Here is a 72,089-nt window from a genome sequence, read left to right on the forward strand (position 1 = left end):
ACAATACGCCACCTTGTATGCGAAGGGAATGGACATAATTCAGGCAAAGTGTGCCATAAGCTACGCCAGCCGTGGGCATCAATTCCAGGGAATCGTGGTCAACCATGAGGAACCTCTCCAGATAGGACTACGAAATGGCACATGTGACGAATGGTTCTGGGTTGACCTGAAAGTGAAGCACAGAAGTAAGGCTAAATCATTCCCAGTATTCCTCGAAAACAATGGGAATTTGAGCCACAGCCTATGCTACCGCCAAGAGAACGGATCCACGCCAATGGGAAACACCACCAACTGCAAAGCAGTACAGACACACGCTCCTGGAGGGCCCGTGAAAAGCAGCAACATCTCAAATGGCACCTTCTGGGTGCAAGGGATGGCCTGGGATATCCTTCCTGGGAATTGGACAGGTCAGTGCGCTCCCATTTTCATATCTGACCACACTTTCAAGATAACCATGGACGCCACGTCAACATCAACGTCAACAACAAGGAAAAGACGAAGCACCCCAGACCTCAAGCAGCATGATTCCATATGGGGTTCCGATGTCCCAGAGGAATTTAAACTTTGGACTGAAAGACAAAAGGTTCTGAATGCTTCATGTAAATTCAACGACGAACGGGATCAAGAGATTGACGCTCTGCGCATTGCAGTAATGCAACACAGGGTAGCATTGGACATGATTCTCGCCGAGCAAGGAGACAGGTGTCCTCTATAAAAACACATGTTGCACATACATTCCAGATAATGTGCACTCACCGAACATGACTGATGCTCTGAAAACACTCAGACAACTTCGGGATGCACAACAACGAGACTATGCCGCAAACACAGAAGACTGGCTTACGTGGCTTTTAAGCGGCTCTTGGAAGTCTCTGCTGATTAAAGGACTTGTTTTTGTTGGTGTTATAATACTGTTGTTGTGTCTTTACACTTCATGTGTCATACCTTGTTTGTCAATTCATGCTTGCATCACCCTGTCACAGGATGAAGAAGGTCATAATGAGATAGACACTTGGATATAACATACTCACGAAACCCACTGTTTTATGATGTCTTGGCTAAAATTGTTACCATAGACTGATACAATAAGCTATGAACTGTACATATACATATGTACAACAGGAGGGAATGTGAAGAGATTTTTTAGGATTTTGGGATTTTTATTATGTTATGCTTAAAAGTACGTTTCATTATCTAAATGTGTTTGCTCTTTTCAGTATTCAGCTTAAACTCTGCAACTCTGTGCAGACTCCTAAATGGGGAAGTTACACAGGAAGCCTGCAGTTCTATTTTCTCTCTTCCTTTATGTGCTTTCTGAATAAAGACTCTTTCTTTTTATTGCACAGTGCGAGTCTCCCTGAGTCTCACCCGTGTACACGTAAACCTGTCTGAGCGTTTTTATTCCGACCTGAGTTGCAATACAGGAAAACTCCTGACAAACCTGTCACCCTGAAAAGAAACAGTAAGTTGGCAGACGTGTCCCCTTGTGTTGCTGTTGAGGATTTTGACGTTTTCCAGGGCACCTGTCAACCCCAGAAATCTGTGCAGGAGGAAGAGAAGGATGATACCCACCTCACTGATTTTAAACAGAGACTAAAACAGGTTGAGCTCAGTGAGATTGATATTGACCTGTGCCATGTTGGTCAAGGGGGGAAGGAGAAATTGGTTAAAATGCTTGAGAAGTACAATGACATTTTCTCCAAGCATACACATGACTGTGGCAAGGCCGAAGGCTTTGTACACCGCATCAGGCTCACTGATGAGAGGCCGTTCCACCTTCCTTACCGCCGAGTCCCTCCAGCACATTACCAAAAGCTGCAACAAGTTTTGTCTGAAATGGAAGAACAGGAAATCATCAGAAGGTCCGTGAGCGAGTATGCCTCTCCACTGGTGTTAGTGTGGAAAAAGGATGGTAGTTTGAGAATCTGCACTGACTTCAGATGGCTGAATGCAAGGACCCTGAAAGATCCACACCAGTCTGACTGCCTTGCTGCATTGGGTGGAAATACCTATTTCAGCACCATGGATCTGACCTCGGGATTTTATAACATCCCTATGGCAGAGGAAGACAAGAAATACACAGCATTTACAACCCCAATGGGATTGTTCGAGTACAACAGAATGCCCCAAGGACTCTGTAACAGCCCCGCCTCATTCATGCGAATGATGCTCAGCATTTTTGGGGATCTGAACTTCAGTAGTCTGCTGTGCTATCTCGACGATCTGCTTGTATTTGCTCGGACTGAAGAGGAGGCCTTGGACCGGCTAGAGACTGTGTTTCAACGCTTGTGCATCCATAACCTCAAACTAAGTCCAAAGAAATGCCACTTAATGAGGTCATCAGTGAAGTTTTTGGGCCACATTATAGATGGCAATGGAGTGGCTGTGGACCCAGCAAAGGTTGAGGTCATAGCAAAGATGACAAAGGCTGAATTGATGGAGGATGATGGCTGCACCCCGTCAGTTAAGAGGATTAAGTCATTCCTGGGGATGATATTCTACTATCAGCATTTCATCCCTAGCTGCTCCTCTATGGCGAAGCCTTTGTTTGCCCTCACTGCTGGACAAAAGAGGAGAGGGAGAGTTAAAACAGGCACCAATGCTGGTGTATACAGAAAGATGAAGCCCTCTGACTGGACAGATGAATGTGATGCAGCTCTGTCTAATCTAAAAGAGAAGCTGTTGAATTGTGTAGTCCTTACACATCCAGACTTTTCTTTGCCTTTGATATTGTCCATTGATGCTTCATTAGATGGGCTCGGTGCTGTATTGTCACAAATACCAGCTGGACAGCAGAAAGCCCGTCCTATTGCTTTTGCCAGTAAGACCCTGAGCAATTCACAGAAAAAGTACCCAGCCCACAGGCTAGAGTTTTTGGCATTGAAGTGGAGTGTGTGTGCGAAGTTCAGTCACTGGCTAAGAGGTCATCCCTTTACAGTGTGGACAGATAACAACCCTCTCACCTACATCATGACAAAACCAAAGCTTGATGCTTGTGAGCAGCGCTGGGTGTCCAAGCTTGCTCCTTACACATTTGACCTGAAGCACATACCTGGTACCAAGAACGTCGTAGCTGATGCTCTCAGCAGAGACCCCTTTGCAACAACAGTCAGCCATAGGCTGATCACAGAGTAGTACAGTCACCTCCTTGCTGAATCTGAGAGTGTCAGTTCTGAGGGAATACAAAATGCATTCCAGTTGAAGGTCCAAGGTCAACGTGTGGACACACCACCTTTCTGTACCACAGGACTGCAGCCACCCTCGTCTCAGCCTGGATGTGATGCTATGGATGTTAAGGCAATCCTGGATTTTCACAGTGAGTGGGATCTGGCTGCTGAAACAAGGGCTGTGGAACTGTTCCAGTCAGTTCAGGACCTAGTGTTGCCAGGACAGGAGTCATTTCCTGTGTCCACACTAGAGGAACTCCAGCATAGCCAGGAACTTGATCCCAGTATTTCAAAGATCTTACCATTTGTCACAAGGAGAAGGCGACCTTCCAGGCGTGTGTGTTTGTGATTCATGTTCACTGTTTCAACTTACTGTTAGATATATGTAACTAAAAAAATATGTAAAATTGCCACTGGTAAATGAAGTCTCCCTAAAGTATAATTTTGTTGATGAGGTAATTGTCACTATATGTTCACGATGCAGTGCATTTTCATTTGTTATATATGTGTATAAATACATTTTAGTATTTTAGCAGTTTTATTTGTTAATTAGATTTTATTGTGATGTTGCACCTCAGTCGCCTAGAGGCCCCGCTGAGGAAAGGTGTTCATGCAGAAGTCCAGTAAAGTCAAGTCACTGTACTGTTTTGTTTTTATTTTAAACAGTTCTGGGAGAATAAATCTGCCCGGCTGGCAAAGTGAGAGCTGACTCCTCTGGTCATTCGCACAACGCAAGGCAGAGAACTAACGGCAATCAGAGTTTAAGGCCAGACCGGCTACAAGTACATATTCAGTAATTCAGCAAATTATTTACATGGCAATGCACTTCAGGTGCAAATGTAGACCCCTAAATAAAATATTATGGGTTATTCAGAACAAAACTATGCTTGGAGAAATATTTTCCCATCAGTTGATCCAACTCCTCCACAGTAGCAGGTGGAATTTTTCTTTTCTGAGGACGGCTTCTTTTACCTGTCACTACGGATGGTCTGTTTATGTTTTGATTGAGAGCCTTTTTGGGGGCAGCTGAAGAGGAGAAGTCTATCTTATGGCCAACCTCTGACTGTATCTTGGTCATATTACCCAGCAAAACCCAGTATGCAGGTTCATCTGTAACAGTCCTTATGCCACGGATGACCACTGTTGCTTCTACTTCAAACAGAAGAGCAGCGACATGGGTGCAGGTATCCGAGACTCTGGCCATACAGGTGCAGTGGGTTCTTCAACCTTCCCTGTGATGCTCACAATGACCCATGGCTGCAATGCTGGTTCATTCAGTCCTTAAGACTGCAGTACCTGAAACACACACAGACAAAGTTAATTTTAAGACAAGAACTTTAATCAGCCAAGGCTGACACAAATGTGTTTTATCTACTTTCAAATCCACTTATCATAAATCTAACAAATAAAGTGTTTATGTAATTTCTTTTTATCTTTTTATGTATCTATCTATAGAACATTGCATGTTATATTCTAAATGTGCCTGGTCTTTTTCAGAAACCCGGCTGCAAAAAATGAACCTAAAGTATGTAATGCAAAGATGTAATCACTTTCAAGAGGGAGATAGCATAAAGTTCGATTTTAAGTGACAATTATGAATCACTTAATAAGATAAGGAGATTCTACAGGTCATTAATCAATGTATAAAACCAAAATAGAATGTATTTTTAATTACATAGGACATAAACACGAAAGCAAGGTCTATAATTAGGATTATTTATAATAAATATGAATTAATTAGTGCAATTTCTTTAACCATAGAGAATGACTGAATGCTTCAGGACAATGTCATATCAATGCACTGAAATCACTATGTTATCCATCTAACAGAGCCTCCACATGTTCTCACTGTAATTTCCCCCTCATGAATGAATTTATGCTGCACTAATCTGAATGTTCGGAGGGAAATCAAATGCATTTTAGTCGCAGTACTCAAGCTGACTTACCTTTGTTTGAATGACGGCGAATTCACAACGTGGAGGCTTAAAAATAGCCAAATCTAGGGTTTCTACTCCAATGCCGTTATTTCACATGGGTCCCCATTTCCTATGCACGGTATTTTTTTCAAGTACCATCTCTTTGCATCCGGACGCAATCTGTCTCTATGCCTTCCTTTTTCTTTTGAGCTGCTTTTAAGTATGGTTCGTAGCAATCTTCCTCCCAACACAGTGTGTTTGTTGTGATTCGTGGCCTGCTAAAATGGTGCCACGCTCCCACAATGCATTGCAGCATGACGTCAACTCCAAAGCCCCATAGCTTTGCAAAAATTGGGTTTAAAGCACTTGCAGCAACAAAGACATAATATTCCAAAAACACGCTTTGCCGACCTTTTTGTATTTACAGTTTTGAGGGATAACCCTCTTAAATTCCTCTAACTAGAAATGTATGTAAAAAAAACAAAAAACGTAGTTTATTGCACTTTTTTGCAATTTCTGTAGTTACTATGGACTTAATCAATGTTCCCTCTAAGCTGCGCACGTGCGCAATTGCGCACTGCTGGCACGGTCTCTGCGCACAGAAAATCTGTGTTGCGCACAAAAAAAATCTAACCTGAATTGAAATTAAAATTAAACAATTCTGTTTTGCAGTGTTAGTCAGTAAGTGACTGGCTGCTCCAGTATGGGATTAGAACGATGCCACCTTATTCCAGTCCAGCCAATAATGTGATTTACATTCGTATATACGCAGCTAATCAACGTGGTTGACAGGCTATGACAGCGTCCTTATGTGCAGACACCGGTGTTTGAGCTAGCAAAGCAGCGTGGCTGATGTGGAGTGAAGCCACGTTAATGACAACGTGTACAACCATTGGAGATGTGAGCAGGACAGACGGAACAACTGACGGAAAAAGTGTGGACTTTATACCAGTTTTTAAATTGTGTTGATAGGCCACGTAAAACCAGAGTTATGATAAAAAAAATATGCAATGTTTGGTTTTCTTCCTGAATACTGTCGTTGTTTATATTTACTGCGGGAAGAAACGGTAAAAACGGCATTTTATAAGAAAAAAGGCTCAAAAGCACTCTCCGCCTGTGAGCAAAAACAAACTCCACCCCTCTCCCTTTCCTATTCGTCCAAAAAAGTACCATGTCGACCAATCAAAAAATGATATGGCAATGTGGCATCTAGTTGTTAAGAAATGGGAGGAAGTTTTGGAGTGACGGCGGTGCTTGAGATGTGAGAGAAATGACTTCCTGTTTGCATTAAGTGCTTCTGTAGGACTGATGTAATTTTCATGGTTGGATCATTTAAATGAAGCTGGACTCAGATGCAGTAAATAAGTTGATTGATCATTAATGAATAAAGCTGGTCAAATCCATCACGTGGACACGTGATTGTGTATTGTAGTATTGATCCCAATGCTGGTATTAGTCCTGGATCAATAACACTGGATGGATGCGTTCAGCATGGAGCCCTGAGCTGTGTTACAGACAAACATGAAACTGACAGGTCTGTGTCATTCACAGTCTGTAACACTTCTAAACAACAGAGGCTGACCCAAGTGCCTCAGAGCCAGGCACACTCACATCACAGCTCTCTAAAGAAGTTTCAAAATAAGAGCTGAAAGCTGTGTTTGCTTGTGTTAGCTTATTATTGTGGAGACTAACATTCAGTGATCATGTGTTCAGACTCATAATGATTACTATCATAAATCATGATATTTGTGTTTACTGTGTGTTGGATCAATAACTGAGATTCATCGTATCACACAGCTGTGCTGCTGCTGCTGCTGGTGATGTCAGCACATCTGGAACAATACGAGGTATCTGCTACCAGACTGAGCAGGACGTGAGACCTGTGGACTGTTTAAAGCTGTCCCTCCACAGGTCACTCAGACCTGATCCACACCTCAGTGATATTCTCTGACTTCCTCAGTAGAGACAGAAACCATTCAGATCTGGGACGATCAGCTGACTGATGATGTCACACAGACTGGGATGTGTTTTTCAGGAATAGTGATTCTGATGTGAGCCTGCTAGCTGACAGCAGACCTGATGAAACCACATGTTCACATCTGTGAGGACAGACTGGACTCTTTGACTGCACCTTGGTTCTCCTCAGAGGTCTGTACAGGAGCACGTCTGTAAAACATACAAGCCTACTTGTGTAGCCTCTGCCTCACATGTAGATACAGTTACTGGTGGCTGTTTCTCTGCCAGTCAGACTGAAACCATGTCCTGATGTGCTCCATCATTCAGCTCTATGCCCCAGTCAGCATCACTGTGTGCTACCAGTGTCAGTGTTTCTGCCCTTTTCATGTTTCATACAAACTAAAGTGATACACAACATATGCAGTGCTATACACACATATTTATATGTTTCTAAGAGTTTGATAACCAAGCTGTTACCAACATCCTGCACCATGTTCTTCTTCAACATGGGAAAAAAATACACAAGACTAGTTTAAATAAAGATTGAAGCCTTTGCTGTTTATTAGATAAACCACATGCATTATGATCCCTCAATACAATAGCATTCTGCTTAGAATTGCATTCAAAACTATTGAGCGAATATTTTTCAGCTTATATGGGTGAAACATTTTCAAATAATGAGCCTCCGACAATGAGTGAAACAGTAAGAGCATGTGGAGAGTTTGGAAACATCCCATTAAGAAAGAGAAATCAAACATTTGGATTCATTTTAATGAGCTCAGACTTGTTGAAAATGCAGAGGAGCTGGTTGTGAACTGAGCTTCAGAGAAACACAACATGCTGATATTCACTGTGAAACTTTGAGTGGAAAAAGACAGAAAACAACATGTGGATCCTGGAATAATGGGAGCTTCCATCTTTAAAGGACTGAAGAGGAAGAAGTTTACAAGGAATCATTTAGAAGAGTTTCAAACATCAACTGATTGAATCCATGAATCTGAAAACGTGTTTGTGAGTGAAAGAGACAGACATGTACAGACTGAACTATCTGTTCAACAGTCAGAGTGTTTCTCTAACAGGAGACACTCTTTACACTCCACTTAGCACAGGGACACTGAGGAACCAGACCAGAACCTAAACCCAGGATAAAGAGTTTGAGTGAATGTGGTGTTGAAGGTGTGGAGGTGGATCAGAGTGTCAGAGGAGACACTGTAGAAGGACAGAGTGCCAGCAGGACAGTCCACATACACTGCTGCTCTGTTAGAGACAGAGGAGGAGGAGGAGATGAATGTGTATCTGTTATTGTGCCAGACAGAACAAGAACTATTATCATCAGAGCAGATCAGACTCCAGGACTGATCATTGTGTCCAAACCAACAGTCATTACTGTCTCCTTTCCTTCTGATTCTTCTGTAACTCACTGATATAGAAATGTTTCCTCTCCACTCGACCTCCCAGTAACAGCGACCAGTCAGACCATTTCTACACAGCAGCTGATAAACATCAAATCTGTCTGGATGATCAGGATATGACTGAACCTCCTCCACACGTGTCACCTTCCTGTTGTTGTCAGACAGTTGGAGCTTTGTGTTCACTGTGTTTGTGTCGATTGTGAGTTGACAGGAATCTGATGGAGAGAACAAACACAATCCAGCTGCAGTTATTGATCCATCATCTGTTCATTGATTGACACTTTGATGATGACTCCTGACATGATGAAGATGGTTGAATGTGTGCTGCTTTTGTTTTCATGAATCCCATTAAAAACACACTTACACTTCCTCAGACCTGGTCTCAACCATTGGACTCCAGCAGGCTCCACCCTGAAAGGAGGAGGGGTGTCAGACCAGCACAGTCAGCATGCACACATGGACATTACATGGCTCTCATTCACATACTGTTACACACTGATAAAGGAACAGTCCAATATTTTCACAAATACACTTCAATCCATACGTGGATCAAGGTGCTGATGATTTGGACTGATCCTGGATCTGTCAGTACACCACTATATTGAATGAAATATGATTGATTCAAACTCTGATCTTCATTATCTTTGTATTCTTCTTCTGTTTAGCGCCCAACTCCCTGCCTTTGCTGCCAGCTGTTTTTCTCTTCTTGGTGCCCAGTCTGTCTCTGCTTCACAGAGACAGACTGGGACATATTTGAACACCAGGACCTAGAAACTTTCACAGGATCAGTACTGGACTACATCAAGTTCTGTACTGCAAATGTGACAGTGGACAAAAGCATTCGGGTTTTCCCAAATCAAAAACCCTGGATGACCAGCGAGGTCCGCTCACTCCTCAAAGCCCGTGATGCCGCCTTCAGGTCAGGTGACAGAGCTCTGTACAGGGCTGCTCGAGCTGACCTGAAAAGGGGGATTAAAAAAAGCCAAGTCAGACCACAAAAGAAACATTGAGTCCCACCTGTCCAGCATCAACACACGAGAGGTGTGGCAGGGAATGCAAGACATCATCAACCACAGAGGCAGCACTGCAAAAACAGAAAATCCGAGTGTGCAGCTGGCAGAGGAAATAAACAGCTTCTTCGCCCGCTTTGAAACACCACAACAGCAACACTCATCTGCTTCAGCCCTGCTCCCATCCTCATCCTCACCTGGTTCCTGCACCGCTCCACTCACTGTAACGGAGCACGATGTCAGACGTGTGCTCCTAGCAGTGAACCCCAGGAAGGCAGCCGGTCCAGACGGAGTACCTGGCAAGGTACTAAGAGCATGCGCACACCAGCTCACCCTCATCTTCACCAGACTCTTCAACCTCTCACTGGATCAGGCAGCCATCCCATCCTGTCTAAAATCAGCCACAATCATCCCAGTGCCGAAGAAGTCTCCCATCTCCAGCCTGAATGATTACCGCCCTGTGGCCCTCACACCGGCAATCATGAAATGCTTTGAAAGACTAGTCCTTCAGCACATCAAGGATTACCTCCCCCCAGAATTCGACCCCCACCAGTTTGCATACCGTGCAAACAGATCCACAGAAGATGCCATCGCCACAGCCCTCCACGCTGTGCTGAGTCACCTAGAGCAGCGGCAGAGCTACGTCCGAATGCTCTTTGTGGACTACAGCTCAGCCTTTAATACTATCATCCCGGACATCCTCATCAACAAACTGGTCACTCTTGGCCTCCCTCCTCTCACATGTGCCTGGATAAAAGATTTCCTCACAAACCGGCCCCAGACTGTGAGACTCGGCCCTCATCTCTCCTCCACTCGCACACTGAGCACCGGCTCCCCACAGGGCTGTGTGCTGAGCCCCCTCCTGTATTCTCTCTACACCCACGACTGCAGTCCGACCCACAACAACACTCTCATCATCAAGTTTGCTGATGACACCACGGTAGTCGGACTCATCTCGAAGGGAGATGAGGCAGAGTACAGAGAGGAAGTCCTGAAGTTGGCAGCATGGTGTTCAGAAAACAACCTGACACTGAACACCAAGAAAACCAAAGAGCTCATTGTTGACTTCAGGAGACACAGCATTGACTTGGCCCCCCTCTACATCAACGGGGAGTGTGTGGAGAGGGTCCACACTTTCCGGTTCCTTGGTGTCCTCATCTCTGCTGACATCTCCTGGACGGAAAATATTTCAGCGGTCATCAAGAAGGCCCAACAGCGGCTGCACTTCCTGAGAGTCCTCAGAAAAACCCACAGACTCAAAAACAGTTTCTTCCCCAAAGCGATAACCACCCTGAACTCACACATGCACCGTTAACACAGCCCCCCACTTCCCACTTCCTCTATGGACCACCACTATTTATACCAATTCCATGTGCAATAACTCAACTGTACATACATAACACTATTTATTACATATTACTTACGGCTTGTAAATTGTACATTTTATATATATATATATATATATATACAGCTTCTTCCCTATGTTAATACTGTTCATATGTATATAGCGCTGCAGAACTGTACCCCCCCCCAGCATGTTTACACTGAGTAGGAGATGCTCTGTATCTCATTGTACAACTGTATAGTGACAATAAAGGCATTCTATTCTATTCTATTCAGTGAGGTTACTGTACATGGCCTCTGACCTCTGAGTGAGTGCAGAATTGTTTTCATGTGTTTTAATGCCACATGAAACCTGTTCATGTTCTGATTTAACAGCAGATTTCTCCACATGCACACAGAGAAATATTTGCCTCTGCCACACAAAAAGTGGACCATATATTTGTTTTTGAATATTTCATCATGAAACTATTAAGGGATCAGAGTATTTCCTCAGTAAACAGTCTGATGCTCATGTTACTCCACTGAATCATTCTGTTGTCAGCTGACATCACTGAGAGTCACCTGTCAGTCACCCGCATTCTAAGAGGCAACGGAGAAGAGATGCAGGTTATGGACTCAGCTAGCTTAGCTGCACCTTGGATTGCATAATCACTCACAAATTGTGCCCTTCCACCAAATGGTTCAAACATTAATATATGATGTTTATATGTTTTATAATATATGTCTGTAACCTGTTTCATGTGCTCAACCATCTTACAATAGCAGTAAAGAGGCATTGTGTGAGGCAAGCAGTTCTCTTGCCTCACAGTAAGGGGCAGTCGTGAGCTTTGACGTTCTTATGCTACTTTGCAGCTGCTATAAGTGACAGCAAGCTAGCAGCAATCTTAGAGTCCATTGTTACAAGTCAAGTGCAAAAAAATAATGAACTTTTTTTTCCAGAAGGATTGGCAAATTAGTGTTATGCAGGGTACAGTTTGTCTGTGTAAAGAATGCTGATGAAACAAAACCTGTTAACTGCTGCCGATCGAATGCGAGACAGGACTGGCTCAATTTGTGGCAGCAGCAGCTCGTAGTGGTGTTGTGGTCTGCCACAGCAATTGCTACTGCTTTGATAATGTTTTTAAATTTTACCTGAGAGTGTCCAGTCTCCAGCGTGGATCCTTTATACCAGCTGACAGCAGCTTTATCCCTGAATCGCCTGGGTCATTGTAGCTCAGATCCAGCTCTTTTAGATGGGAGGGGTTGGAGCTCAGAGCTGAGCCCAGAAACATACAACCTTCCTCTGTGATAAGACAGCGTGATAAACTGCAGACACACAAAATAACAATCCATCTGTAAACACTCATCTAATGGTTTGTCTTTGTTTTACATTCATTTCATTAATTTAATTCAAGTTACATTTATAGAGTGACAGTCAATATCAAAATTTGGAACAAAGTGGAATAGCAGTCGACTCTACAATATTAAATAGAGGTGACCTGAACAAGATCACCACTTGACTCCATTGTAAAAACTCAAAATCTTCCCAAGTATATTTGTTTAATTCCTAGTTAAAATATCTCATCATACTTAAAATAAGACACAATCAGCTATAAAGTAACATTTCATTGGCAGATTTTTTTCACTACTTTCAAGCAAAAAATATTCTATTAATTAACGCTTTAAGACCTACCATAGAACCAAGTCCGCCAGAGCTTATATTATATTTTTACATGCTGTAGTGCCATTTTTGGGAGCATTTCAAGTTGCTATACATCAATACAACCATTATAGCCCAAATGTTAAATAATATGTATGCATTAAGTGCATAGTAATTATATAAATTGCAAAAAATTGCAATAAACTACAAAAAAATTTAAAATCGTTTTTGTTTTTTTAACAACAACGCTAAAGCTATTCCATTATACCTGTATGTAAAAAATACACTGCACCCAAAATATTTCATAGTTCAGCAATACTGATCAATCTAATAAACTTAAACCTACTCCATCCCCCCTATTCTGGTATTTTAAAGAGTACTTAGCAGAAATATTAAGCAAACTAACAAATAGGGTTGCAAACTCCCAGCAAAAAAAAAAGTGACGGTTTCCTCGTGGCTGCGTGCAGCGGGGCTAGGGGAGGGTCTGTGCTGACGGACGTGGGTTACTGACCTGGTAGCCTGGCTGCCCCTGGGTGGGTCCGGGATGGGCGTGAGGTTCTGGGGGCGTTCCGTCTCTGGGCTGGGGCCCTGGCCGGGCCTCAGGGGCCTGGGTCCTGGTTGGTGTATTGCCGGGGTTGTGGGGGCGGGTGGGTGTATGGGGCCCGGCCCTGGCGCAGGGTGCGCGCGGTGCATCGAGCCACCTGGGGGCTCTTCAACTGGTGGGGAGGTTATCACATCTTGCAGGAGCTTTCTCTCTTCGGGAACTCTCTCTCCAGGAGGGGAGATACAGGAGAGGTGGAGGAAGCTCTCAGCCTGGGCGTCTATTGTCTTGTGTAGTCTGGAAGATGAGTGGATGATGGGGTGGGTGTAGTTTTCTCTGTGGTGGGGTCGGGTGGACTGTCCCGGGCTCTGTGGGGCTGGGCGGCGCTGCTGCACTGGGCCCCGGTCCGGATGGGCCTGGGCCCCCCTTTCCCTGGCGGGTTGCAGAGTATGGGGGTGCCTACTGGGGTCAGCGGGGAGCTGGCCCCAGGGGGGTCACTGCCCTCCCTTCCTTCCCTCCCCATCTCCAGCTGCCTCCCTCTTCTCGCTCCACCACAGTCACCCACACATGCAGGGCCTTGGGGTAGGGGTGTGTCACCAGGGTGCAGGGAGGCATCCCCCCTCTGTCCCCTTCTGGCTGCCTCTGCCTCAATTTTATCCCACAACTTAGACATTCACATTACTCACACTCTCATTACACATACATATAGGATCTTGGGGGTGGGCACGCCACACAGAATCCAAATTACCATCAGGGTGTACACCTCACCCCTGGCGTCGTTGCCCACCTCTCAATTTTAAATACACGTAGACATTGAGGGCTAGCAGGAGGGGCTATGCGCCTACCTGCTGCTCTGGCAGGTAGCTCCTTGCCCTCCTGGGTTTTAAATGCACCTTAGAACACACATACATCAACACTACATATGAGCGGGTGGAGGGAGGTTTGGAGTCTTCACACACCCCCGTTCTCTGCGGCCTGCTGGAGCGGGGGGGCTAGGAGGAGGAGTTGGCCGTCCGACTGGGGTCTGGAATGTGGGGCCTCCCTGCTGCTGCGGAGTCGGGGCGGTCTGCTTCTCCCCACCGCAGGGAAAAGGGTAACACCACCTGGGTCTGGGTGCAGTTTCCCCCTCCAGGGGCAAGGGTACCCGGACCCGGTTCTCAGAGTACGCTTGGGGAGAGTGATTGTGTGTACAGCGTCTCTTTATGTCTGTCTCGCGTTGGTTGAGTGTGGAATAATTGCCTATGAGAGCATGAGGGTGGGAATGGATGTTTGTATCTGTGTGTGCCTGTATGTCTGTGTCTATATGTCAGGTTGGGTATCAGACGCCACCTCTCTGGGGACATCTCAGGCCCTCCAAGGTTTGAGGCCTATCTCCCCACCACTTCCCCTGCCGGTGGTGGGACGCCCTCAGACATCGGTGCGTTGGTCGCTCTCTGTGTCCGGGGTGGGCGCCCAGGTACACACGGCTCACTCCTTGGCGGCTGCTTATCGGGGCCTGGAGCCTGGGGCTCACTCGGGCCACTTCGGAGGCGGTGTGCCCTCGGCCTCTCGGCCCGGGGCTCGGTCACTCAGGCACAGCTGGCTGCCGGCGGAGCTCACGGGCACGTCACTGCAACCCCCCCGGCTTCTGCTCCGCGGCTGCTGAGTGACCCCTCATCTGGGACTCTCCTCAGCTCTTTCTGGGATAGTGACGCGGCTGCCCCTCTGTTGGTCTTCCTTGGTCTCTTGTGTTCTGGGGGCCTCTGGATGTCTGGAGTTTTGATCTCCTCCATACCTGCTTCATGCCCTGGAGGACGGGGCAGTGGCCCCCCACACCCTCTAGCAGATCATTACATGAAGGAACCTTTTAAAAACAAGCGCGTTCATGCTCACAGGTGTACACACAGGTGATCACACACAAACTACACCCTTTTTGGCTCTTACCTCAAAGCACACTGTGCGCTGTCGATCTTACGTGCTGCACAATAATGTCTAACATTTAGTATTTACTGTCATATTCCATAGATCATTGTGATGTTGTTTATTACTCTCGTTTTCTTCTGCTTGCTTTCTCTTTCTTTCTCAACAGGTGAACCAGATGATCGATATATGTATTTTTTGTCTGCTTATTTTGTTGGTTTTTGGTTTTTTGCCCTTTTTCCCCGTCCCTCTTCCCCGCTGTTTTTCTTTCCCTCTTTCTTTCTCCCCTTTCTTTCCCCCAGTTAAGTCTGTCCCGTATTCAGCAAGTGAAAATAAAATAAACAATAAAAGGTGAATCAAATGGACCATTACGGCAAGGCTGGGATGGTCCATTTGGTAAAAGTAAATCCGTTGGGCATCTTTCTTCGCCTTTAGACAATAATTCTGATGGCAAAAGAACCAAGCAGGACAAAAAAAAAAAAAAAAAAAAAAAAAAAAAAAAGAGTACAGAAATATTAAGCAAACTAACACATAGGGTTGCAAACTCCCAGCGAAAAAAAAAGAAAATAGGGAACCACCGCCGACCCTCCACCTCATGATGCTTAATCGACGTAATCAACTTTTATTTGATGCAGTGTGAAACAAAAAATGCACAGAATTAAATTATTTTTCAAGAATAATTAAATAGATTCAACATCTTTCTTCAACAGAATTGCAAACTGCACAGATGGTACCTTCCCAAAAGAAAAAGTACTATAGCTTACTAGGGTATATTAGACTTAACACTTACTATATACAGTAATGGACTTTTACACATTTTACATCAGATTAAAACTTTGGGTGTAAGATTCTGATAATTATTTATTAAAAGCTAGACATTTTAAATGAGAATAAGAAAGATAAGGCCCCCCTGGCTAAACTTTGCTAGATCTGCCCCTGCACAGTTACCAGCCGTCAGCTGCGTAGAAAAGGATCCTGGTCTAGAAAGTAATATTAAATAAATTCTAACAACAGCTTATCAAGGTTAAACGTACTGCTGTTGTTCAGCCGCTGGTTTCCTCTTTCTGGTGCAAAGTGGGCCAAAAACAAAGAAGAGAGACAGACTCGCGACAGAAAAGCCAATCAACTGATCATTAAGCAGTTTCATGAAGTAGCAGCAGGAGAGGGAGGGAGAGAGAAGAGGCAGTCGCTCCATATATCGGTTGTTAAGCTTAACGTGGGAATGCTTTACAAACATTCAGAGATGAACTTAAACACTTGCTTTACTTCTCTCGGGGATCACTTCCTCCGAGATGAAATGCTGGTTTGCTAGCTAGGCTACAAATACACACAGCCGCTCTATCACGTGACGCATACTGCTCCGACGTGCTATGGTTATGAGCCGAGTTACGCCCTGTTGCAAGTTTTGTGAGGTGCTTTTTTAATATTTAATGGATCTGATTACATTTTTTTATTTCTCTCCGATATCCGATCCAGTAATTTACGTCAGTATCGGACCGATACCGATACGTAATATCGGATCGGTCCATCTCTAATAAAAACTGAAGCATTTTAGCTTGGATTGTGGATTTAACAGAGGTAAAAAGGAGAAGCCCTTGTCAGTACTCTCATTTCATCATTTCAGATCAACTAAAATCTTCCAGGTAGTTTTTAAAACTATCTGATAATTGATTTGACTCCAACCTAAAAGTAACAAGCGTGTCAAGTCAAGTCAGCTTTATTTGTCTAGCATGTGTAAAAGATATCAAGTGTCAGTCAAATTGCTGAACAGAAGAACAAAGAAAAAGTTAAAAGAAAGAATTTAAATGAATTAAAATGAAAATATTACAAAAAAGTGTGACTCAATTTTTCAAAACCCCTCTTAAAAAGAATGTTTGAAATTGTATAAAGAGTTTATAAAAATGATCAGAGGAAGCAATTAACTAACTTCATCAAAAAGGACTCGAAGTTCCCGTGAAGTATTATGACTTTTTTGGAGTGTAAAAGACTGAATCCTGACCTGAGAATTTGTAGTGTACAATGTGGACTCTCCAGTGCAGCAGACAGAAATCTAAGTCCTGAATTCTCCAGGTCATTGTTACTCAGGTCCATCTCTCTCAGGCTAGAGGATTGGGAGCTGAGAACTGAGGACAGAATTTCACAGCTTTTCTCTGAGAGATTACAGCCACCCAGTCTGATAAATTAACAAACAAACAGACAAAAGTAGTTAAATTTAAAGTTTATCAATGTTGCATGGAGGACTTACTAGGTTTGGAAACATTTAATGTTTTTTTTAGGACTGGCTAGAACTGCTATTGCTGTATTTAAAATATATCAGAAACAGACCTTTACTGTCACTGACAATAATGATAAATGGTAAGATACAACAAGAAAATTATGACTTTAACCTTTAGTAACTACATCTTTAACTGATTATTTAATTTGATTAAAAATAAATCATCCTTTAATCTAACCTCAGAGTTTCCAGTGTACAATGACGACTCGGCAGTGCAGCTGACAGACACTTCAATCCTGAATCCTGTAAGTTGTTGTTACTTAAGTCCAGCTTTTTCAGATTAGAGGACTGTGAGCTGAGAACTGAGGACAGAGCTTCATAGCTTCTCCTTGAAAGAAAACAGCCACTTAATCTAGAAATAAAGAACAAAAATTAAAAAAATGGTTTTAAATATTCATTGAGGAATTACCAGATGTAGCAATAGTTTATGTTGTTTTGGGATTGCCTGGTATTACTATTGTCTTATTTTACACACATGAAGATCAACTGACTTCCAAACTGGTACTTAGAGCTGTTTTCACACATGAAGGATATGGAAGCTAAAGGCAACACAAGACTTTAATGCACATTGCATACTTCGCCACATGGTTAGCGCATGCCAAATTAATGTTATATTTGCTGGGACATTTGTTTTGTATTAACTTGGTGTGAATTTACTGGCAGTAATTCACTATCTAATAATGCAACCAAAAGCAAATAAAAATAACCTGACAATTGTATAGGTTTGCCTTTTATTTAGTAATGCAAGACAGATTCTAAATAATACTGGGAAAGAATGAATCCTGACATTAGACTTTTTAGGCAACAGTGTGGACTCTCCACTGCAACAGACAGAAGCACCACGCCTGAATCATGGAGGACATTGTTGCTCAGGTCCAACTCTTTTAGACTCGAGGCCTGGGAGCTGAGAACTGCGGACAGAGCTTCACAGCATCTCTCTGAGAGGAAACAGCCACTCACCCTAGATATGAAGAACACCAACAAGAATAAAGGAACTAGATTAAAGTAAAACAACTGGTTATAATAAGACTCTTTTTGACTCTGAGCACACAACTAACACTAACAATAAGGAGACCTGCTTCAACACCTGAATTACAGGCACTATAGTGTACCGATGGTCAAGTAGAGAGTTATCAGATTTGGCAACATTTAATATTATTTAAAGGCTTGCTGGAATTACTATTTTCTGATTTTCAACACATTTGAAATATGTGCCAATAGAAATAATGAAAAATACTAAGAAACAACAAATGGATGACGCTCACCATTATTAGATAGTTAACTAGAAATTTCATGATTTGATGAGAAGGTAAATAACCCATTGATCTGACCTCAGAGTTTCTAGCATACAGTGTGGACTTTGCAGTGCAGCTGACAGAAGCGTCATTCCTGAATCCTGGAGGTTGTTAATACTCAGGTCCAGCTCTTTAAGACTAGAGAACTGAGAGCTGAGTACTGAGGATAGAGTTTCACAGCTTTTCTCTGAGAGTAAACAATCACTCAATCTAGAAATAAATAACACAGACAACCAAAAAAAAAAAAAAATAGATTAAAGAGTATTGATGGTGCAGTACAGAGTTAAAGGTTTGTCAATATTTAATATTCTTTCAGTGGCTGGAATTGGCATTGTCTGGTTTTAAACAAATATGAAATAGGTCAATTTACTTTCTATTATAAATAATGAAAAATACTAACAGACAACAACAAATACATGAAGTTTAAAGCTGGTATATGTTTAACTGCATATTATTTCATTTAGTAAACAAATAAAATATCATTAGATCTGACCTAAGCGTTTCCAGTCTACAGTGGGGACTTTGCAGTGCGGCAGACAGAAGCTTCACTCCTGAATCCTGGAGGTTGTTAATACTCAAGTCAAGCTCTCTCAGACTAAAGGACTGGGAGATGAGAACTGAGGACAGAGCTTCACAACTTCTCTCTGAGAGGAAACAATCACTCAATCTAGAAATAATGACCACAGACAACAACAAAAAGTATTGGATTAAAGGGTGTTGATGGTTCCACAAAGAGTTATAAGATTTGGTAATATTTAATATTCTCTTAGGTGTGGCTGGAATTTCGATTGCCTGATTTAACAAATCTGAAATATAGCAAGTTACTTCAACTAAGAAACAATGGAGAATACTAAGAAACAACAATAGATGGATAAAGTTGACCATTAATACATGTTTAATCGCAAATTGTTTTATTTGATAAAAAATAAAAACAATATCCCTTGATCTGACCTCAGTGTTTCCAATGTACAGTGTGGACTTTGCAGTGCAGCAGACAAAAGCTTGACCCCTGAGTCCCGGAGGTTGTTGATACTCAGGTCAAGCTCTCTCAGAGTAGAGGACTGGGAGCTGAGAACTGAGGACAGAGCTTCACAGCTTCTCTCTGAAAGGAAACAACCACTCAATCTAGAAATACAAATGGACAGAAAAATTAGCTCAAATTAAATGTCTTGCCGCAAGTTCGCTCTTCAAGTTATAAAAATTCCTCCGCAAAAACAAATCTGTTCATCTGTTCATGCCTGCTTCTCCAAGTGACTTCTTCATTTTCTAAATACACAGTCCAGAGACTCTGTGTCTCCAGACAGAAACATACATTAACTTACAGAGCTTTGTTGGAGGCTTTCACCACTGGCAGCATCCTCAGAAGAGCCTCCTCTGAAGCAGAGTATTTCTTCAGATCAAACACATCCAGATCTTTTTCTGATGACAGTAAAATGAAGACCAGAGCTGACCACTGAACAGGAGACAGTTTATCTGTGAAGAGACTTCCTGATCTCAGGGACTGTTGGATCTCCTCGACTAGAGAACGATCATTCAGTTCATTCAGACAGTGGAACAGAGTAATGCTTTTCTCTACAGAAAGATTCTCACTTAGCTTCTCCTTGATGTACTGGACTGTTTTCTTAATGGTCTGTGAGTTACTTCCAGTCTGTGTCACGAGGCCTCGTAGGAGAGTCTGACTGGTCTGCAGTGAAAGACCCAGGAGGAAGTGCAGGAACAAGTCCAGGTGTCCATTTGGACTCTGCAAGGCCTTGTTCAATGCACTCTGGTGGAGATATTGCAGGTTTCGTTTGCTAAATAATTTGGACCACCAGGAGGTTGTTTCTTCAAGCAAATTGACTCCAGAGCTGATGAATGTCAAATGGACATAAAGAGCAGCCAGAAACTCCTGAACACTCAGATGGATGAAGCAGAACACCTTGTCCTGGTAAAGTCCTCTCTCCTCTTTAAAGACCTGTGTGAACACTCCTGAATACACTGAGGCTGCACTGATATCGATGCCACACTCTGTCAGGTCTGATTCATAGAAGATCAGGTTTCCTTTCTGCAGCTGATCAAAAGCCAGTTTTCCCAGAGACTCAATCATCTTCCTGCTCTCTAGACTCCAGTGTGGATCTGTCTCTGTTCCCCCATCACAACTGACCTTATTTATTTTAGCCTGAACCAGCAGAAAGTGGATGTACATCTCAGTCAGGGTCTTGGGCAACTGTCCTCCCTCTCTGGTTTTCAGCACATCCTCCAGAACTGTAGCAGTGATCCAGCAGAAGACTGGGATGTGGCACATGATGTGGAGGCTTCGTGATGTCTTGATGTGGGAAATCATCTTGCTGATCTGCTCTACATCTATGAATCTCTTCCTGAAATACTCCTCCTTCTGTGGGTCAGTGAATCCTCTGATCTCTGTCACCATGTCAATACACCCAGGAGGTATCTGATTGGCTGCTGCAGGTCGTGTGGTTATCCAGAGGCGAGCAGAGGGAAGCAGTTTCCCCCTGATGAGGTTTATCAGCAGCACATCCACTGAGGTGGACTTTCTAGGGTCAGTTAGGATTGTAGTTTTGTGGAAGTCCAGAGGAAGTCGACACTCATCCAGACCATCAAAGATGAACACAACCTGGAAGTCTTCAAAGCTGCAGATTCCTGCTTCTTTGGTTTCAGTAAAGAAGTGATGAACAAGTTCCACCAAGCTGAACTTTTCCTCTTTCAGCACATTCAGTTCTCTGAAAGTGAATGGAAATATGAACTGGATGTCCTGGTTGGCTTTGTCTTCAGCCCAGTCCAGGGTGTATTTCTGTGTTAAGACTGTTTTCCCAATGCCAGCCACTCCCTTTGTCAGCACTGTTCTGATTGGTTCATCTCCTCCAGCTGAGACTTTAAAGATGTCTTCTTGTCTGATGGTTGTTTCTGGTCTGTCTGGTTTCCTGGATGCTGTTTCAATCTGTCTGACCTCATGTTCATCATTGACCTCTGCAGTCCCTCCCTCTGTGATGTAGAGCTCTGTGCAGATCTGATTCAGAAGGGTTGGGCTTCCTGCTTTAGCGATCCCCTCAAACACACACTGGAACTTCTTCTTTAGTGCAGATTTAAGTTTATGTTGACAAACTTCAGCAAAATATTCTGAATAACAATTATAAAAGCACAGAGAATTTTCATTAATTCTTCCAAAGACTGCTCATGATCATTTCACTCCAGATAAGAAATGACTGTATACAGGTTTAATTATAGGTTGGGGCATTAGTGTAAATGCTTGATTCATCCATCATAAATCTTTAGAGAAATCCTCTTACTGTAATACAGACAGTCAGCCAGAACTTCCTGCTTCATTCTCCTCAGGAAGGACACTGCCATCTTCACAAATGCCACTCTGCTGCTCATCCTCTGCTCATCATCGTCTGTGTTTCTCTCAAAGAATCCTGCATAATCTGGATTCAGTACCTTCTGGATCTTCTTCAGCTCCTTCTTCACAAAAGTGATGATGTTGTCCTCCAGCAGCTGAAACAACATACCTAATGAATGATCCAATCAGACTGAAATCATGGAGCCAAACATAAGATCCATGTTAGACACACTGACAATCCACTGGTCTACAAAGAGCAGCATGAAGATGACTGTGAACAGAATAGATATAAAAGTAGTTGTTTTGCATGTACAGACCATAAATATGGAGTCCAGGTGTGTTTGATGCTGCTGGGCAGACTGACCACTGGGACCCTCTGAGCTCCACTCCACTCTGTGGAGGAACCATGTGGAATTACTTCAAGCATGTGATAAAGATCCCATAGTTTTCTGCTCAAATAACTTAATCTGAATCAAGTTTGTCAAGTATAAAACCATCAGTTTCTGAAAATATAGGGCAAATAACCTCCCATCCATCTTCTTTCTCTTTTCCAGGGGCGGGTCAAAGCAGCTTAAGCACAGAAGCCCAGACCGTGTTCTGGGTTTGCTTCAGGCCCTCCTCCCGGTGGGACATGTCCAAAACAACTCATTGATAAAGATGCCCAGAACAAATTAACTGGCTCCTTTCGATGCGGAGGAGCAGTGGATCTACTCAGAGCCCTTGCGGGATAGCCAAACTCCTCACCCCATTTCTAAGGGAGAAGCCAGTCACCTTTCAGAGAAAGCTAATTTCCACTGTCCACAATCTAGTTCTTTCGGTCACTACCTACAGCTCGTCACCATAGGTGAACTGGTACATCAAGAGCTTCACTTTTACACTCAGCTCTCTCTTCACCAGTGGTGATACAGAGTCTCCTTTCCAGCACCCTAGCATAGACTCTTCCAGGGAGGCTGAGGAGTGTGATCCCCATATAATTGGAGCACACCCTCCGGTCTGCCAATCCAGATGTTTAAGGTTCAGCCTTAATGCCAATGAACAAGATCTCTTGTGCCCTTAACTTTACCAACTACAACACAGTACAACAGTAAGGTCCAGCAATGCTTTAACACCTGTAAGGAGATAGCGAAATAAAATACAAGCTTCTAGTATTTTTTTTTCTAAAGGTAGCATTTTTTGTTTGAGCTTTATGCTCCATCTCCTTCATTTCTGTTTCATTTGCAGCTTTAGTTTTAAAAATGTCCTCATTCAGCCTCTGTTTTTTCCGCTTTATCACAACCTCTAATTTATGTTTCTTCAGTTGTAGCTTTACTTACAGCTCGGTTAATCCTACAACATTGTCCTTTTTCCTGTTACTTGGCTGTAATGCTTTTCTCCTTTGGTAATTGAGTCACCTTATCCACAGGAAAAATCAAACCCTTCAACCAGTATCTTCTGTTCAACCAGCGCATGGTTCATTTGTGACACAACCAGTTCTTCTTTCCTCAAATTACCCTGAACACCAGAATACCAGCATCTTTCACAGACCTGTTCAAATCAATCATCATGACATCATGACAATGACTCAAAAGAGAGACTCAACTTATTCTTTTAAAGTACTATATAAATATAAACAATATAAACATAATAGCCTACAAAACAAGGCAATGCCGTGAGCTAATGAGAGATTATATCAAAGTACAAGAAAATGAGACTTCAGACCTGCTAGAAAGGAGTTTCACTGAATAATGCGAAGCTCCAGCTGTAGGAGGAGTAGGCCTAAAAACAACTACAGCTAACAACCTAAGGAGTTTGCAAAGAAAAGCGTCTGGACTTCTTTGAGTTGCTTGAAGACGTTTCACCTCTCATCCGAGAAGCTTCTTCAGTTCTAAGGGTCAATGGTGGAGAGTCCCAGATTTAAACCCAGTGGGAGTTTCCCTCCAAAGAGGGACAAAGGACCCCCTGATGATCCTCTAATCACATGAGCCAAGGTGTGAAAGCGGGTGTGGGTCCCAATAAGCCAGGGTTTCGGGTGAGCTCATTGTGAAACCTGGCCCCACTCTATCATGTGATTTCCTGAGGTCAGATGGCCCAGGATGTGAGTGGGTGTTAAGGCGTCTGGGAAGGGAACTCAAAACTGGATTATAGATGGCAGACAGTTGGTGTCGTAAACCACCGCCTCTGTTCAAAGATGGTCGCTCACAGTGGACGTAAATGGCTTCTTTCACTCCTCTTTCAAACCATCTGTCCTCTCTGTCCAAAATGTGAACGTTGGCATCCTCGAAAGAGTGTCCTGTATCCTTAAGATGCAGATGAACTGCTGAGTTCCCACTGGGTTTAAATCTGGGACTCTCGGCCATTTGACCTTAGAACTGAAGAAGCTTCTCGGATGAGAGGTGAAACGTCTTCAAGCAACTCAAAGAAGTCCAGACGCTTTTCTTTCCAAGCTCCTTAGACTAAGATGACCTGGATGACTGAGAACCTTCACAGACATACAGCTAACAACACAAACTAGAATTTAAATCTGGCACACAAACCAGATATGATTGACATGTCGGTCATCTTACTCTGGAGCTTTCTCGCTTTCCTGTAAACCTTAAGGCTACGTCTGCACGTGGATGGCTATTTTTTAAAAACGCAGAGTTTTCTATGCGTTTGCACCTTTCGTCCACACGTGAACGGTGTTTTTTCGGTCACTGAAAACTGAGATTTTTTAAAACTCCTGCCAGGGTGGAGATTTTCAAAAACTCAGTTGTTGCCTTTACAGGTGGACAAGGAAAATTGAGATTCAGTGCGTGCCATTTTGATGTCACGCTCTGTGCCATGCTATTGTTTATGTCACCAGTGTGTTTCTGCGTTGTGTCTGATAAAAACGGTAAAAGAAAGAAAGACCTCCAAATAAATAGCTTGCCCACTCCAGCTCCTCTCCCACAGGGGAATTGTAGAAAAGGGCTGGCATTTATTATTACATTAAACATAAAATATGCATTTACACGTAACATATTTGATAAAACAAAAACAACAACATGAAATCCGACATACCTGATAAAAACGGTAAAAGAAAGAAAGACCTCCAAATAAATAGCTTGCCCACTCCAGCTCCTATGACCAAACACAAACAGTGGGGAAGAGGGTTAGCTTAACCCACCACAACTTCCAAGCTAGCAAGAATTATCTATTCATGCTAGTGTTCACGTTCCCTAGAACACACATATGGCACACACATACTACACATTTGTAACATCTAACAAAAACAGGCTTAATAATGACAATAATTGAACTAAAATCACAATCAGAAACATCCAGGTGGCTAAATATGCATTATATGAGTGTTTTACAGTGTTGGGAAAGAAATTACACCAACCTCTCCCACAGGGAATTGTAGAAAAGGGAGAGGCAAAAGGGTACACTGTATTTATATGGTTGCACCAAAGAAGAAGAAGAAAAGAATGAGGAGGGGCTCTAACCGATAATGAACATAACTACAGGCTTGGAGGTCCTAAAAGTCAGGTATAAAGGGAAGAGTTTGGGGGTTTAGAACACATTTTGTGTAATTATAACAATGTGATTTATGACCCTGTTACATTCACCCCCCAAGAATTACACAAAATCCTAAAGAGTACACCAAAAAAAAAAAAATAAAATAAATAAAATGTATAAACCCACAATAACAGATACAGTGGCCTCAAACAAATTCACATCACATACAGTGAATTAGATCAGCAACATAGCTTCCTCCAAGGAGGATAAGAGACCTGAGACCCGCTCGGCGCCTAGCAAGATCCCAGGACACACAATAGACAAAATGAGGTGCCATTTACACCACACAAAACAGGCCATAATATCTATGGGCATCACCATCAGACTGCACAAACTGAAAAAAAAAAAAAAAAAAAAAAATACAGTCAACTCTTTGCTTGCACTATACTTTTCCAAAAACAATAGCAATGGACAACATATAGCAATAAACAAATTCACACATCGATAACCGCTGCTTGAACAGGTTCAACACCAAGGAGTGTCTCGAGTTGAGCCATTGATTCAATCAAGCGACGAACTGGTTTAATGATTCTACCAAAACGTGTGGTAAGTCCCTGATCCACGTCCACATTTTCGGGTTCAAGAGAATGAAAACTGTGGGATGGGAAAGCAGCAGGGGAGTCTGGGAGGCTCCATCACCAGCCAGCCCACCAAGATCAGGAACATCCATTATGGGAGGGGTCTCAAGAACGCCATCTTCGACTGGGTCAGCGGCGGATTGCTGATGGATCCATGATAGTGTGCGGTCATCACGCTCGCCAATGCTGGAGACAGAAGCCTCAGAACATGTAGCAGGGGGTACAGCTCCTGTGTCCCCAAAAGATGTCACAGACCCATCCAGGTCAGACTCAGGGGGCCACTGACAACGCTCACAGCAGGATGTGCAGCATCGTCATTCAATGTTGTGTCCAAGGGCAAAAGTTAACTTGAAGGAGCAGGTTGCGATGCACCACACGCTCATGACCTTCTTTGTCTCCGATACGGCAGATGTGAAGAGCAGGATCCAAGTCGACTACCGTGTACACAACAGGTTCCCATTTGTCAGAGAGCTTCCTTTTTCCTCTGACTCCCTTGTTTGCCAACAACACCTGGTCCCCTAGTGAAAGAGGCAGACCCTTCACCTTTCTGTTGTACTGGTCAGACTGGTGTCTCTGCTCCATCGTGCTGTGTTCCTGGGCTTGGAGCATGGCAGGCGCAGGTCATTCATCAGTGACTTGACATAGGTATCATAGTCACAAATGGTGTCATTATGAAGGACATCCCGAAACATTAGGTCAACTGGTAACCTTGGGACCCTCCCAAACATCAGGTAGAATGGCGCAAAGCCGGTGGTCTCGTGTGCCGTACAGTTATACACAAACGTCATGGACTGTATCATCTGCGGCCATTTCTGCTTAGATCTGGGGAGGGACCGTAACATGTTTCAAGGGTGCGATTAAATCTCTCCGTGGTACCATTACCCATGGGGTGGTACGGTGAAGTGTGGGATTTGGCAATGCCACCCAAAACCAGAAGCTCTGCAAGCAGTTCGCTCTCAAAACTAGCTCCCTGGTCAGAGTGAATGCGCTGAGGGAAGCCATACACGCAGAAGAATCCATCCCAGAGCTTTTTAGCAACTCTCTTAGCTGTCTGATCCTGGCATTGGAATGCATGTGCTAATTTTGTGAAGTGGTCAGTAATCACAAGAACATCCACAGACTTGTTGTTGCTGTCCTCAGCTGACCAGAAGTCAATGCACACAAGTTCCAGTGGAGCACAGGTCTTAATGCTTTCCAATGGGGCCCTAGCTGCTGGCTCTGGGGTCTTACTGAGAACACACCTGCGGCAACTTCTCACATGATTGCGCACATCCTTCTCCATATCATACCAGAAGAAAGCGCTGACGAGCCAAGGAGAGTGTGCGAGGTTGACCTTGATGACCAGCATTGTCGTGTATGCCAGACAGCACCATTTGCTTTAGAGAGTCAGGTACCACAAACTGGAATCTCTTGTGTTTTGTCAGTGGATCCTCACAACTCTGTAGAGGACACCATTGAGGAATGTGAGCTTGTCCCATTGTTTCAGGAGCCGCAATGTATGTTGGTTCTCGTGATAGCGCTCACGTCTGGAGGGTCTGCGCTCACGCTCAACATAGCGGGCTACTCTGGAGATCACGGGATCCCCTGTTTGGTGAGACAGGAGATTAGCGTGGGACAGCACATGAGAGACATCACAGTCAGGTGGACTAATGGAGGTCAGGTGACCAGCGAGGGATGTTGCACGCTGGCGAGAAGCAGACTCCCACTCACAGAGGGAAGACATGAGAGAAGACACGTCATCAGTTGACAGAGACACATCAAGCACAGCAGAGGGTGGAGCACTGTGTATCGACTGAGGTTGACAGGTCAACGGAAGGCATCTTGGACACTGGCATCTTTCACATCACTGACTTGCTCTAGCAGCTCAAAGTAGGGCTCCGACAGGAGGCGCTGGGCCAAAGGCCTCACAAACGGTTCCCTGCTCAGGGTGTCTGCCACGATGTTCAGCTTTCCAGGAACATATTTGATCTCGAAGCAGTATGGTGCAAGCTTAGAGACCCAACGCTGTTCACAGGCATCCAGCTTTGGCTTAGTCAGAATGTACATGAGAGGATTGTTATCAGTCCAGACAGTGAACTGGTGACCCTTGAGCCAGTGGCTGAACTTATTGCACACAGCCCACTTCAGAGCCAAAAACTCAAGCCGGTGTGCTGGGTATTTGGCCTGACTGCGGCTGAGAGACTTACTAGCAAAGGCTATAGGTCTTGCTCTCTCCTCACCAGCTGGCACCTGGGATAAGACAGCACCCAGCCCATCCATGGAAGCATCAGTTGAAAGGATGAATGGCCTCTCAAAATCAGGATGTGCCAGCACCGCACAGCTGAGGAGTGCACCTTTGAGTTCCTCAAATGCCTTCTCGCAAGCAGGAGTCCAGTCTTGAGGGTGAGCTTACGAAAGGTTCCAGGTTTCCGACTCCCATGGCAGCCTTTAGTCCTCTTCTGACCGGCAGTTAGAGCAAAGAGTGGCTTTGCAACACGAGAGCACCCTGGAATGAAATGCTGGTAAAACATCACCATGCCAAGGAAGGATCTCACTTTCCTCTGAGAAGGGGTGCAACTGTCACCATCCATGAGGTCAGTTTTCTGAAAACTGGCGATAACCCTCACTTTATCCTGATCAACCGAGACACCACCAGCATCCACTACATGACCCAAAAACCTCACAGAGCGTCTGAGAAAGTGACATTTTTCTGCGCCAGCTTCAGATTGCTGGTCCTCAGGGAGAGAAAACAATCTCAAGACGTTTTAGGGCCTCCTCTTCTGAAGGTGCAAACACCAGCAGGTCATCAAGATAACACAGGAGGCTCGAAAAGTTCAAGTCACCAAAGATGCTGAGCATCATCCGCATAAAAAGATGCTGGGCTGTTGCATAGACCCTGGGGAAGTCTGTTGTACTCATACAGGCCAAGAGGTGTAGTGAAAGCCGTGTACCGTCTGTCAGACTCATGGAGGGGAACGTTGTAGAACCCGGATGTGAGGTCCATGGTGCTGAAGAAAGCATTCCCACCAAGGGCAGCAAGACAGTCAGCCTGATGGGGCAGTGGGTGAGCATCTTTAACAGTTTTGGCATTGAGCCAGCGGAAGTCAGTGCATATCCTCATGTCACCTGACTTCTTCCAAACCATCACCAGTGGTGAAGCGTATTCGCTGGTGGACTTACTGATGATGCCTTTCATCTCCATGTCTGACAGCACCTCTCGCAACTTGTGATAGTGAGCCGGGGGTACTCTGCGATAGGGAAGTCTGAAAGGGTGGTCGTCAGTGAGGTGGATACGATGGACAAAGTCTTTCACCTCACCACAGTCCAGTTTGTCTCTAGAGAACACATCTTGGTAAGTCAACACAAGCTCCACCAATTTCCTCTTCCACCCATCTGACACTTCACAGCCCTCAATGTCAATATCAGCCAACCCAGCGTCTTTGAGTAGCTGCACAGAGTCAGGCACAGGGTCTGATGAGGGGGGAAAACTGGTACACTGGTCAGTCAGAGTCTCGCAGAGACCTTGAGTGATGGGCAGGTCTTCTACAGCAATACAAGGAAAGACATCGGCAATCTTAGCATTGCGACGAAGTGTCACAGGGCTCTGTGTTGGGTTAAGGACTTTCATAGGGACCCAACGATCTCCCCACATGGGTGTTATAATGCGCCCCACCATTATGTTCTTTGGAGTGGAACGGGCTGACGTGGGTTCCACAACGACAGTACTCCCTGGAGACACAAGGGTAGAAGGTGGCAGCTTTCCCCAAACTACATATTCTTTTTGTGGCAAGAGAGTGACACTCTTCCGCAACCTGACTGTACCAACTTTATCTGGCATCACAGGAGCAGACCACCGTGAGATACAGCTCAGCAACTGCAGGAAGTCTTCACAATCAGTGCCAGTGTAATTGGAGTTAATAAGCTCCCAGTACTTTGTATCAGCCTTCATCTTCTGAATGATGGGCCGGATCACATTGCTCCCGACAATGAGTTCATCTTTTTGCCCAGGAACCACAAATGTTGGCACAAGAAACCTGGTCCCATATACTTCAATGTCCAAATCATAGATGCATTTCGGTTGTGTGAGAAGGCCACCGCAACCAACCAGCACCACATTTTCAGGGGCATGCTGCGAAATCAGAGCAACACCAGCGGCTCTTAGCTTGCAATCAGCCTCTTCACTCAGTGTGCATGACATACTCCCTGAATCAAGCATGCCTGTTAGGGAGCACCGCCACTGACTGACACTGGGGTGTAAAACAGCTCACTAGCCCTGTCAACTCTTTGTGAACCCATAATAACAGTCTTCTCATCAGAGAGGCTATTACAGCAGTTAACATATATGGTTTTTGGATCGGTTGCATTCGTGAGGGTTTCATCAACACCGCCCATGCTACCCCTCTCATCACATGGGCTGGCTAGTTTAAAGCAGCACTGGTGGGAGGAGGGACTGACATGTTTGGTTTCTGGCGCAACTGTGGGCATTCACGCCTCATGTGTCCAGGGTCAAAGCAGCTGTGGCATAGCTTGTACAGCCTACAATGCACATGGGTTGTGTGTTCATGTGAGCCACACACTCTGCACGAAGCACGATGAGCACTGCGGTGCCCATGGGAATGACCCGTGGGTTGTGGGCGCCTAGGACCAGTGGCTAATGATGCAGTGCACATGGACAGAACCTTGTCAAACAGTGCTACCATCTGTTGAACACCTGGCTCAGTTGGAGGAGGGCCGGAAACTGGCAAAGATGGGGACGTGACATGAGAAGTCAGGGAGGACAAGCAGAGGGCTGCTGCACACTTACCAGGTCCGCAGAAGAAAGAGGCTGACATGTGGCTGCAGAGGGAACAGAGGGCATAGGATACAAAGATGGCTCATGTGTTACTGGGACTGCTTGAGCACCGCCGGAGTGGGGCTGGCTGTTAACAGTAACAGGACTTTGATGTGGGATGGACAGGCATGCCGTATTATGAGACAAAACACTAGACTGTCTTATTTTCCTCACATAGTTGTCCAGACGGCTCTGAACCTCAGCCGCAGTCCATTCCTCAGGAGCCTTCAGTTGAAAAGACAAGGCAAGACTGTGATCAGGACAGTGATTAATGAACATTGAAACAACCTCACTACTGGGGTCCTCTACCAGTTTGCCACGCCCTGCGGAGACACTCATCAGCAGCGTCAATAGACTTGTTCAACCGGATCCAGTAATCCATGGCATTCTCACCTGGACGTGGCACAGTACTGTAGAAATCTTTCATGGGTAGGCTGGAATATGTCAAGTCGCTGAAGTTAGACCTCAGTATGTCAAACACAGCAGTGATAAGATCATTCCCATTCAACTCAGGGCGGCAACGAAGTGACACCTTGACCACATCTCTGGCTTTGCCAGTCAGTCTAGACATTAATATGGCGAACATTTCTTCATCTGTGTCACAGCTGATTCTGTGCAGATAACATCTCATCATGTCCTCCCATTCACTGATGGGGAATAGATCTGTGTTGTCACCCTTGAAGTATGGTGGAGCTTTGGTGTCTGACTGAACAACAACCTTCAGCTGGGACTGGTCATTGCAGCTCGAGGGCACATTCTGGGAGACTGTGGCTGGGTGGGGGCCGGCTGGTGCATAGAGTTAAGAGAGGATGTGATATTTTCCCCAATTTGCTTTGCTAAGTCAGTAATCAAGCTGCTCAACATGTCACTAGTGACAGCCTGGGTGTGCATTTGGCATTCGCGAGCAGCTGGTGTGGAGCTAGCTGCTGGCATTAATGGTGAGTGCATCACTGACTGGTCTACAGTGTGGGCACCAATACCGGGGGCTACTGGCCTACCCCTCCCAAAACACTTTGGAGCAATCTGATGACCCCTCCCCAAACCAAAGGTCACATTACTCCCTGCAGAGAACAGATCAGCGGCACCAAGTGTCACCAGTGTGTTTCTGCGTTGTGTCTGATAAAAACGGTAAAAGAAAGAAAGACCTCCAAATAAATAGCTTGCCCACTCCAGCTCCTCTCCCACAGGGGAATTGTAGAAAAGGGCTGGCATTTATTATTACATTAAACATAAAATATGCATTTACACGTAACATATTTGATAAAACAAAAACAACAACATGAAATCCGACATACCTGATAAAAACGGTAAAAGAAAGAAAGACCTCCAAATAAATAGCTTGCCCACTCCAGCTCCTATGACCAAACACAAACAGTGGGGAAGAGGGTTAGCTTAACCCACCACAACTTCCAAGCTAGCAAGAATTATCTATTCATGCTAGTGTTCACGTTCCCTAGAACACACATATGGCACACACATACTACACATTTGTAACATCTAACAAAAACAGGCTTAATAATGACAATAATTGAACTAAAATCACAATCAGAAACATCCAGGTGGCTAAATATGCATTATATGAGTGTTTTACAGTGTTGGGAAAGAAATTACACCAACCTCTCCCACAGGGGAATTGTAGAAAAGGGGAGAGGCAAAAGGGGTACACTGTATTTATATGGTTGCACCAAAGAAGAAGAAGAAAAGAATGAGGAGGGGCTCTAACCGATAATGAACATAACTACAGGCTTGGAGGTCCTAAAAGTCAGGTATAAAGGGAAGAGTTTGGGGGTTTAGAACACATTTTGTGTAATTATAACAATGTGATTTATGACCCTGTTACATTTACATGAGATGAATTTCTACAATAAATCCTGTTGCTGTTAATCTGACTACTTGCGCTTTTATACGCTTAAATATATACATGTGTATATACATATATATATACACAAACGCAGTTACTGTCCCTCCGTTTAGAAATATGGAGGCGTCAGAGTGAACTTCTACATTCAACACAGACGCTCTCACAACCCAAAATCCCAATGTCGGCTTTGAATAAATTTATTTTTTTTTAAATTAAACTACGAATCCTGTATGCATTGATTAAGTTTCCTATACTGTATGGGTTTTGTTTATTCCTAAGCTGCAAGTCTACACCAGCCAAGATACTGTCTTTAGTTAATAACATTTGAAATGGTGAAGGCACTTGAAAAGTAACACAAAATTATCTGGTTTTTCAGAAAAATACAAAAACTTTTCAGACGTACTTAAGGTTTTGTGAGAGCACAAAAACCCTGTTTACTCTTTCCCTCCCTGGCTTCTAGGCCTCTGAATGGCCAACATTTCTTTTTAGCGTTTACATGTGACTGGAGAAATTTTTTTCAAAACTGCGTGTGTGGACGGGATATAGAAAAAAAAAAAAAAAACGGAAAATCTCCGTTTTCAAAAATACCCGTGTGGACGTAGACTTCACACAAACTCAAAAACCTGTGAAACAGAACATAAAGACCCAACAAATTCTTCTGTCGTTCAATTATCCTGAACACCAACAACATGCTGGTGTCAGCATCTGTGCAAATCAATCACCATGGCAACAACTCCAAAGAAAGACTCACTTAATTAATCAAAGCAGCACAAACACACTCGCCAATCAAATACTTTGATCTAAAGCTCACACACACAAAGCTGCTTTACAGAGGTCGTCATGACTACCAGGTGCTGCCTTTGACACGGCGGCCATCTTACTCTAGAACTTCCCCAGTTTCCACCTTAAAAATTTGGTTAACTTTGAGCTGTTTATCTGCAGTGGACTTCATCGTCACACCGAGTTTGAGTTTTGATGGATTTTCTGAAAAGTGGTTACAAACTTTAGTTTGTACACTGAAAAAATGGGAATTGGCAGGCTTTTGAATTTGCACAAATGAATTTAGTTAATGTTACACAAGCCTTTCATGTTTCTCTTATTTACATTATTGAATAAAGTACCATTTACTTAATTATAAACAATACTGAAACTACTAATTTTTCTTGCATTGATATAAAATGACTAAATTAGTATACTAAAACCATTGTAATCACATTTGACCACCAGCGGAAATGATGTAATATATTCAAAGACAGCAACTAAATATGATTGGATAATCACATAAGCGCGGCCTTTAGACAACAACATTATTCGAGGAGAGCGCAATTGACCGCCAGATTCTGGAAGACTGTTAAGCTACATGCAACCTTTGGCACTGCGTTAGTGGGCATACTGAGAAGGTAAGTGAATTAAAGTTTTACTTGGGGATGTTTTCACAGAATTATTTTGTTGCGTGCTGGAAAAAAAGTTATCTGTAATGCTTTTCATACAGCGTGCACCAAAATGCACTTCTTGTTTTTTTCCTTTTCTTTTTACACTGCTAGCTAGTGTTGGTATTAGCTACATGACTATAGGTGAAAAATAGTCTAACAAAGTGCACATAGTCGAGAGAAAGTGGCTGTTATTGGTCGGATTTGGAATGTGGCAGAGAACACTGGGGTTTTTAGTGGCTTAACAAGCTCATGAAACCTCACCGAAAGAGCGCAATAGTGTTTGTGTTACACTGCTAGTCATTGCTACAGTGGCTAATTGCTGTAACCGTCAGAGTTTAGCAAGCTGGGATTGCCACTGTGAGATATGTTAATTCTGGTGGCTGACACACATGCAAGTCCTAACAAGAATCCGTCCACATGTACACAGATATTTTTGAAAATGGAGATTTCCCATTTTAGTAAAAAAAAAAAAAACTGCATCCACGCTGCAGTTTTGAAAAAAAAAATATCTCTGTCCACATGTAAACTCAAATGCTGTCAAGAACCAACCCAGCCAACCCAGTGTAGAAATGTTGGTTAATCAGAAGTCTAGAAGCCTGGGAGTGGAAGGAGTGAACAGTTTTACAAAGTTTTGAGGTAGTTCTGAAAAGTTTTCGTGTTTTTTTAGAAAGGCAGCTAATTTTGCGTTACATTTGAAATGTTAATAACTAAAGACAGTATTTTGGATTTTGTGTCACAACGCTATGAAATACGACTGGTGTAGACTCACAACTGGGGAATGCACAAAATGCATACAGCATACAGAAATTTAATAAAAATAAAATGTTTTCACAAAACCGACTACAAAGTTGGCGTAGGTATTTAGGTTGTGAGAGCGTCCGTGTTAAATGTATAAGTTCACCCTGACGCCTCTGTCTTTCTAAATGGAGGCACAGTAACTGCGTATGTATATGTAAGTGTGTAAAAACTGCAAACAGTAAGATTGACAGCAACAGTATTTTGTCAATATCCGCTACTGAAGAAATTCATCTCACAGCGTGACGTCTAAAAAGGCGTTGCGTGAAAATCTCAGTTTTTAATGATACAAAATCCCCTTTATGTGTGGACGAAAGACCCAAATGCATAGAAAAAGCTGCGTTTTCAAAAATGTGTGTGTGTGTGTGTGTGTGTGTGTGTGTGTGTGTGTGTGTGTGTGTGTGGACTTAGACTTGGGTTTAAGAACCTTTGCCCATGAATGCCAAATCATCTGTCATAGTTATTGTTTTAGGTGAAGTGCCCCTTACTTAACTATTATCTTATTCAAGTCCAACTAATACAGATAATTACAAAGAGATAGCTACATTTGTTCAATGGAGCATGCTCTCAGCACCCCAAGAAAAGCATGGTCAATAAACAGTGGTCCTAATTGTCTAATTAAGTTCTGGATTGTGAATTTTCCAAACAAAAGTTACAACCTTTCTGTTTTTGTTGTTGTTGTTGTTGTTGTTGTTTGTTTACTTTGTGTGGAACATATGTGAGCTGCTTCTCAAAAGATTATGTATAAATGAGCAAAAGATTGGCACTTTAATGTTCTGCTTGTTTGGAATAACTTTTTTCAGTAAAAGTTAATGTTGTTTGTGATGGTAGCATTTTTTACTTTTATGATTACACATATGTCTGGAAAATGAGGTTATATTCTTGTTATGTGCAATAACATCAATGTTATTGTATACATAGATTAGCATAAAGAAACAAACAAAATAATTCTTTAATGTTGGCTTCCAATTTTAAGCACCTATGAATGTAAGAGTGATGGCAGATTTGTGTCAGGGTTTTTAGACTACACGCCTTTGGAGCAGAGGATCGCAAGTTCGATTCCTGCCTGGGGCATCTGTATCCAGTAAGGGTCCTAAGGCTAGACCCCCTATGCTAAGCGAGCCTACCGCAGACATGAGCGAGACAGATAAATATGAAGGCATGCCGGCTCGGACGTCGCCCGGATCAACAAGGTCCGCGTCAGGTGTTGAGGAACCAGGGCACCCTGACGAGAAGTGGGCTACTGGAACAAGAAGGCATCGGTGGGCAAGAGATGAAAACAGGGCGTTGTTGGAATGCTACTACGCAAGTAACCCTGGCGGAAGGGGTTACATGAATAGGATGAGGGGCCTATGGATTCTTCGATACCCAACATCCACAATGACGGCGAAACAACTAGTAGCTCAGTGTTCCAACATTCGAAAGAAGGGACTGCTATCACAGCTAGAGATTGACGAGGTACAACATAAATGCTACAGCAAGGAGGAGTCAGGACGCCAGGTCAGGGGGGAGATATCATCACCCCCACCCGAGATTGGGTACATAGCCCCAAGTGCGATAGGAGAAGGATCGTTGAGTGCGAGAGGAACTGACCTGAAAGATAGGATCATGGCCAAGCTTGAAACCTGGATCCCCGTAGGCGGTTACCAAGATTACGTGAAGTACCCTCAGAAGGTCTGCTAGATGACGTTAATGCAGCACTACGGACGATACCTACAACCACGATTACCGACACTAACAAGCTGATCTACACTACGGCAGGAGTGATCAGTGAGATGCTTGGCTACAAGTTGAACAGCCACAAGGGGCAGTACCCTCCATGGAGAAGGAGGCTAGAGGGCAAGATCAAAGTAGCACGAAGGGAGGTTAGCCAACTAACGGAGTTGCAGAAAGGCGCGACAAAGAAGGTGCATAAGAAATACAGCAAGCTGTCCATACCTGAGGCCTTGAAACTGCCAAGCAAAGACTCAGCACAGCCTTGGCCAGCCGCTTGAGGAGGTACACCAGAGAGATGGAAGGCAGGAGAATAAACCAGCTGTTCTCCACAGAACCAGCAAAGGTGTACTCTCAGTGGCAAGGAACAATAACAGAACAGCACCACCAAGGCTGGAGACGGAGCAATACTGGAAGAGCATATGGGAGAAGGACGCAACCCATAACGGCAATGCTCAGTGGCTAGTGGATCTGAGGGCAGACCACAGCAACCTCCCTGAACAGGGTCCAGTAACCATCACAGTGGCAGATATCCAAGAAAGGGTCTCCAGTATGAAGAGTTGGACAGCACCAGGGCCCGACATGGTTCACGCCTACTGGCTGAAGAAGCTGACTGCACTCCACGAGCGTCTGGCAGCACAAATGAACCAGCTGCTAGTTAACGAGAGACACCCGAATGGCTAACTGAAGGTCGGACGGTCCTGATCCCCAAGGACCCCAAGAAGGGACCGGTCCCATCCAACTACCGACCAATAACCTGCCTCAGTACTACATGGAAGCTCCTGTCAGGCATCATATCGGCTAAGATGAACGGGCACATGGGTCAATACATGAGCGGGGCACAGAAAGGGATTGGCAAGAATACCAGAGGCGCAAAACACCAGCTACTGGTAGACAGAACAGTCAGCCGAGACTGCAAGACCAGACTGACCAACCTGTGCACAGCCTGGATTGATTACAAGAAGGCCTATGACTCAATGCCCCACAGCTGGATACTGGAATGCCTAGAATTGTACAAGATCGACAGGACCCTAAGAGCCTTCATCAGGAACTCAATGGGGATGTGGCGCACAACACTAGAGGCCAACCCAAGCCCATAGCACAAGTCACCATCAAGTGCGGGATCTACCAAGGAGATGCTCTGTCTCCACTGCTGTTCTGCATAGGCCTGAACCCCTCAGTGAGATCATTGACAAGACTGGCTACGGATACCGACTACTTAAACGGAGCGGTTGTCAGCCACCTCCTGTACATGGATGACATCAAGCTGTATGCCAAGAGTGAACGAGACATCGATTCACTGATCCACACCACCAGGCTATACAGCAATGACATCGGGATGTCATTCGGGCTGGAGAAGTGTAGTCAGATGGTAACAAAGAGAGGAAAGGTAGTCAGAACTGAGGGGATCGAACTACCAGAAGGCAACATTGCAGACATAGAGGACAGTTACAAGTACCTGGGGATCCCGCAGGCGAATGGGAACCATGAAGAGGCCGCTAGAAAAGCTGCAACCACCAAGTACCTGCAGAGGGTCAGGCAAGTCCTGAGGAGTCAGCTGAACGGTAAGAACAAGATCCGGGCTATCAACACCCACGCCCTGCCCGTGATCAGGTACCCTGCTGGGGTAATAGGCTGGCCAAAGGAGGAGATAGAAGCCACTGACATAAAGACAAGAAAGCTCCTTACCATGCATGGAGGGTTTCACCCCAAGTCCAGCACCCTGAGGCTGTACGCTAAGCGGAAGGAAGGGGCCGAGGACTGGTGAGTGTCAGCACCACAGTCCAGGATGAGACAACGAACATCCAAGAATACATTGGGAAGATGGCCCCAACTGACCGAAAGTGCTCAGTGAATACCTCAGGCAGCAGAAACCCAAGAAAGAGGAGGAGACGAGGAACCATCATGGAAGGACAGGCCCCTGCACGGTATGTACCACCGGCAGATAGAGGAGGTGGCTGATATCCAGAAATCCTACCAGTGGCTGGACAAAGCTGGACTGAAAGACAGCACAGAGGCATTAATCATGGCAGCACAAGAACAAGCTCTGAGTACAAGATCCATAGAGGCTGGGGTCTATCACACCAGGCAAGACCCCAGGTGCAGGCTGTGTAAAGATGCCCTTGAGACAATCCAGCACATAACAGCAGGGTGCAAGATGCTAGCAGGCAAGGCATACATGGAACGCCATAACCAAGTGGCCGGCATAGTGTACAGGAACATCTGTGCCGAGTATAACCTGGAAGTCCCGAGGTCAAAATGGGAGATGCCCCCAAGGGTGATGGAGAATGACCGAGCTAAGATCCTGTGGGACTTCCAGATGCAGACGGACAAAATGGTGGTGGCTAACCAACCGGACATAGTGGTGGTAGACAAACAGGAGAAGACGGCCGTAGTGATCGATGTAGCGGTTCCGAATGACAGCAATATCAGGAAGAAGGAACACGAGAAGCTGGAGAAATACCAAGGGCTCAGAGAAGAGCTCGAGAGGATGTGGAGGGTGAAGGTAACGGTGGTCCCCGTGGTAATCGGAGCACTAGGTGCAGTGACTCCCAAGCTAGGCGAGTGGCTCCAGCAGATCCCGGGAACAACATCGGAGATCTCTGTCCAGAAGAGCGCAGTCCTGGGAACAGCTAAGATACTGCGCAGGACCCTCAAGCTCCCAGGCCTCTGGTAGAGGACCCGAGCTTGAAGGATAAACCGCCCGTAGGGGCGTGCTGGGTGTTTTTTATATATATATATATATATATATATATATATATACATACATACATACATCTATGTGATGTAATCCTCTGGATATTGAATGATCTGACTCTTGATTATCTGTGTCTTACAGGGTTAAGTGGTGCTGGGAATGTGGAGTTGTAAGGGGTGCACAGAAACGGTATCAAGTCGTTCCAAGCTTTTGCATCACTACAGATTAAAACATCCGCATTTTGGACGTCGTTCTCACTTTCCATGTACATACCTGCATTGTCCATGCACCTTTAAAACGTGGAATGCCCTTATTGTCCATCAAAATAAAATCCACAGCACAGGGGTCACTACTAAAGAAAAAACGATTTTCAGTTGCCACCTTTGCGAATGCAATGATTTAGCATCAGAGCGTGATTATTTTGCTCACATATATGCGCATCTTAAAAGAAATGAGACACTTACTTGTATGTTTCTAGGCTGCACCTTTAAAACAAACATTTACTGTACATTTAAATCACACAAAAACCGTAAACACAGACATTATACACCAGGTGATTTTAAACAAGGTATTGTTAGAACAGGAACCGCACCTACAAATGAATTTGAGGAAAATAGTCAGGAGTATGTAGAGCAGTTGGATACTGTCATTCCTTCACATGGTCAGTGTGATACTGAGGACTTGCAAAAAGTCATAGAGCAAAGATTTGCAACTACTCTGCTAAAGCTGGAGCATTTGGTCCATGTGCCAAGCACAGCTATTGATGTATTTTTAGAGGAACTCTATCATTTGATACGGTCGGCACCTGTACCATTATCCTGTGATATTGTGACGAATATCTTTAATCAAAGAAACCTCCCCATTGATAAAGATCTCATTACAGAAACTATTAATGCAGTTTTTTCAGGTAATCCTGTACTAAGGTCCATACAAAAGGGTGGTCCGCTAAGCACAGCATATCTGCGTAAGCAGTATTACAAGGAAAATTTCTGTGTTTTAGAACCAGTTGAATATATACTTGATGCTGAAAAGAAACACAGTTTCCAATATGTCCCATTACTGAAATTGTTACAGCAGCTGTTGAGTAGAAAAGATGTTGTTGATGAAGTTGTGAAATGCCATAAAGAACAGGTGGGCACAGACTCTACTGGGTCGTATCATTACAGGTGTTCAAGTGATGGTTCCCTATTTAAGGAAAACTTTTTCCTTTCTGGAGAAAATCTAAGCATTTTCCTACGTTTTTATGTGGATGACTTTGAAGTCTGTAACCCCCTTGGTACCTCACGGAAGAAACACAAGCTTTGTGCCATTTATTGGGTTTTGACTAACTTGCCTTCAGAATCTCATTCCTCCTTATCGTCCATCTACTTGTCAGTGTTGTGCAAAACCACTGACGTTAAAACCTATGGTTATGACAAAATATTGGAACCTCTTCTACAGGATCTGAAAACTCTTGAAGAACATGGCGTTTATGTTCCACTATTAGGAGAGTCAGTCAAGGGTACAGTCGTAAGTGTAATCGCAGATAACCTTGGAGCACACAGTGTTGCAGGATTTATGCAAAGTTTTTCTGTAGAATACTATTGCAGATTTTGCACAGGGAAGAACAGTGATATTCAGCTGTATTCTGTAGCATCTGGTGCTTTCACGCTAAGAAGCAAAGAGCTTCACCAGGTCCATGTTAAACAAGCCCAAGATACAGGTACAGGCTGTTGTGGAGTGAAAAGAGAATGTGTCTTCACCAAGAATCTGTCCCACTTTCATGTCATATTTGGTTATCCGCCTGATCTTGCTCATGATGTTTTTGAGGGTATAATCCCAGTAGAGTTGGCTCATTGCTTGACAGTTCTTATATCAAAGAGGTTTTTCACTTTAGCCAACTTAAACAATGCGATTCTGAAGTTCCCCTACAAATGGGAAGATAAGACAAACAGACCTCATGTAGTGTCACAAACTTTCTCTAGCACCAAAACAGTTGGAGGAAATGCGCATGAGAACTGGAGCTTGCTCCGGTTCTTGCCTTTTTTAGTTGGATCACTTGTGCCTGAAGATGAGCCTGCATGGCTTGTTCTCATGACTCTGAAGGATATCACTGAACTTGTCGTGTCCCCTGTGCATAGTGATGACTCTCTGGCTTTTTTGGAAAGCAAAATTATTGAGCACAGACAGCGATACCAGGCACTGTTTCCTGATGTTAAGCTACTACCAAAACACCATTATTTGGAGCATTATCCACAGATGATTAGGTTTTTTGGTCCAGTTGTTTGGCTGTGGACAATGCGTTTCGAGGCCAAACATAGCTTTTTCAAGCAGGTCATCAGACACACAAGTTGCTTTAAGAATGTGCCTCTCTCCTTAGCCTCAAAGCATCAGATGATGATAGCTTACCATCTAAGCTCCCCATCTCTTGGCAAGTCTGAACTAGAGGTCTCAGCTGTATCAACTTTTCCAGTGGATTTGCTTAAAGAGGAGATGGCTAGAGTCATTAGGCAAACATTCCCTGACATTCTAGAGATAAACCTTGCACAGTGTGTGACAATAAAGGGCATAACTTATAGGAAGGGAATGGTACTGGCCCACAGGGCAGCTGGTGGGTTGCCAGAATTCTGTGAAATAAACCACATCTGCATTGTAAACCAGAGCATATTCTACATTGTCAGAGAGCTTGGTGGCTGGTACAGGGAGCACTACAGAGCTTTTGAGCTCAACCCAGTATCTGCAAGAATATTCACTCTTGTTTCACTCCGTGAACTCCTCGACACTTATCCACTGGTTGACTACAAGATCGGATCAGTCCGCATGGTGACTTTCAAAAGGCATATAGAAATAAAAGGTGTGCAAATAAGTGTAATAAGTTCAGTCACATGTATTTCATTAGATACATTCTCTCTTCCTTTTTTTTTTTTTTTTGTATGTCTGACCTTTTTATAACTGACTGTATGAAGACTAAACTGAAATTATTCTTTCTGGGCGTCTGATGTAATTTTTTATTTTTTTATTTTTTTGTCTACAGAGTAGCTGCTTAAAATGGGGACCCCTGTGATCCTAAAGATCATCTTGACTGATGGAACCTGTCAAAGGCTCACTCTCTCCAATGGACCACCTGAATCAATTGAGGATCTCATTGTTGAAGTCAAGAGACAGTGTGGTCTTCAGGGCAATTTCCGACTTCAGTTTATGGATTCCTTGTTTGGGAATGAGTTCCTTAATCTTACCTCAGTTTCAGAAGTGGCAGACAGAGGGACTCTTAAAGTTATTGACATGTCAAGACCCACAACTATGCAGCATGAGGATTATATCATTCTTTATCCTGTCCAGGACTCCGAAGCCCTCAGCTGTTCATCTGTTAACGATTCTTCGTACCTGTCTGGTGGATCTGTGGACACAGATGTGTTGTCATCAAGTGAGTCAACAAGCTCACGATCTTCTTGGCCTGCTGTCTTTTATGTGCCCAAGTTTTCGTATGATGCTGAATTACAACTTCAGCAGGCAAAAATTGCGTACAATCAGAATGGAACTGCACTTATTCCAGATCCCAAGTTGAAGTCAGCCATCCTTGACGGTTTGGTGCAGAAAATTGTGAAGTATAAAGTGTATGTCAGTGATAAAGAAATGGATCAAGTAGCTCAGAGTCTGATCAAGAAGCATCCCTGTCTAACTGAGACAGGCTCCAACACTGGATTTGGAGGATGGAAGACCAGTTTAAAATATAAACTCTCAAACTATCGCACCCATCTACGAAAACTGGGCTGCCCAGAGGTGACTGTAAACTCTCTAAAGAACAAACCTGTTGGAAGATGCAGTGCAGCCTTTGGTGTCAAAAAAGCAAAGAGGGCAGAAGTTAACTTTTGCCCAACATACCCACCAGAAGAAACTGAGGAGAGCCTAGAGGCAATGCGGAAAATTTTACTCTTGGACATAAAGAAGAGGAACAACAGAGAGTTGGTGAAACTCAAGATGGAAAAGACTTTTGCCTACAGAAGACATGAAGTTGTTCGTGATGCACCAATGGTAGAGGCTTTCATGGCAAGATGGCCTGCTCTATTTGATGTCCATGAGGTAAAGTTTGACTCATACCGGGAGTTATTGGAAGAGGTGTTAAGCTAAAATACTTTAAGCACATTTAACAGCCCATTTCTTCAGCATTGGTGGTTGTGGCTTTCTTTCTGGTGTTAAACATTTGAAGCTCACTCCTTTGTGCTCATGTTTTCAGATCAATGCTGAGTTTAAAAGAATTACCACAATCCCCCTTCAATCAAAGTTCCTGTCTCAGATGGATCTCCACTTGGACAACCTGGTGAAGTTGTTCAAAAGAAGAGGAGGACAGCTTGGACAAAGACTGAAAAAAATTGTGGCACAAATGGATAATGTAAGTGATAAAGCCTTAACACAACTATGACACCTTTTGGACAAAACTTTTAATTGTGGAAAATTGTAAATGTTTTCCAATGATAAATGCTCTCATCTTGTACTACTTTTACATCTGCTTGGTTTTGTTTTAATCTGTACTGGGTGTCTGGGGGTGTACATCAACAGTACATCATATTGCTCACTTGGCATGGGATGACTAACATGACTTATTTTATTTTATTTATTTATGTATTTTTTTACAGGACATGGATGAAGACGCCATCAATGAGGCCATTGAAGACACCACTGTTGGAATTTATCTTCTTAAAGAACAAGCTTCAGCAGATGAACAAGAAGACATTGGAGTTGTCCTTGAAGGCATCAGGGTGGTGAAGAATTTGGATAATGTAGCATTTGCTGTGGTAATGCTATTTGGACTCATGTATGCACTAAACCTTGCCTACCCTGCTGACCTCCGCTACACCTTTGAGGTTTTCCAGAAGGTTTTCATGGAACTGGATGGAGCTAAACTCTCCAACAAAGTTCTTGCTCTCAAAAACCGTCTGTTTCATTGAAGAGTCAAAGACTGCACTTCAGCAATTCTTTACTGAACACAAAACAAAAAACTGCAATGTTATACTGCTGATATTGTTTGTTTGGTTTTTTTTGTTGTTGTTTTTTCATGTGACTGAACTTCAGGGTGACACTTTTTTTTTCTTCCTTTTGGTGGTATTGTATTGTGAGAAATGTTTACAGAGGTTGTAAAGGTCAACCTTTACATCCTGCTTATATGTTCAAAAGGAAGATTTATTTAGGTCTCTACCAGCCCACACAAGGTGCTTAAACAGCAACTGCTTTGACATGAATGTCCTCTCATGTCACCGGATTAGAAAACCAAAGTTTTTCTCTTTGTTGTTTGTTTGTTTTTTTGAAGAATGAGTGAACAGTCTGGAATACAGCATCACCACCACAGTGCAGTGCTCATGTGCTGATCACGGGCCTGCATGTAAACATGTGTTAACACAAAACAAGAGGACAGTGATATTGTTTGTTTGGGTTTTTTTGTTGTTGTTCTTTTTTCTCATGTGACTGCACTTCAGGGTGACACTTTTTTCTTCCTTTTGGTGGTATTGTATTGCGAGAAATGTTTACAGAGTTTTTTTTGTAAAGGTCAACCTTTACATCCTCCTTATATGTTCAAAAGGAAGATTCATTTAGGTGTTTGGTGTTATTTGACAGTGTCATTTAAGCTTCAATTTAGTAAAGAATTCTGTACAGCTAAATACAAAATGTGATATGTATGGAGATATATAAGACCAATTTAAGATGAAATTCTTCTATATATGTACAGACTTGATCATTCAAAGCAGCTTGCTGGTTTCTTACTCTTAAACTCCAGGTAACAGGAGTTGTAGAAATGTTAAATGCAAAAAAAAGTTATATTTGTGTAAGCCTGTTTGTTCATGGATGCTTTTTGATTTTTTTCTAAGTAGGGTTAATTTAGTTTCAAACTTTTAATTGTGAAATTAAATACAAATATGTTTAACATGACAGAATCATTAATAAGCACTTATTTGTAGCTTTCTTGTATTGCTGCTAAGGTCAGTTTTGAGGGGAAATATTTACAAATGTTTTAAATCTTTCTTTCAGTTATATCTGCAGGTAATCTCTAAAACTGTTTAATAAGTTCATATGCTTGCTGTTTTCACTGCTGTTAAAATAAAGGTGAACTTTTCAGCACTCACATTTTGTTTTGCCTTTTTTGTCAATGACATTTAGTTTATATTTACATTATTATATTGTACATAGGCAAGAAACCAAGGACTGATTTTTTATGAAGTTGACTTAAAATAATTAAGCAGGATTTAAATCCACAATTTGTGTTGCAGGAACATAATTATAATGCCTTTATGTTACACAATTTCATTAAGTACCACTGGCAATCAAAAATACGTTGGTGTTAAACTTTAAAATTGATCAACATTACGTAATACATTGATATTTTGGTAACAGATAAACAGTATGTACATCGAACATGATTTTTTAAAGTAATCTGATGTGAATGAAATACTTTGGCTTTACAAGTAATTATTACTTGTTGGAAAGTGGAAAATTAAGTCACTTACACTTATTCATATTATGTGGGACCGATGTACACAATAAAATCAAGTAAATTGAAAGAACTTTTTTTTCAGTGTAGGAGTTAATAATAATAACCAGCGTTGAGTAATTTTTGATGCTGAGTTTTACGAGTAAAAGTGAAATCTGTGCAGCACAGTTAGTGCCTCCTCCTCAAACTTCCTGCAACATACAGCACAACATGACTCATGGAAGAAGACATGAGTATGAGCATCACTTCCTGTTCGCTGAAGTGGATTTTTAGCTGTTTAGAAACCAAAGGCTTGTTTTTAAGTGACAGTTTAAATGGGATTGAGGGAATGACGTGTTTGCACTGCAGTTTATTTCCCAGAACATCAAGCTAAAGTTAAATCAAGGAGTTCATGTTACTAACAGCTCACCTCTCTGCAGCAGAGACTTTAAAATCAATGTGGCTATCTTTAGACGCATCACTCTTACAAGACACAGAGCTGGGTGGAGGTCCAGGCTGGTTCCTGTGAACAATGATGGAGCAGTGATGTGAGTGCTGAGCTGTGACATGGAGAAGAGTCATGGACAGTTAGAGATGGTCATCTCACCTCTGAGCTTTGGTCTGGCTCTCATGTTCCCCACACAGAGTGCTTTTAGAGGGAGGGACTCTCTCCTCTCTGTCCTCACACTGATCCATGCTGCTCAATTCACATCAGCTCACACACACTTTCTACCTTCACCTGCAGAGGAAACACAAATCATTCATGTGCACATCAGCTGAAATCCTCCTTTCCATCATGTGTGCTGTCCAAATATCAGCTGCTTCTTTCCTGCTTCATCTCAGTGTCAGCTGAATGCAGTCAGACAGCAGTGTGAGGCAGAGGAAGCTGCCATCAGCTGCTCTGCTATAATAATAATAATAATAATAATAATAATAATAATAATAATAATAATAATAATGCATTGGATTTATATAGCGCTTTTCAAGGCACCCAAAGCGCTTTACAATGACATTATTCATTCACGCTCACATTCACACACTGGTGGAGGCAAGCTACTGTTGTAGCCACAGCTGCCCTGGGGCAGACTGACAGAAGCGAGGCTGCCATATCGCGCCATCGGCCCCTCTGGCCAACACCAGTAGGCGGTAGGGTAAAGTGTCTTGCCCAAGGACACAACGACCAACACCAGCTATGAGTCCACTAGATCAGTGGTTCCCAAACTTTTTTTTGCTTGACCCCCCTTTTTTCTTTTTTACAAGAAAAATTTTCCGCCCCAACCACACACACCCATATTTCATTTTCAAACTCCACTGCGGTTTACTTCATACCTCAAACATTTAGTAAGTCTTTTTTTTTTTTGGGGAAAATGCAGCTGTTTCTATGCATTTGGACCTTTCGTCTACATGTAAACAGCGTTTCGAATCACCGAAAACTTTTTTAAAACTCGTTTTTTACATTTATGTGTGGACGAGGAATACAGTATGTGGTATGTGCCCTTTTTTTCATGTCACGCTGTGCGCCACGTCATTGTTTACATGAGATGAATTTCTACGATGGCAGATACAGACAAAATACTGTTAATCTGACTATCTTCGGGTTTTACACGCTTACATATGCATACACAGTTACTGTCCCTCCATTTAGAAAGGCAGAGGCGTCACGGTGTAATTACTGTACATTAGCATTTTTTTCCTGTGTAATAATATTCAACATTGCTATCAACACATTTTTCAAAAAAGCCTCTCTGTGAAAAATGGCTTCAAAAACATAAACAACTGTGGGATGCTGTTTGTCTGTGATTTGAACAGGGGAACATTTTTTTTTCTAACATCTCCAACATGTCAGGTGTAGTTAGTCATTACAAGAAGTGTTTATGAACTAAAAATCCAAAATGTGGGATACTGTTCTTGATTTGAAGAGCCCAGCGCGTGCTCCCGACACAGGGGAAACTAATTTTGCAGGGGAGACCTACCTGTGCAGGTGAAGACAAAGGCAAGACATGCTTCATCATATTTTCTAGTCTTTGGCTTGGAAGGAAGTTGGTTTGGAAACATATTTGGCAATGCGTCACCTCCTGCTTTGGGTTTCTGTGAAAGCCCCATCGAAAACGTGTCCATTATGATAGCAGTGTCCAAACGTTCTTTTTTTTTTCTTTCATACCGCGCCCCCCCTACAATGGCTCTGTGCCCCCCCTAGGGGGCGGGACCCACACTTTGGGAACCTCTGCACTAGATGGAGCCATGAAGCACACACGATGCATTCACTGACACACTGATTCACTGTGACTGGAAGCTTCAGTCCATTAATATTCAGTCAGTTCAACATGTCTGAAAAACATCTCAGCTGATCCATGATTCAAAGAGGATCAGCAGAGTTAACGAGTTGAAGAATTGGATGTTCCAGTTCATTCAAATACAGCTGCAGTCAGAGAACCAGAGAAGAGTGTAAACAAACAAACAAACAAACAAACAAGTTTCATTGAGACCCTCAAGCTGTGACAGAGAACCTGTATAAACATCAGGATTGTTTCTGATTGTTTATGAAGAAGTTCTAAGACCTGCTGTTAACAGCTCACCGTGATCCTGATTTAAATCTCTTATTAAATACCAGGAATCACAATGAAAATAGCACATTGACTGTAACATTAATGTTTGTATCAACATTAATGTACTAATTTAACAGAAGGCACACTCTTACTGAATATTTCTAAAGTACACATGTGATGTGCTGAAATTTGAGTATTTTTACAACTCGAAAGAAAAGTTTAGAGGACTTTACTGCTGCAGATTCAGGAACAGAAGCTAGTCTTTTTGTGATTTTATCTCTTAACCAAAAACATTTAAGTTACAGATGTTTCATAAAGTGAGACACGTTCGTACAATATAATATCACGTTATTACAATATGCATAATTATCACGTTCGTACAATATAAATATCACGTTATTACAATATAAATATCACGTTCGTACAATATAAATATCACGTTCGTACAATATAAATATCACGTTCGTACAATATAAATATATTGTACGAACGTGAAAAGTATATTGTACAAACATGATAGTATATTGTACAAACATGAAAAGTATCTTGTTAGAACAATAAACTTTTCACGTTATAACGTGATATACTTCTATTTTTCTTTTGCCTGGGTGGCAGCTCTACGCTTCCGTATATACTTCATACATAATCTGCACTTATTTCCATCAGACATGCTGTCAGTAAATGATTGGTTTCTATTGATTCTACTTCCTGTTGACTAGTTTGATGACAGTGAAACAATCACAGCTGATTGTGTGATGATGTAAACTGTCACTGTTACATTCAGTGTGTGTGACATCATGTTAGTGCAGGCTGATAACAGCCTGGTTATGATGCTGTTAGAAACACATGAACGTGTCCATAGATCAGTGTGTGTTTAACATGAGAGCTTCAGCCCTGCTGATGTGTTCAATAAAGACATGCAGGAAAACTGATGAGACTCTGAAATAACTCTTTATATTTATAATGTAACTCTGCATCAAAAGAACAACAAAGGATCCCAGACAGGTTTATGTGAACAAAGACGATTCTGATGTTTCTGTGTTTCTAACAGTTTGACATTATTAGTAAACAGACTGCAGTGAACAGCATTTATAAAGAGCTTATATATAAAGATATGACAGCTGTTTGTTGATCACTCTGTGTTTGGACCTGATCAGTCCAGCTGTTTACTTGAAATATGTTCATTTACCTGTGACGTTATATTTATGTTCTTGTCTCTGTTGAAAAACACATTTTAATGTCCCTCAGATTTTTCTCCCAGATGAATAAATATAAAAATGACACAAACTGACTGCAGCTACTTTTTGTCCTTTCTGTCAGAAACCTTCATGTGACTCATGAGAGACACGTTTCAGCTGTTTGTGACAGATCAGAGGCCAACAAGTCATTTATAACACTTTCCATCATTGTTTAGCACAAACACATGTTGACACAGCAGCGGGGCCGCAGTGAGAGTCAGAGCCAGGAGATAAAAACTCCTGTTTGACCACAGCCTCAGTTTGTTCCTGCAAACACTTCCTGTTGTTGACTGGGTGGAGTCAGGAAGCCAGCGAGGCCCTGCAGGACTGAGACTGCAGACTGGGACGTGCTCTGTGATGGAGATCAACAGCATCACTGACTGTTTCTGTGAGGACACCATCATCCCAGCAGGGCTGTTTCCCAACAACAAGCCTGGACCATCAGAGACCTGAAGCTGCTGCTGAATGAAAGAAGAGGATCTTCAGGTCTGGAACAAGGACGAGCTGAGAGTGTTAATAACGTTACTAATGTTCAGTTACACTTTACTAGGTCACATCTGTGACACACGTCACTTAAATACAGAAGGAAATATTGGCTCTGTTTTATCTGCTGGGCCCAAAAGTGACTCCCCGTATTTAAACTGCTATGAATAACTTGTTGGTCTATAATATGTGAAACATGTGTCAAATGTCTCCATCATGAAAGATATCAGGTCATCTTGAGCCACAAAAACATTCCTATCATGAGGTAGAAGCTGGAATCAGTTTGTTGCAGACGTTTATATATCCCATATTTATCCAGTTAAAGTCAGATTGAAATTCAAAAATGTCTTTTCAAGAGTCGTCTGTCCAAGAGGAGCAGAAACAAATATAACAACAGTTATTTAAGCTGTTTTAAAGGCCACAAAGGAGCAGATTGGTTATAATGCAGCTGCTTCAGAGGAATAAAGATGAAACACTGGTTTTATTTCATGTGTAACACCTTTCAATCATGTGTTGACTAAAGTCTATTGACCAGTATAAGTAAAGACATCACACACACACACACACACTGAAACCTGTTTTTGGTGCAGCAGCGGTCCCAGCTGCTCGCCTTTATCTAGACTGGGTCGGCTGCTTATCTCAGTATAATCAATGTTTAAAGTTCTCAGTGTTTCTGTGTTGCTTCAGTATAGGATCTCCCAGCATCATCACTGTGCTGTCCAATCATTGTGTGCTAGGTTACCCTTATAGTGCGATGTGTGTTTGCACAAAGAGAAGCATGTGTGTCAAATATAAATAAGCACAGAACAGAAAAAGCTGCCAGTTTCTTCTATTTAGAGTCAAGTTAGTGTTTTGTGTCTTTGTTTGAGGCCTAATGTCAAGCAGAGGTGTGTGTAACTGCACTGCTCTGTTATATGTGTGAAATGTGTGCTTCAGCATCATCTTTCGTCACTGCTGATTCCTTTGTGTCATCATGTGTTGAGAAGAGAGAACAGTTATAACGGAGGAGCAACAGGAAGCCCTGAAATCTGCATCAACAAGGAAGTGTTGGCTCACCAGTGATCCCAGCAGAGCCACTGGTTTGGCTCCAGTTGTTCTAGATTCAGTGATGTTGTTCCTACAGATACATGTTAGCATCTTTATTGTAGTAAAGTCTTGTAATGTGAAGCTAGAAACAAGGCAGGAAACAGCTCCATGATCTGATCTTAATGATGTTGTTTTTATTTCTGTCTTTCAGAACTGGATTGAAACTATCAAAGGTCTAAAACAGCCTCAACCCTCCCAAAGACAAACTTTACACACGTCATCTTTCAGCTACAATCTTTGTTGCAGGGATCTTCTGCCAAACAAGGCTGAGAGAAGATTTCTTACAGCTGTCATGTTGATGCTGTTTCAATCTTTGGGCAAACACACTCATATATTAGGGCTGATATCAGGGCTGCACAAGTTCTTTGTGTTTGTGATCATGAATAATAGAAGTGTGCCTGTTGAAGATCATGTTTCTACATGATTATATGTCCTGTTATTGTTCTGTATTATATTCAGCTTTCAGCATCCTTTCCCAGCCCCTGTTACACCATCCATACAAAGCCAATCTGACTGTGAGCCAATGTGTTTGATAGTTTGTGTTGGATCAATAGATTTGACAGACTTGGTTCTCATCCAGAGGGAAACAGTCCAAATTCAGATCTAATGAAATGATGGAGGCTGTTTCCTACCACGGTGCTAATGTGTGACTAACAAGGCTCATGGTCTCCAGCAGACAAGCGCCTGGAATGAGGTGAGCTGAGTGTTGCTTTGGTGGGTCTGTGCCCACGTCATGCATCAGGATTCATATTGGCAATAGTTCATATCTCTGTTCTTTAGCCTTCATCACAAAGCTGTGAAGGAAAACAAACATCTAACAGGATTTGATGGATGCAAAGTCCACTGAGCTCTTTGTCATTTACAAACTTGTCCAACCAACAAGAGCACAGATGAAAAACACAGTGACACTTAAAGGATTTTGCCATATATGAGCATAGATTACTTTCATATAGATTTGCAATGCAGGCTTTTGGTGAGCCGCTGGCTTCTGTCTAATAATCATCTCAGCATTTTACAATAGAATAGCTCTTTATTAGCTCTTCATTTATTGTTATTGGACATGAAACAAGGAAGCTGTGTTTCTCATTGGATGTTAGTTTCATGTTCATCAGGATCATTTTCTAAAGAGCTGATATTTAGACCATTTACTGCACTGGCTGCACATTCTGTCTACATTTCTCTGTATGTGCTGTGTTTGTCTTTCATATTTCTCCATATTGACACAAACAGTGAACAGCAGTAGATCTACTCTTCATCTGTTTTAGGCCCAGTGAAAGATCTGAAGCAGAAATGGTGTCATTAGGAGAAGAAGAACGGCGAGGAGGCAGCAGCTCTTAAAGATGAAACACAGCAACTTAGCCCTGAGCTCAGAGAGCTTCACATGAAAAAAGCTCCTCAAGCAGATCATGTCAGAGGTTTGTCATCAACAGGAGGAACTGTTCATATCATAGGATGAAGGATGCTGTCAGCTGGATGAAGAAGGTTATTTAATGGCAAACGTTCACATTGAAGTCAAATTGTTGTGGTGTTGAACAGATTCATGGACTGATTGTCTCCAGAATGTTAGAAGAGCTTCAATGAATCATTAGAAACAACTTACAGCTGCACAGTTGTGTCAAACACATCTTTGTGTCATTGTGGGATTTTTGTGTTTCTACATGTGACACACGTCTAAAACATGCACACAATTTGAAGACAAACAGGGATCATTTGTTCCCACAGCCAGATGCTGAGAGCCATTTCCTTGTAGTCCTGTGTCTATATATATGTACCATTAGATGTTATTGGAATGATTGTCAGCTTTGATAGTTTCATGTATGTTTAGCTGGACGGCTGTTTGATCCTCCACATGTTTAAAGGTGTCCAGTCCTGAGACACTGGGGTGGAAACAGCTGTGATGTCATTGGACTGTCACAAAGACAGAAGTGCATGAAGTGAGCAGCCAAGGAGCCGCTGATGTTTTGGATTCAACAGCATTTGAAAGGTTGACACAGACACATTTGCACATAGAAAGCTGAATTTGTCATATGCCACAGTGAACTCACTGTTCAGTGTTTTTCAGGAAGCTTCTTAACTGCCTCTGCTGCCAAACAAGCAGCTGATGTCCTTGAGAAGAAGCTGAAGAAGTCTTCAACAACAAATACAGGAAGTGGACTTTCAAATACTAGATTCACTTTAGACTCACACAAGAAATGACTCAACTAGCTGTGTTTGATTGACTCCTTTGACTCTATGAAAGCTCAGTGTGTGTCTGTACACAGACTGTTGTGTTGGACTATTATTCAGTTGTCTGCTTTTCAAATGTCTGCATCTCAGTGTAGATGAGGCTGGGGGTCATGGGAGGCCACCATAGCAGTCTCTTCAACATCATGACATCATCATAAATGCTGCTGGACTGTCTGATGGGCTGACGGTGAAAAAGCCGTCGGGAAGGAAACAGAAGACATTTCAGAGGCTGCAGCAGATTTCTTTGATTTGGGGCCTTTTTCAGCTTTATTGGACAGAGCAGTGAAGATAAGTGACAGCAAAGCAGAGGAGAGAGAAAGGGGCGTGGTCAGAATCAAAGCCAGGCCAGCTGCTCTCCACCTCGTGGCACATGGTCACCTGCTCATCCTAGTGAGCTCCACCAGCAGCCCTTTCACACAGTTTACACTGTCAAACACTGTGTGTGGACCTCAGCTAACAATAGGCTACATTTAAGTCTGGACTACATGCTTTTATATTGAGGCAGATTTTTACCTGTTTTTATTCCATCAGCAGCTCAACATCATGAGCAGCTTTGACATAAAGACATCAAACTCAAGCTGACTTTAAACTGGATCTACTTTTAATACAGGGCTCAAAAACAACAACATCTTTATTATATATCAGGACAGAAAGTCATCTCAAATGGAAAACAGCTTTATTTGGAATAATCAGCACTATCAACTGGTTTGGGATCAGTTTCATGTCTTTCCAGCTTCTCCAACAAAGTTCCTGTAAAATCAGCATCTTTATTGGTTTGATAGTGATTGATTATTCAGTCCCAATCTGCTGTCATCTAAAGAACAAAATGATGTTTCTATGAGTCAAAAAGCTCCAGATGTTGTTCACAAAGAAAACAAAGATTAGGAAGTTAAACACAAAGTGTTTGGAGCCAAAATGTTCCCAAGCTGCTCTTTTGAAATGGCAGAGGTACAGTGGTGTCTAACAGCACACTGTGGAAGGCAAACATGTTCTTGTTGGATGAAACTTCATGAATCCTTTGTAGATTTGAGCTTTTGGAGCCTTTCTTTTCTCTTCAGGTGTACAGAGGCTGAGGAGGCAGGTGAAGCAGGTGGAGCTGTTGTGATGCTGGCAGAGGGTGTGTCTTAGTAACTCTGTGAGGTAGAACTGGATCCAACATTGTGGATGTGTTGATGTTGGAGCCATTAAGATTCTCTGCACACTGTAGGATTTCCCTGTGATTCACTGCGGGGGCATTTTGGAGTCTGTCAATGAAACTCTTCATATTTGTGTTTGACACCAGTTTATAGAAACAGACAAATGTGTCATGCTTTTGTTCGGCCTCCACAAATATACACATTTGTTCATTGGTTGGACTTTTGGAAGGAGACACATTGAAAACCATGTTAATAAGATCTTGTTGTTTCCTGTGGATCCGACACAGAGAGTGGACTTCAGACAGAAAGCGTGGAAGAGATTTTAGAGGCCGTGTGTGGCAACAGGAAGTTTCTGTATGTTTGCTGATCTTCCATGTGGAAAACAACACGTGATGTTTGTGAAGTTCTACAATGATCATTGTTCTGACAGCATTTTGAGTGGGAACAGTTCAAACTGGGAGTAGTGGGAGTTATTTACTGATTGAAACAAGCTGAATGTTTCTGTGCACGATGAAGATCAGCAGCTCAGCTGATCAATGAATTGACATCTATCAGTCATTTCATGAGATGAAGTCATCAGCAGACATTTGTTCTAACTGTGTGATAAATGTCAGAACGTCAGGGCTCTGCTTTAGTCACTACTTGATGATCATTGGCTCATTGTTGAATCCAGTGGCCCAGTCTGACCTCTGACCCTTTGCTGCAGGTCTTCTGTGTTATCTCCACTTTCATGTCTGATCTTCTGCTGTATCGTCCAAAATAAACATCTGAATCATTTCCAACACTTCAGCAGATCTTTAGTTTGGGCAGCACAGTACAAAATAACACATATTGTACTATACTGCCCACTTCCTGATCTTATTGGATCTGTGTGTGAGGTTGGTGAAGGAAACACATGTTTACTGAGTGAATCGCTGCCATTAGGAACTAGTTTTTATATCACAGCCTAGAAATCACACAGGACCATTTCTGCAAGGGAAAAGTCCTGATTGGAGGAAAATATCAACAGCAGGATTCAACAAAATAAGACATCTTTCAGACTTAAAAGTCTGTCAATGAAATATCATAATCAGTTTGGTTACACCATAACTATTCTGTACTGATGATGTCACAGCTAACTGTTCATGACACTTTCATTTAATGGACAAAGTGGCCTCAGTAAAGGGCAGAAATGTTCATCATCCTAAATATCTGAAACAAGTTGCTTCATTTTGATGACTTCATTTCATAAACTGTCACTGTTTTTAAATCAGTGCTGAATCCTTCCAGCAGAGTTTCTTCAGTGGTTTGGATTTGAGCTTTGAGTGGATCCCTGAGTTCACAGCAGGAGAAAATGACACAGATGATTTCATTGAATAAGTTAGACTGAGGAGCATCATCAGAATCCAGACTCCAGGACTGATCCCTGAATCCAAACGCTTAGTCGTTACTGAATCCTTTCCTTCTGATTCTTCTGTAACTCACTGATAGAGTAACAACTTCACAGATAAGTGGAAGAAGATGGAGGGATGGTTTTAGTAGGCTGGACAGCAGGAAACATGATTTTATGATGCTAGGCTAACCTGTAAGAGCTGTTTGCACTGATAAAGAATAATACTCAGACTTTTACCTTCACTGTTTCACTAAAGCTTAAAGAGTCAACCTCCACAATTTACACTTTAATTACAGGGAACTTTATTAAAGCAGTTTAGCAAAATCAAATAATAATAATCAGATGACTTAAACTCTACTGATGTAACTAAGCTACTCTGAGCTAATGCTGAGTTTATTCTGCTCTTTAGTGAGGAGAGGTTGGAGGAAGGACGAGTACAGCCAGACCTAAAGATGCTCTTATCCCCGAGTTCTGTGTTGATGATAATCCCGCAACAGGAGAGCAGCTGGGCATCCAGTGGGAGTGTGATAGCATCCAAATCCTTCTGAATGAACCATCTAACATGACAACAATGAGCAGATGAAGGCAAAAATCACACAATCAGCTGACAGGTTCACAGGTTGGACTGAGGTTCCCCCTCTAGTGTCTCTGCTGGAGTCTTCAACATGAACCTCTTAGATCCAACCTGCTGACCTGCTCCTCTCACTGAAGACTTGTTTATCTTTGATTAACAATAAAAATGCTTTATTATTACGAAACAGAGAAAAGTTCTGTTTCAGCACTCTGATCATATTTAATCACATAAAGCTGGATATTAAGACCTTTGAACCTCTGAGTTGTGATGTAGAGGCAGCCAGGGGGGACTTCTAGATCTTTCTACCCCAGGTCACATGGCACTCGTACATGTGATTGATCTACAATCATTTTATAGCACAATGTATTGTGTCATGTTCCTGGGTCTGTTGACCCAGCGTTTTAAGTTTTAGTTGATTTGGATGTTGTTTATGTTTAAGTTCATTAGATTAGCGAAGTTCATTTGGTTATTAGACTTCTTGTGTTTTCTTCCCCTGTATTTAAGTTTCCCTCACCCTTTGTGTTTCATGCTGCGTGTCTTATCTTATCAAGTTTGTATTATCATGTCTGTCTCATGTTTCCTGTTTTATTTTGAAGGAGTCGTGTGTTCTTTGTTCATTGCATTTAGTTTCACTTCCCTTGTCCTGTCATCAGGCTCATGTCAGTCAGCTGTTCCTCCATGTGTTCCCACTTCCCCTAATCACCTCCTGTGTATTTAAGTCCTCTGTTTTCAGTATGTCATTGTCAGGTCATCTGTTGTTCACGCCATGTTCTTTACACCATGTTTCTATGTTACATGTCCAGGTTTTCTCATATTGTTTGTTTAGATTTCCTAGTTTTGGTTTGTGTTAATTTTGCTTCAGTTTGCCTTGCCTTTTGTTTGTACTTTTTACCAGCCTCATTAAACGGCTTGCTTTCTGTTAACATTCAAGTTTTCCATGTTCTTGGAGTCTGCATTTTGGGTCCTTCTCGTCAATTCATACAGTCTGCCCTCGCCAGACTGTGACATATTGACTAGTAATTATGGATAAAGCAGAGCTGCGTCTCTCTGTATTCACACAAACACTTGAGGAAGTCTCTGAATGAGCGATGTGAGGATCCACTGTTCTCAACCTCGGCTGACTCGACTCAGACTGAAGCTCGATTTAGACTTCTGTGAGTAATCTGAGTAACTTACGCTGTAACCTTACACGTGACCTGACGTGCACCTCCTGACAAACGTAACTATGCGTTGGGTGGACACACGGTGACTTGAATGGCGTGGGAGGTTGCAGTGTCGGGTTCAGATTTCCTGCAGGAGTTTAATCAAGCTTCACTCAGGGCTCTGCCTAAACCTGACCAATCAGAAGTCATGCTCGCTGTTGACATCAATAAATAAATGGTGGAGCATGCACACAGCTCTGTGAGCTCTTCAGCCACTGGACTCTCCCTCTTTGAATCTTCACTCTGTTATCAACTCCACTCTTCCCCACAGTTGAAGGTGAGCACTCAGTTCCCTCCATGCACCATCATCTTCATTGTTGCATCCCTCTCTGAAGCTCCACCCAAGAGATTCTGTTAAAGACATAAGATGATTGCCATCAGAGCCCTGCATTATCATAACACTCAGGTCAGAGTATCTGATTATCTGGTAAGAATATACCATTGCCCTCTGAGTGTGTGTCTGAAGAAACCTGCTTCCAGTTTCACTGGTCTGTTTGAGATAAATCCCATGATTAATCCTCTCTGCTGGCTTAAAGAAGCCTCAGAACATGAGAGTGCATCATGTGTTTGACGTTTCCCAGCTGAAATCAGGAGCTGCTGACTTCATTTCCTGTCATATTTCCATGTGTTTGTCTGTACAGAGATTCAGCATGCTAGCAGGTATCAAGGTCTTTGTTCCACATGGCTTTAGTTTAGTTCATAGCTTTGGATCACAGCGCGGATGAAATGAGATTCTTTATGTTGTTTTCTCTTTGAAAGAACAGCCATACATGAGCTCAGCTCTGCCCAGAGACAGCAGCCCCACCACGTCTGTAACCCTCACAGAAGCTTCCTTCTTCAGAAAAACCGACACAAATACAATCACTGTCAGCACTGTGAGCACTGCCACTTTCAGTCTGGACCCACAGACACACGAGTGTGAGCTGAGACTGAAACACCACACTGATACTGACTCTCTGACTGTTACTGACACCAGGCTCCAGTTGTGTTTGCAATATTGTGATCTCAGGTAGCATCAGTGATGTTTCCTGTGTGCAGTGCAGCACATTATCAGGAAGTCACTTTGTTAGCACAATCTGTATGTTCTGTGCTCACTGATGCTCTGATAGTCACACTCTTTGATCTTGACATTGTGTCTGGTCGGGTGGCTGTGTGCAGCTCACTGTCACACAAACAGACGTGTCCATAAAATAACAGGACGTTAATAACTGATCACACACATTCTTTACAGTCCAGTGACATTGTTGATTAGACTGAATGAAAATTATCTCAAAGAACAAATGATGATCAGCCAGGTTTACAGAGGAGGTGATGTCTGTGGGTGACCCACCAGCAGAGCAATGCTTTAAATACAGACACTAGGCCATGGATCATAAACATAAACTCTGGATCATTCTGGTTTTATAACAGCCATCACCCACCAGAAACATGGAGAGGATGGACGTGTTCATGATGTCTGCCCACAGAGGACAGAAAACACCATCATTTTCAGATAAACAACACTTTTGAACAGTCCTAGCACTGAATCATGCACATCTGAACTCGTGCAGCAGACTCTCAGTAAATCTGAGCTCAGATGTAAAATCCCGCATGTTTCTAACATGACTGCACGGGCCCATTTGTCAGCAGTGTATAGTAATAATATCAGCTATAACATGTCAGAAACACTAACAGTAAAACATATAACGCATCCTTTAATGTTCAGGCTGAAGTTCACGCAGCTTTGTTTATCACGTCTCATTTATTATTTTAGATATTATGAAGTTACTGTGTTACTGTGACACTGTTAACACAGCATGAAGGTCCGTGTTTGTGTCACTGTGGGCAGTGTGGGCCCCACAGTCCACACACATGCTGCTGACTCTGAACCAGCTGCTATGCCATCTACACTTGGAAATATGTGGTGCCTTTAGGTGCAGCTCATAAATTCAGCCGTCTATACTCAAAGACAGAAGAACGATCAATCAATAACTGTGTTGAAATTGTCCACAGTGGAGTTATTGTATATTTGTCACAGCTTCATAGAGCAGCCAGTGAAGGCTGTATTTATGAAGTATGCAGGTCTGTAGTCACGCTGCACTCTCTTCATCCTCTCCAGCCTCCTGCTGAAATATGAAGTCTAATAAAGTAAATCTGATGAAGTCACATTTAAACGGACCACAGTCAGCACATGTCGAGTCCTCCTCGTGCTGATCCCAGAACAGTAAAATGGGAGGGCTGTGTTAGGAAGAGCATCAGGTAGAAAGTCTGTGCCAAATAAAACGTGTGGTGGGAAAATAAGCGTGTGGCCACAGGTGCTGCTCTTAACATGAACTACAGTCTGTGGAGATCCTTCAGTGTGATGGCATCCAGAGAGTAAGTCTAAACGCAGCTTTATTAAAAACACAACGCTGACTGAAACACTGACATCACTGATGAAGGCCACGATGATGAAGAACAGAGGGCTCAGAAACACACACGGCGTCATTAGGAGATGAAACACAGCTGAACTAAATCTAACTGACAAGGCACAGGAAGTAAAACTGAACTTAACTTTCAAAATAAAAGAGTAACGCTGACAGCACAGCACCCCGTAGACTATCAAAATAAAAGAGTAACACTGACAGCACAGCAGCCCGTAGACTATAAAAGAATAAAAGAGTAACGCTGACAGCAGAGCACCCCCTAGACTATAAAAAAATAAAAGAGTAACGCTGACAGCAGAGCACCCCGTAGACTATAAAAAAATAAAAGAGTAACGCTACAGCAGAGCACCCCGTAGACTATCAAAATAAAAGAGTAACGCTGACAGCACAGCACCCCGTAGACTATCAAAATAAAAGAGTAACGCTGACAGTAGAGCACCCCGCAGACTATCAAAATAAAAGAGTAACGCTGACAGCACAGCAGCCCGTAGACTATAAAAAAATAAAAGAATAACGCTGTCAGCACAGCACCCTGCAGACTATCAAAATAAAAGAGTAACGCTGACAGCACAGCAGCCCGTAGACTATAAAAAAATAAAAGAATAACGCTGTCAGCACAGCACCCTGCAGACTATCAAAATAAAAGAGTAACGCTGACAGCACAGCAGCCCGTAGACTATCAAAATAAAACAGTAACTCTGACAGCAGAGAACCCCGTAGACTATCAAAATAAAAGAGTACCCCTGACAGCAGAGCAGCCCGTAGACTATCAAAATAAAAGAGTAACGCTGACAGCACAGCACCCCGTAGACCAGGGGTCCCCAATCTCAGTCCACGAGGGCCGGTGTCCCTGCAGGTTTTAGATCTCACCCTGGGTCAACACACCTGAATCACATGAGTAGCTCATTACCAGGCCTCTGGAGAACTTCAAGACATGTTGAGAAGGTAATTTATCCATTTAAATCAGCTGTGATGGATCAAGGACACATCTAAAACCTGCAGGGTGACGTATTCAGTCTTTCCTCTGACTTCAGATCCCTCAGGTTGCTCCATAAAGACTCGTCAGTCTGTTACAGCAGATAAGCTGTTTCTTTCGTCGTATAAACCCACTCGCCCCCACTGCATGTTTGCTGTCTGGGAGTGTGGTGATGTGAACCTGCTGTTTTCTGTAAGCTGGAGGTCGGCCTTTATGTGAAAAACTAAAATTGAGAACATTTCAAATGTTACAGACATAACCTTCCTTTAATAAGACAGCCTGTGTGTGCCACAGGATGAATGTTGTGGGATCACCGCCCTCTCTCTGAGGTGTCACAGTAACATCTACAGTGAGAAGTTTACAGAGAGAGTGTTCATAGCAGGAGCTGCTGCAGACAAAGAGACTGACCGACCCAGCTGTGAGTGAGATGTTAGTGTCCCTCTACGGCAGGGGTAGGCAACTCCAGGCCTCGAGTGCCGGTGTCCTGCAGGTTTTAGATCGCACCCTGGGTTAACACACCTGAATGAAATGACACAGTGGCCAGGGAGGCAGAAGAACAGCACATCAAGAAGGCCCTGAATAAATGTGGTTATCCCAGCTGGACTTTTGTCAAAGCTGGGAAGGCACCTAAAGACAGCTCCAGCCGATCCAGGAGAGAAGGACAACCGCTGCCCAGGCGAAAACCTGTAGTGATCCCATATGTGTCAGGAGTATCGGAACAGTTGAGACGCATTTTTCTAAACACCGGGTCTCTGTGGCTTTTAAACCCCAAAATACGCTGCGCCAAAACTGGTCCACCCCAAGGATCGGGTCCCCGACACAAACAGAGTAACATAGTATACGCTGTTAAGTGCCAGGAGGATTGCCAGGATTTATACATCGGGGAAACCAAACAACCTCTAGCGAAGCGGATGGCACAACACAGAAGAGCTTCCTCATCAGGCCAGGACTCTGCAGTTTATTTACACCTACAGGCCAGTGGACACTCTTTCAACGATGAGGATGTACACATCCTGGACAGGGAGGAACGCTGGTTTGAGGGCGGAGTCAAGGAGGCCATTTACGTGAAAAGGGAAAGACCATCTCTGAATCGAGGAGGGGGCCTAAGGGTACATCTTTCGCCATCTTACAATGCTGTGATTGCAGCCATTCCCCAACTCTCTGTGAATGGTACTCATGGCCATTGATCAGTGTTCTTTGATCAGTGGGTTTTGGTCAGTGATTGTTGATCAATGGTCATGGGAATTTGCATAATTATGATTAAGGAACTGACCTCACAGCCCATTGTTCCTTCAGTGGGCTGGTTTCAGTCATTATGCAAATGTACTCTTTATAAGGTTTGGGGAAACCTGCAGTCAGCTGAGACTGAAGAAGTCACTTGGATGAGTGATGAAACGTTTCTCCCACAAAACGCTACGTCCAGATGAACAGATTCAATTTTTGGAGAAATCAAATGATTAGTTCATTACCAGCCCTCTGGAGAACTTCAGGAAATGCTGAGGAGTCATTTAGCCCTTTAAATCAGCTGTGATGGATCATGGACACATCTAAAACCTCCAGGACGCCGGCACTCGAGGCCTGGAGTTGCCTACCCCTGCTCTACGGGGATAAAGCTCTGCTGGGTCGCTCCGTCTCTGACTCAGACCTGAACTACACGTGTAGTTCAGACATGTGTCACAGAAAGAGAAAATGAAGCTGAGCAAAGCAAACTGTTTATAAATGATCATTTACTCAGTGTGAAACGGTTTGCTTCATGTGGATTGAAGCACGCGTGTGTGAGTCCTTTAAACCTTCACAAACATCACGTATGTAAATGTTCATGCGTGTGGATCATATCGGACACATTTGCAGCTCTTTGGACACAGATTTGTCTCCATGTTTCAGAGTCCTGTCCATCTTTGGACCCACGTGTGAGCAGCTTTCTCAGCATGAGCTCGACGGCTGCCTGCAGCGTGATTACAAACACAGGTCACTGAAATAACTGAAGTCATGATTACAATATTAATTATATTTAAATTATTGGCCCGCGCCTGCGTTTTATGCATTTGGAGGTTTTTTTATTTGATTAATTTTCAAGAAGCTGTGAAGTCAAACAGACAGATGTTTCATATAAAGCAGGCCTGCGTGCTGTTATTTCCTCCTCTTCAAAGTGTTTGTTAAAAGTAAAAAGTTCTCAGTCTTCATGTATAAAGTATATTTATTATCCTCTCTGTGGGGTTAGGGTTTGACTTCTGACACTGTCTCCCTGCCCTGCTCTCTGGGCTCTTATTTTGAAGGCCTGTATCTTCTCTGAATATCATCCACCTGGTCAGTCTTTGTCTCCACATTTGTCTCAACATCACATGTGTCCAGATGTGTCTGTGTTTGTCTCCAGCTGTTCTAACAAACGTCACAGGTCTGTGTGACAGAGCAGAGAGGATGGGCTGTTTTCATCATCGACCATATAAATCCACTTTTGTCCTCATCCTGTTTGTATGCACAGCACTCTGATCCAAACACCTTCATCCTTTCTCCCAGTAAGCATGTAGTATGGTGTCTGTAGCAGCTCTTAGTCTTTATAACCATCACTGCTCCCAGCAGACATCAAACATCCTGCTGGTGTTTGCACAGTTTCTCTGGTTTTAATAACGTAATAACTGTGCAGTATTTTCATTATGTTGTAAATAGTTGTTTGAATCCTTGTGCTCCACCTGACTGGGAACACACGGATTTCCCCAGTGAGGGACAATAAGGAATACTTCTATTCTACAGTGACCCATGTGTGACTGTCACAGCAGGCCTGACACCATCATCATGTTCACACAGTAAGCTCTGTGCTGATTTTTGTACCAGTCTTGTTGGACCCTTCAGCACCAATAATAACCTGTGACGCTGTCGTTGGTGCCTTTCTGCAGAGACGTTAGCTCAGCGTAGAGGCTAATCACTGGTGGCGTACCTTTACCTGCATGATACTCTCCCAGTATCTCCAACACCTTCCTCCATCATCCTCTGCTTCTCTCATAACGAGGGAAAGATTCAGAGTACGCTTCTTCATTTTCATCTTCTTCTCCATCATTGGCCTCTCTCAGAATGCCATCCTTCAAACCTAGAAGCAGCTGACCTGGAAACTCCATCTCCCATAATTTATAGTGTATTTCTCATCTCTGCCATCTTCCAGGCTCCCTGCTGAGCCCATAACCTGCTGGTACATTCATATTAAAGATAGGAACACCACTTTATTATAGGTCAAAGAGCACAAAGGACCTGCACACAGGCCTAAATCAGAAATTAAGTCCTGGAGTCATGACCCGACGACTCCTCCTGCTGCTGCTTCTGGACTCTGTGTTCGTCCCACACGCCTGAAATGAACCCAGCTTCACACCCACACCTGAAACAGCAGTGTCTCTGTGAGTGCATGGAGCGGGTGGCGAGCTGTTAACAGGGTGGAGGCAATATGGGAGGCACTGACTCAGTATAACCTGGTGTAAAGGTGATGTTTCAGCCATGACTGATGTCACATCTGCAGCATTAGTTAGTGATCATGGCTGATGCTGTAGCAGCTGATTACTTAGGAACTAGATTCAGACATTTGAATAGTTTCTGCTCTAAATAAAATAAAATAAAGGGGCTCGGACTATCTGTGTTACCTCTGTAGGGTCCAGGTATGACCTCGTGCTACCAGCAGGGACACACAGCCAAAGGTGAAACTGGTGAAATATGTAAACATAACAATATTTTTGTGCTGAGTGTTTGATTTATAGGACACATTTAAAACAGACGCTGACCCAGTGATGAAGATGATGATGAGGCTGGTCTCTGCTGCCACCTGGTGTCTGTGTGTGAGTGCTACAGTCAGCTGTCTTCACAGACGGAGAAACAGCTTCATGTCAGAGGGAGGAAGTCGGGGCGATGGAGGAGAACAGGAAGGAGAGAACATCTGCTTCCTGTTTCTTTCTCTTTGAGATGATTTGTGTTTTTAACGTCAGGATCAGAGTTTTTTCTGTGTGTGTGACACTTCCTGTTCATCAGCCATCAGCCACACCCCTCAAACCTCTGAAGCTCAGGTGAACACCATCCATCCTCACCTTTACCTTCCCCACACACCACTGCAGACCACACAGACCCTGTTCATGCTTCAGCCGCTCCACTAAACTCTGAACCAAACAAGGATATGACATCATGGAGTGAGGTATCATGTGACCCTTAAAGCCTGTCAGCGTTCCTCTGTGAACTTTAACCTCCTCTCATGCTCTCACATAGTGTCAGCATGATGCCTAATGTAAAGCTGCTCTAAGCTCGTTCCTGTGTGCAGAGCTCATAGTGCAGGAGGCCAGCTCGTCCACTAGAGGGCGCTGTTACACAGGCACACACTCACATTTACACATTCAAACATTTAACAGTAAAGTGTGAGGGAGAGAGACACACTTTAAACTAGAACCTGAACATTAAAACAGAAAGACTGTGACCACAAACACTGATGACACACTGTGGATGTGACATCACAGTGGGCAGTTACACACTCTTTAACACACACTTCTCTCTGATTTCACCTGAACTCACACTTTAATAAATTCACCTGCTGATCTTTATTCACACACAAACACCTGTTTACTGATCAGTGTTGGTGTCATTACTCCAAAAAAGTCATCTGGAATCAATCATTTACTGACAGCATGTCTGATTGAAATAAGTGCAGATTATGTATGAAGTATAACTGCACACAGTAACTGTGTTACAATAAGGACTTAACAGCGCCCTCTGCTGGAGTGTTTCAGTACTGTGTTAACTAGAATACACCACCTCCTCCTCCTCCTCACACCACCTGCTACAGCTCTACTCTTCTATGACTACAGTCATCCACAGCACTGATGTGAGGTCACATGGTTCATATGTAAGGAGCACAGAGACGTGCTAGCAGCTGACCTCAGGTCAGTTTAATGACTGTGAGCAGCAGCTGTGTTCTTGTCACTGTGACAGGGAGACACTCTCAGACACAGCGCTCATGTCAGCTTGTTCTCATGCAGGAGGATCAGGAGCTCCATGTTTGTCTTTCTGTTTGAATCATGATGTGTTTGTGCCATCAGAGTCTGTCATGAGTACTCAGGGTTTCACAGCAGCTCTTCTGAATGCTGACGAGGACTCCAACCTCATGTTTCACCTCTCTGAGCTTCTGATGTCTGTGAACACTCGTGTTTCTTCTCTGGGCTCATCTGGACAAAAACACCTTTCTGCTGCCCTTTAAAACCACAGCTGACCTCCATCATGCTGTCAGAGTGGAGTGGACACTCACACACAGATGTTACACAGGACCAGTATTACTGAGGTCTCACACAAACACATGTCCATAAAATAACAGGATGTTAATAACTGATCACACACATTCTTTACAGTCCAGTGACATTATTGATTAGACTGAATGAAAATTATCCCAAAGAACAAACGATGATCAGCCAGGTTTACAGAGGAGGTGACGTCTGTGGGTGACCAGTGTTGGGCATGTTACTTTGACAAAGTAATTAATTATAGTTACTAGTTACTTCTTCAAAAAAGTAACTGAGTTAGTAACTGAGTTACAAGATGCTAAAAGTAATTAATTACTTGAAAAGTAACTATTGCGTTACTTTAAAAAACGTTTAACCCTCTGGGGTCCAGGGTAGAATTGGCCATTTTTACTACTTTTGGTGTTTCCTCCACATTTTACCTTCAAAAACTATTTACTTTGCCTTGTTTGGTATCATTCTTTTCAGCACAACCTCACATGTCTGAATTTATAGTTGTGTTTTCATTTAGACATACTGTATTAACACAATTGATCTAAAATCAGAAAAAAAACAAAATCAGAGTAGAAAAAGTTAAATTTTTTACTGTAACAACCACAAACATGTTTAAGGAATCATATTTCATAACTTTAAATGCAAATATAAATTGTCCATTTTAAAATCCTATGCACAAGTTTTGCAAACAACAAAGTTATTTGCAGCCATTTATCTTTTCAAACTATTTACAGAACAATCAGCTGTTCAAACACAACCTCAGGTCTAAAACACAAACAGGAAGCCTAGTTATATTTATATACTCCATCTTGACGTTACACACGTCACACACAGTTTCATTACAAACAGGCTGTGTCCCAATTCAGGGTCTGCACGCTTGAAGTACGCGCACTACGCGCACTACGCGTACTACGTACGGGAAGTGCGGAAGTGAGAGGCTTGTGAAATGGGACGGTCTAGCCTTCGTCGCGCTGTTCAGGTTGCCTAGCAACCATGATACTAACCGCGAGAAATGTTTCATACAGCTTTGTGTGACAGAAATGAAGGAGAAAAATGTTTTGTTGTTCATTCATTTTTGTCATGACATCACTTTGATTAGTTGAGACCACAGGACTGTAAAACATGATAGTTGGGCTTCATTTCTGTACTGAACAGTCATTTCAAGATTAGTTAGTAAATAATAATTAGCTAATGTTATTCATGAGACTAAAGTCATCTCACTGTGGTAATGTTAATATAATATGGACAATATTATATTTATTGTCAGATTATATATACATATATATATATATATATATCCTGTCCTGGGAACAGCTAAGATACTGCGCAGGACCCTCAAGCTCCCAGGCCTCTGGTAGAGGACCCGAGCTTGAAGGATAAACCGCCCGCAGGGGCGCGCTGGGTGTTTGTTATGTATATTACAGCAGTGAGCTTGAACTCTGGGTCAAAGATGCAAGTAGCAGTTATTTATATTTCCTATCACCTTAAATCTTCACTCAAAGACAAGTATCTCTGACAGTGTATATACAGATGTATTATATATAAGAGACAAACATTGTTCTTTCAATATGTTGGCATTACTAAATTTGGTTCAATGCTTATATATATGTGTAAAAAGGAAAATGTACGAGCTGTGATAACTGTTTCTGATAGAATGAAGATCAGACTGATATATGAAATATTCCTTTATTGGGTGAGAAAATCAGACCATGTCATAACTGCTTTAAGTCTTACAGAATAGATATCAGAGCCTTAAACAGGCTGACTTCTGCTAAATGGGTCAAACTGGGCAGAAAGTAAACAAACACATAACATCCTTATAGAATATGATGTAACACTATAGATCAACTTACCTCAAAATATATAAAGCATATAAACAATTACAGCAATATGATGCAACAAACACAGCAGTGCTACTAATCCAAAATACTCAAAGCTTCATAGAACTGAAACAAACATTTATTTTAGCTCCATTCTGCTGCTGATACATACTTTAGGTTTCTGAATATTAAACTTGTTGCTGCCTTTCATAGTGTGTAACTTGAAGGCCCTGAGTACTTTCTCCCACACTGAAAACACTGGGATGATAACATTATTTGAACATTACCTATAAGACTGATTCAGGACAGACAATTAGTTATGTTAAACTTTCCTAGCAGTCCTTCACAAACAGGGAACAGTCTGTCTATTCTCTCCATCTGTCAGCTGCTGCTGGCTCTTCCTCCTCCTCTTCCTCACACACTGCTGAGTTTGTCCTGGTGGATCATCAGGGGTGCAAAGCCTCACAGATGATGTGCAGCAGTGGGTCCCTCAGTCTGTCCTCACTCTGGACACTTGCAGTCGTCACACATGGAAATCAAATGTGTGATAAGCTGCAGGATTCAAACACAAGTGTAACTTATAAATACATGTTCATACTTTTATTCCACAATCAGAGAGAAAGAAACAGAGAGAGAGTGCAGGACAGACAGACAGGTGACAGTCTCAGGTGTACACACTGCTACAAAACAGCACAAGAGAAGGAGGATTTAGTGTTTGTGTTATTACGAGTGCTAAACAAGAAGAGTTCCAGATGGTCCAGTGGACACATGTGTGACTCCTGTGATTAAAGCATCTTTCTTTCAGCTTAACGAGTGAACCGTCAGCTCGTTCAAACACACGTTAAAGTCCGTTTGGCTCGACACCACCGAACAGAGGCAGCAATATAACATAGCTAACATTAACAGTGCAGTGAATCCTGCTTGTGCCGTCATATTCAGGACTGCAAACCGAGCAGCATCACTGACTTTCAGCTTGTTGTGTTTGTGGATATATGACTGACTTTAATTATCCATAAAATCATCACATTCTCTGTAAGATTAAGGTCGTCTATTGAACGGCGTATATTTTAAAGGCTTTAAAACCAAGTTACCGCTGAAAGTACAAACATCACTAATGTCACATAACTTTGCCGACATGTGGCCAACAGTAATGTTTTAATGTTCTTAAACATTCGCACATAAATAAGTGACATCATATTCAGTACTTACTTTTGACAGTTCACTCTTGCCGCTCCCTTCTGCCGTATTTTGCGGTAAAATTATCCACACCCACCGCCGCGCTATGGATTGTGGGATATATGGAAGCCACAAGCGTGCACGGACCACGCTTGATATTTGGGGAAATCGATGGCGCATTTGGAGTATGCATTTGAAGTACACTTTGAATTGGGACAGCCGTCGTCGCGTGGCGGTGACGTAATCACACTTGAAATGCGTACTTCAAGCGTGCAGACCCTGAATTGGGACACAGCCACAAACTCCTTCTACTCAGTTCCTCCTGTGCACTAAAACTTCCTGTGCAGCTTGCAATAACTTCCCCTTTCTAAGGTCTGTTGCCAGGGCAACCTGTCTGAACTTAGTTTCACTCTGTCTGTTGCCCATACTTCTGCAAAAACCTGCAGTTTCCTGTCAGCCTGTGACCTTGTCTCAACGCTGGCCTTCTTTTATACCTAAAACAATATAATCAGCAAAATAAGCCTTAAAATATATATTAATTTCATGACAACACGTAAGAATGTTTCACTCTGCCTCCAACACAAATGAGCTTACCCTCGAAGGTTGGACTGAGTTTAATCAAAGGGCTGTTTGTGGGCACCACTTTGTTTACTTGGAGGACTAAGTTCCTTTGCAAAGGCTGGCCATTGTGTCGCTTTCAGAATTACATATTTTGCTTGAGCTATTTCATCCACAGTATGAGGTAACTGACATATGTACCATCCTGTACACCTGCTGTTTTGGTTTGAATGTTTGTGAGATCTTGTCACATGGATAAGAAATGCCACTGCTTGCAGTAGAATCAGAATCACATTTATTGGCCAAGTAAATGCGCAAAAAATATACAACGTTTGATTCCGGTCGATGGTATCTCTCAAGCACAACAATGTAAAACACACAATATGTCAGCGACACAATAAAAAATATACATAAACCACAATATAAAAACAATCTAAATCATTGATTGAATCCATGATTCAGAAAATGTGTTTCTGAGTGAAAGAGACAGACATGTACAGACTGAAATATCTGTTCAAGCGTGTTCAGAGTGTTTCTCTAACAGGAGACACTCTTTACACTCAATTCAGCACAGACACACTGATGAACCAGGAAACCAGATAGTAAACCCAGGATAAAGAGTTTGAGTGAATGTGGTGTTGAAGGTGTGGAGGTGGATCAGAGTGTCAGAGGAGACTCTGTAGAAGGACAGAGTGCCAGCAGGACAGTCCACATACACTGCTGCTCTGTTAGAGACAGAGGAGGAGGAGGAGGAGGAGGAGGAGGAGGAGGAGGAGATTGATGTTTGTCTGTTATTGTGACAGACAGAAAGAGGACCATCATCAGAGCAGCTCAGACTCCAGGACTGATCATTGTGTCCAAACCCACAGTCACCGCCTCCTTTCCTTCTGATGCTTCTGTAACTCACTGATATATAAACGACTCCTCTCCACTCGACCTCCCAGTAACAGCGACCAGTCAGACCATTTCTAAACAGCAGCTGAGGCCAAACATCAAATCTGTCTGGATGATCAGGATATGACTGAACCTTCTCCACACGTGTCACCTTCCTGTTGTTGTCAGACAGTTGGAGCTTTGTGTTCACTGTGTTTGTGTCGATTGTGAGTTGACAGGAATCTGATGGAGAGAACAAACACAATCCAGCTGCAGTTATTGATCCATCATCTGTTCATTGATTGACACTTTGATGATGACTCCTGACATGATGAAGATGGTTGAATGTGTGCTGCTTTGTTTTCATGAATCCCATTAAAAACACACTTACACTTCCTCAGACCTGGTCTCAACCATCGGACTCCAGCAGGCTCCACCCTGAAAGGAGGAGGGGTCAGAGCAGTCAGCATGCACACATGGACATTACATGGCTCTCATACAGAGGTGGAAAGTAATGAATTACATTTACTTGCGTTACTGTAATTGAGTAGTTTCTTTGTGTATTTGTACTTTTTAAAGTCATTTTTCAAGTCTGTAATTTTACTTTTACTTAATTATATATATTTTTTAAAGTATTGTAGTTCGCTACGTTTTCAATCACACCCGTTACTGACTAAATTAAAAAAAAAACAAAACACACACACACACACACACAAAAAAATTGCGCTTCGGAAATACTGCAGGGAATGATGGGTAATAGAACAAATTGGCGCTAAGGTCACGATAAAGATGGAGTCTGACATCGGTGTTATGGATCCAGTGAAAAAAGAAACCCCGTCGATTTCTGCTGACCCTGAATTCGAAGAAACCAATGTGAACCCCTGGCCGTATTTAAGGGACCATTTCGGCTTCAAGTGCAAGAAAGGCAACAGCTTTATTATGCAGTGTAAGCTGTGTTTGCCCAGAGAGACCGAGTTAGCAGCTTTTAAAAATTCCACATCAAACCTGCGCAAGCATGTGGAGGCAAGTTAAATAAAACTTGTACTGTTATGGTAGCAAAAAGGCTGTGTTCAAATTAATCACATTAAGTTAAGACATCTGTGAAGAACACTGCTAAAGTTGGTTTGTACTAACAACTTGCTGTAATCGGGCACGTTGTTGTCCACACAACTTACATCTTTTTTTTACTGGGTTGGTAAATTGCCCCAAAAAAAATGTGTTTACCTACGTTTTTCCTGTTTGTTAATGATAATAATTATAATTTGTTTAAAAAAAATAGTTAAATTAAAGACAGAAGCGGCTACTTTCTTACTTAACCCACATATGTTCACACTGCAGGCAAAAGAAAAACAGAGCACTCACTTGCCTTAGATTAGTCAAAGAAAGCTGACTTCTGTTACTTGTTAATTAGCACTTGCAACCTCCCGTTAACTAGCCTGTTATTGTCCAATAAAAAAAACAAAACAAAACAAAACAAAAAAACACACGAGGTATAATGGTATAATTTACCAGCGGTAGCTATCTAATGTATT

The 72,089-nt window shown here is 42.9% G+C and overlaps 1 protein-coding gene across 1 annotated transcript; it reads right to left on the reverse strand.

The window, feature by feature from the left end:
* Nucleotides 1-4,437: 4,437 nt before the first annotated feature.
* On the reverse strand, nucleotides 4,438-17,042 carry LOC120435264 (ribonuclease inhibitor-like). The gene is made up of 4 exons (XM_039604494.1): nucleotides 16,884-17,042; nucleotides 11,937-12,110; nucleotides 8,849-8,862; nucleotides 4,438-4,463 (listed from the first exon to the last, which is right to left on the reverse strand). The coding sequence occupies exons 1-4, from the start codon at nucleotides 16,973-16,975 to the stop codon at nucleotides 4,438-4,440; spliced, it is 306 nt and encodes a 101-aa protein (XP_039460428.1). The 5' UTR covers nucleotides 16,976-17,042.
* Nucleotides 17,043-72,089: the final 55,047 nt, after the last annotated feature.

This window comes from Oreochromis aureus, linkage group 3 (genome assembly GCF_013358895.1).
Source record: "Oreochromis aureus strain Israel breed Guangdong linkage group 3, ZZ_aureus, whole genome shotgun sequence".
NCBI classification, from domain to species: Eukaryota; Metazoa; Chordata; class Actinopteri; order Cichliformes; family Cichlidae; genus Oreochromis; species Oreochromis aureus.

Excerpts from the sequence above, each read along its gene's own strand:
- LOC120435264 (XM_039604494.1), bottom strand. The coding sequence starts at position 16,975 with ATGGACCTGAGTAACAATGACCTGGAGAATTCAGGACTTAGATTTCTG. Across the intron at positions 12,111-16,883 it reads TGTACACTACAAATTCTCAG|TTTATCACGCTGTCTTATCA; the intron begins GTCAGGATTCAG and ends GTGTGTCTGCAG.